Raw genomic sequence first — 71,559 nt, forward strand, 5'->3', positions numbered from 1 at the left:
GCCTCTCTCCAGGCAAAATTACATGTTACATTAAGTACAAAGTCCACCTGTTTATTTATTTTTTAAGTTGCAGTGCAGCCATGCCCACTGGGATAAGAAAGGTAAGGAGATATCTCATTTAAAATGCAATATGAAAAGGATGATTTTATTTTGAGGGAAATTCCAAGAAAGTGTCACTTATCATCATGAATGAATCTGTTCCCAAGGGGAGGAAGGAAATTTGATTTTTTAAATGTCATAAAATAAGGAATGAAGTACTATGAAGAGAGTAATAATTGGCAAATTTCATATGGGGCATTATTTGAAAAAGCACTAAAATAAGAACAGTAATATCATGTCCTTATACATATCTTTATATCCCATCTGTCATAGTATGTAGGGCTTATAAATTCACAAACTGTTTAAAATGGTCAAAGCAACCACCTAGGCATCAAGAACCAAAGCATTTATGAAACTATATATACTTAGCTGCTTCCTGGAAGCTCAAGAAGGAAACAGTCTGATTTTCTAGGTTCTTGTGGGTTTTTTCGGGCTATAGAGCCATGTTCTAGAGGCATTTCTCCTGACGTTTCGCCTGCATCTATGGCAAGCATCCTCAGAGGTTGACCTTCTCAACCTCTGAGGATGCTTGCCATAGATGCAGGCGAAACGTCAGGAGAAATGCCTCTAGAACATGGCTCTATAGCCCGAAAAAACCCACAAGAACCTAGTGATTCCAGCCATGAAAGCCTTCGACAATACATAGTCTGATTTTCCTTGGGAGCTCCTGTCAGAGTGCTGCTAGGAAGAAAGCCATCTTACATATACTCTCAGAAGAACCTTTACTCATAGAACCACAAATGCATAGCATTGAAATAGATCACAAACATGTCTAGTCCAACTATCTGCCATGCAGGAATCCAACTCTCTAACTGGGATATGATATTTTGGGCATTTGAGATGGTGGTCACCTCATACTGTTTAGGGCTTTTACTTCAAAATTATTACCTTGTATTGAAACACTCTGGAAGCTAATATATTCAGTACAGTGCAAGGCATATGCTCTTTCAAACCTGTACCAAAAAGATGTCTATCTGATGCAGTTTTCAATAGATGTAGCTTCCAAACACTTTTCAAGGCAGTCACAGATAGAGACATCACAAAATAATTAAGACATAAAACACTGTGGTCAAATCCATTCTCCCTAGAAAAGGGCTCACTTGACACACCAACTAGTTCATAAGCTCATCTGATTATCCAGGAGCTGTGCTGGGTCTACATGTACTCCCAAGTTATGAATCTGGTATTTCAGAGGAAACGTAAACCCATTCATAATAATTGTAATCTCAATCCCATACTAGTTTTTTTTACTGACCCCAAGTTTCTAATTTTCAACATCTGTATTATCTATTTGAGACTGACCGTCCTTTTACTCACCCAAATCCAATCCTTCAGAACACCCAAGCATCAACTGCAAAAGGTATCAGCATACCGACAATTCACCATCCCACACTCTGGATGACCTCTCCCAGAAGCCTCATGTAGATGTTAAAATGCAGAGGACAATACTGAGCCCTGCAGAATCTCAACAACCAGGAGGCTGAACAAGTGTTACCCAGCACAATTCTCAGAGGATTTATCAAAGAACCAGAACCACTGTGAAACATTGTTCCAAACATCCTTATCAGTTAAACAGTCCAGAAAGACGTCATGCTTGATGGTACCAAATGCTATTAGAGGCTCCAGAAGTACCATCAAGCATGTATTTACCCAGTGTAGGTCATCCCATAAAGCAACCAAGGCTGTTTCTGTCTCATAACCATATTGGAACAGATTTAGATGAAGGGTTTCATCCAGAAAAACCTGGATCTGTGTTGTCAACATTCACTCCAATTCCTGTTTTTGCAACCATGAAGAGATTACTAGGGGTTCTGTTGGAAATCGTGCTTAGGGGAAGAGACAAGGAGAGTGAGTTATAGATACGTTTTCCCCAGGATTTATTTCCAGTGTCACAATGGGTATAAAAATTGAAGCAAACTTTGAGACTTTATTAAAAAGATTAGAAACTGGTTGATGAAGGCCTCTTCAATAGTAGCCTTGAGATGGATTCTTCCAGAGAAGGAAGAATGGAAGAAAGATGCCCTTCTTCACCATCCAACTGGCCAGTCCTCTACTACTAGAACTCATATGACAGAATGAAGAGATATATGGTTGCCTCTCTTCTCTAAATAACTTGAACATGTTATCATGTTGAACAATCTGAAAACCTAGTCAGCAGAACTGAACAAGTGGATGCCTCAATTACCTCTTCATGTCCTCCCTTCAACATAAAATCCAAGTCAAAGTGTCTTTTTGGATCAGTTGCCTATTTCAGATTGACTGAAGCATCAACAGAATTTAGAAGATTCTAGATCAACCCACACAACTGGCAATAGTTGTTGAGACTGTGATATTTTAACCCACAGAATGTGCTGCTATGAATATTACTGGGATTCTGTTTTTCCAGGCAACAAAAAAAGGAATCTGGGTTAGATGACGAGGGACAGAGGTGAAACCTAGTAATACATTCAGAACAAGATGTATGGGTTAAATAGGTCTCCCAGTGAAACACTAGAAACATAACCAAAGTGTCAGTTCTGAGCATACGAAGAAAGTATAGGAAATTCCAAAGAAGGAAGGAGAAAATGTGAACTTCTGGAGTACAATGCTTTATGCTATGTATGTTAAAATGTGAGACTGCATACTTACTGTTAGTATCACTAATTAAATGGTAAAATAAAACAAGCTCAAGATTGTTTAACAGCTCATATATGCAACACCTCACATTTGATCCCCATTTTGTCTATGTCCGCTTTTTCATGTTGTGACTTGCGAGTTATTTAGTGTAAAATGTTGCATCTGAAGCGAGATGAAAGTTTTGCTGTAGTATTAAACCCATTTACATCATCTTAATTTATAGTTGCATTTAGCCTTGCTACCTGTACATACAGCTAGGGGTGCTCTTATGGCCATCATTGAGTGGAATACTTAGGACTTACAACAGTTGTTGGTGAGGTCTGAACTTAGATTATACTTCTTTAGATCTGCCTTGTTAATTTTGGCAACCAATCAGCAGGCTAAACACACAATTCATTGTTTAGTAATAGTGACAAAGTTTAGCCTGTCTGTTTATCAGAACTAACAGGAATGTTACTACTGCAATAGGTCTCTTCATCTGTAGAATAGAGAAGCAAGTCTGAAAAATATGAACCAGAAGAACATACAAATGATAAGAAAAACACAACACTGAAAGAAGGAAGGCTATGAGGAACCAGGATAAAAACGCAAGCTTGTTAAATTGGAACAAACACTACACAACGCTGTAGATGAATAATGCCAGCACACTAACATCAGGTAAATTCAGAATTACATAACTTTAAAAAAATAGATTTCTTTGAAAAAACATGTTTCTTCAAAAGCATATCCATTTAAAAGGTTTCATAACCATGCACAATGCAGGTCAGCAATTTCAAATGCATTGCTTTAGCATTCCCAGGGGAAAAACCCAACCTGTACATTATCCAGACGCCCAAGTACAAACATTATCAGTACTCCTTTTTGTATAATCTATCGAATCAATGTGAACATAAATAGTAAGCAATTATTATGCAGTCTTCATTATAACCAATCTTTCTTTTCTATTCACGCACTGCCAACTTTTTAAGCAGTGTTAATACAATATGAACTAGGGAGAAATCTGCAAATTGATCATATTCAAAATGAAATTTGAGCATAAAAGTACATCCAGCAAACACAAAATGTTAATGAAAATCCTAATTCTGAAAAACAGTCCAATCAGCCATGGTATGATCAAGCTAAGGTTTAGAGATCCCATTCCAGTCCATAACAAAGAGGGAAAAAAATGCAGCTTTGAAGAAGATGGTTTCCAGTGAAGTACCACACTCATAATCCATTTGAACAGATCTGAACTTCTGACTTATGAGTCCTTTTGTTCCAATAACTAAAGTCCAAGTCCTACTGATCTCCTATATTCTATTACTAATAGTCTGAATGGATTTTTTTCCATCTGTATTTCAAGTTCTCTTCCCCTAACATAAAATCTACAAAACTGCAAGTCAAAGTTACATTCTTCAGGGAGAAATATTCTGCAAGGAGAGAAAGAACTCAATCCTCTGTCATGGAGCTGTTCAGATAGATACCCACTTTTTGGACAGTCCAGTATTTCACAATAAAGTTCTCTGAAACAGACCCAGATACTTAAGAAACAGAGTGTCATAATCACCCAGTAATAAAAGAAGAAATTTTACTTTTTTTAAAGGTCCCAATGGCATGTTGAGGGTCAGCAAGAGCTCTGCAAATCTAAGTTACAAGAAATGAGAACTAGCATTTCTGTAAAAGCTATTTAATTACAAAAATCCACACACATCTTATAAATCTTCTGTACAGGGGCCCAAGGAAATATTTCTCATTTTTCAGTAGCAACCAAAGTGGAAACAGGACTCTTTGTGGATCTTCAAGATACTGCTTGGTCCTCTTTGGATACAGTCTGTTAAAACAATAATGGAAACATTAGTTCAGGATTAATTCACGGACCACAGATCCCATAAGAAAACTATCCAAGAAAAATAACTGTTTCAACTTTTACTATGCTGTTTTACCAATAATGTAGATTTTTCCTCTAAGAACATACACATGTACTGCACTGCATGAAATCAATCAATTAAGCTCCAAATAGTTTAATAAAAAGCCATATTTTGGATATAATCCCATCTTCACAACAATCCTAGTAGGTAGGTAGGTAGATCAGATTAAAGAGGGACTTGTCCAAAGTCACTCTTGAAACTTCATGGTTGAGCACAACATGAATTTTACCAAACACTGTTTTTTTTCCACAGACACCTAAATCTCTGGATGCCTAATGTAGAAATACAAACAAATTTGTAAAGTAAAACATGTAGGAATGGGGTTATCATACTATGCAGGGAGAATGAAGGAATGGAGAAACCTCTGCACAGATTGGAACAAATACAGAATCCTATTCCCAAACTGCAAATGGCTTTGAGGCCTAAGATACAGATGAGCAAAGACAGACGACAACTTCTGACTCTTTGCCTTGTGGATAACACCAACAAAGAACATCCTTGCATCGTGTTGAGTATTTTCTGGGGCTAAACGTCACCTACAAGATATGTTTTGACAAGCTCTTATGGTCTTGTGCCATGCTCTCTCAGGAGGACAAAGTTGTGCAGCAATACATTTTTGAAGAGATAAACAAGCATTCCTCCCAATTGTAGGACCGGTTCATGCTATTGGAAGTTGATGAATTCTGAAAGTCTTCTACATTTGAAAGCACCATCTTCATAACAAAATCATATCAGTATGAAAACATAAATAGGAAGCAGAAAAAGTCTTAAAAGGCAAATACCTGCCGCAGTAGCTGCCTGCCTAGATATGAGGTTGCCACACTGGTCAGATTTTTCCTGCTGCCCACTTTGCACCGGATGTAGCCATAAAGATTGGCTCCTTGCAACGTCACGCCCATAATCACTATGGCCTGTGAAGGAAGGCAAAACCGCATGACAGAATCAAGGCCTCACTGTAACTTGTATCCAAGGGAATCAATTTGATTAGATAGTTACCATGTTGTTAACTCACCAGCCATTTAACTTTGAAAGAGAACAGAGCGCTGAAGGCAAAAACCACCCAGAGCAAAGGGCAAGTGATCAGTCCTAACCAGAAGATTCTGGACTCTGCTTCTGATGTAGCTTTCTTCCCCTGAGCAGATGTCTAAGAATGTAAAGAAAAGTAGTATAAATGCAAAATTATCAAATCCATCTGAACATAATTTACAGAAATCAGAAAAAGGTGCTGAGAATATGCATTCTTTTGTGATAAAAAGCCATTTTCCAAGCCCTGTACCAAAGTGATTTGACACAATGATAGTTTTGATCTGTACATATTATTCTACTCCCTGATCATGTGCCACCTCCTATAACTTATTTTTTCCATTTGTTTTTGGAAACAAATTCCACATTTTTATTTTTAGTTTGTGTGATGTCATTTTTATTTGACTCTGAAGACTGATTGTGGGCAGCATAAATAGTAATGCAGCCTTTGTCAAAATGTGGCTCAGAACTGATTATCTGATTTCCGAGAATTAACAGAAAGTACAAAAGAGCTCACAAAAAACAGACCTGTTTTTTTTAAAACTCCTCTGTGCTGATATGATTAGTTACAGCTTGGTCTCATCCAAGTGAAGAAGAAAAAACAGAATACAGTAAATTGGAATGGAAAATGTTATATCATTCATTTCACTGCATAGGATTATCTATCTTTGTAGAATGGTGGCAAAATAGAGGATTGGGCAGGTTAGAATTCAGACAGACTCATCCAGACATATACTGCCTTGGTTGTAAGTATCTTTCCTAGTGTCTTCAAATGGGAACATAATTGCGCACAGCCCAGGAACACACCGCCACATAATAGCAATTCACACTTCCTCAACATCACGGAGATATTTACCTTCCTGGCTTCAAAAACCCAGTGGCTTTTGCCATCCTCATCAATCTGGTTCCACCAGCGAAGGCCAACCATCAACCTCCCTGTGATGTTCTAGAGAAAAATAAAAACAGCATGAAAAGTCCACTCCAGAACAAGCTGTCATGAAATGAAATCTTACAAATGTGCCAGCTCTGCTTTATACATTCAACACAAAAGCCACAGGGACCGATGTATTTTGTGCTGTTAAATAACATCATGGTAGGCAGCTATTAATTCAACTGTGTCAACATGGTACAGTACTGCTAATGATGGACAAAGATTCCAGGAGGTTAAGGGTTTGTTCCTTGTTCCGGAAGCTCACTGAGTGATACTTTGCAAATCAATTTCCCAGCCTCAGAAAGAAGTCCGAGGATGATGATAGTAGTAGTGATACAAAGTGGCAAAGTTTGCCCCTGTTATGTGACAAAGGCCACAGTGCTCTACAAAGGTTTCCCTCTTGAGAAAACACTGAGGAGAGAGCTCCAGCTCCTTTCCTGTATGTGAAATTGATCCACCTGCATCATCTGTTAGTATGGAATGTATTAAAATGCAAATGAACTCTAGCATATTTACCTTCACTGCCCAGAAGTCGCAAGACAGAAGTAAGATGATTGTCACCATACAGGCAATATAGCTGCTACTCAACAATTCGCAGAGTAAGTAGACAATTAGTGCACTGACCCGGAAGAACAGGTGAAAAAAGGAAGCTATAGGATGTCTGTGAAAGACACACAAAGAAAATAATTTTGTTACTGACCTCTCCCCTTACTGAATCAAAAGGTTGAAGGTAACCTGTAAAATTAGTACAACTTCATACCACTGTAGATGCCACTGAATCATGGGAACTGTAGTTTTACAAGGTCTTTATCCTTCTCTGCCACGAAGTGCTGGTGCCTCACCAAATTTCAAATCTCATTATTCCATAGTATGGAGTCATCACAGTTAAAATGGTAAAAATTGTACCAAACTCCAATGTAGAATCATCCACAGTGAGGATCATATTTAGTCACAGTCTCACTAAGTTTAAACCATAATTTTCACATAATTGCACTACTCAGTTACTACTATCACAGCCAACTATTACTACTACTATTTGATTTTCAATGTGAACATGTAAGAAAACTAGCTTGAGTTGTAAGACATACCACACAAAAATATTTCCTTAAAATACTGAAATCACAAGACAAACTGTATTGAGACCACAGGCATACACCCTGCATGTATCAAAATTATGTTCTGTTACATATAAACAATATTGTTCATACAGTCTTTGCAGTAATTAGAAATACTTCTATGTAATTCTCTAGAAGTACATATATAAACTATAAAGATAAGCTGCCTCCCATTCAAGACAGCCAGCATACAAGAATAATCAATATAAGTTTACATTTTCCTCAAATGCATATCCAATGAGGCTCACTCAAAGAATAAAAGTTGACAGATTTGTTTTACTAGGCTAGAATTTCTCAAACTGATCTCCTCCAGATATTTCAGACTTCAGCTCCCACAATTCCTAACAGCTGGTAAACCAGCTGGTATTTCTGGGAGTTGAAATTCAAATCATCTGGCACAGTTTGAGAAATACTGGACTAGGCAGTTGATAGCCATATCTAACTAGCCGCCATAGCAATCACTTACTTGATTTTAGATTTCTTGGGTCTCCTAGACATTTCATCATCGGCATCAAACAGTGACACGTCTTCTGTGTCATCACTACTGTCCTAAAGTCAGAAAAAAGCAGAGATTATAAAAAACACTTCACGTTTATTTCTAAAATCCCAAGGGGCAATAATGAAAACAATCTAGTCCAAACCTGAAACAATTAAAGGAGGGGTGATCCCAAGCAATGTATGTCACAGAATGAGTATCCCAGTGGTTTTCTGGATGAGATTTTCAACTCAGTTGGAATTTTATTTTTATTTGAGAACAATATATTGTAGCACAACCCAAATTCAAAGAGTGTTTAGTTCTTAGTTGATTCTGATATGTATTGTCGAAGGCTTTCATGGCCGGAATCAGTGGGTTGCTGTAAGATTTTTGGTATGTATGACAATGTTCAAGAAGCATTATCTCCTGACATTTTGCCTGCATCTATGGCAAGCATCCTCAGAGCCTCACAACCTCTGAGGATGCCTGCCATAGATGCAGGTGAAATGTCAGGAGAGAACGCTTCTGGAACATGGCCATACAGCCCAAAAAACTTACAGCAACCCAGCAATACTGATATGTTATTATTAAAAAGAATACACACACACCCTTCAAAATGTTAGAGGAGACACTTACATTCTGGGTAAGGTGAAACATATTTGAAGTTAAGCCATTAACCAAGATGTTTAAAGGTAAAATGCTATTTAATGAACATTACTTGAAATAAAGCATGTTATAAAGAAGCCCGCTTTATTTAAATAATAGTCATGATGCAGTTTGACACCATTTTAACTGCAATAGCTTGATGCTGTGGAATCACTGGAGTTGCAGTTTGGTGAAACACCAGCTTTCTTTGGAAAGAAGACAAAAGGATTTGTAAAACTATTAGCTACCATTGGGCCATGGCAGTTAAAGTGGTGTCAAAGCACATTCTATGTAAATGTACCATAGATCAAATCAAATATCTTTTATTACGGCCATAGACCAGCATAAGAAGAGTGAAGTATAGTCTCATAAAATCATTGTACACTAAAATCTAAAAGGCTAGAAAACAAAGCTATATTGAAGGCTAAAGCACAAAAACTATTTAGAAAAGGAAAGAGACCAAAAATGGATGGAAAGGGAGGGAGATTGATGGAGGGATAGGAGCATTCAGGGCACAAGTCTAGGGGACTGGGGTGGGAAGAACTGATTTACATTTCAGTTAGCTGATAGTTAGATTGTTAACTTTTGGAACCAGTCATCACCCGGTGGATTTTAAGTGCTGCTGCACAGAACTTGGACTCATTATAGGTTATAACTGGGTTGATATTCAAGAGCAGCAGAGTGGTGTAAAATTGTCTTGAATGGCCTGGGTAATAATATAGCAAAGGCAGGATGAGTCTGGATCAAATGTCCCTGGAGGAGCACATGCACTTTAGATCCAAAATAATAGTTTCCAAAACTTAACCTGGTGTACATATATATATATATGAGAGAGAGAAACAATGTTCTATTGTTTTGTTTCCAAAGGCAATGCAAGCACTATAGATATGATCCTTTACCCCAGTTCATACAGAAACATTACAGATTTGATGTAAAAGGACATCAATACCTTTATCATGGTTACAGAAAGAGAATCATAGAATCATAAAGCTGGAAGCGACCTCATGGGCTATCCAGCCCAACCCCCTGCAAAGAAGCAGGAAAATCGCATTCAAAGCACTTCTGACAGATGGCCATCCAGCCTGTGCTTAAAAGCCTCCAAAGAAGGAGCCTCCACCACACTCTGGGTCAGAGAGTTCGACTGCTGAACAGCTCTCACAGTCAGGAAGTTCTTCGTAATGTTTAGATGGAATCCCCGTTCTTGTACCTTAAAGCTATTGTTCTGCGTCCAATATAAAACATTCCTAGGGCAGCAGAAATCAAGTTTGCTCCCTCCTCCCTATAACTTCCCCTCACATATTTATACATGGCCCTCATCATGTCTCCCCTCAGCCTTCTCTTCTGCAGGCTAAACATGCCCAACTCTTTAAGCCATTCCTCATAGGGCTTGTTCTCCAGACCCTTGCTCATTTTAGTCGCCCTCCTCTGGACACATTCCAGCTTATCAGTATCTCTCTTCAATTGTGGTGCCCAGAATTGGACACAATATTCCAGATGTGGTCTGACCAAGGCAGAATAGAAGGGTAGCATGATTTCCCTGGATCTATTTATGCAGGCCAAAATCCCATTGGCTTTTTTGCCACCGCATCACATTGTTAGCTCATGTTTAACTTGTCCACGAGGACTCCAAGATCTTTTTCACACGTACTGCTATCGAGCCAGGCGTCACCCATTCTGTATCTTTGCATTTCATTTTTTTTTCTGCCTAAGTGGAGTATCCTGCATTTGAAATTCGTTTTGTTAGTTTTGGCCCATATCTCTAATCTTTTTTTGAATTCTGCTCCTGTCTTCTTGGGTACTAGCTATCCCTCTCTGAATAAATACAGGTCGAGTTTCCCTCTTGTCTGGGAACATGAAATGCTCCAAAACTGCCCACCAAGAAACTGATACCATTGCTTTCTGGTGGTTTGACCTACACAAACTTGGCTTTAGGCACCAAAATGCTGAAAATATTTATCTAGGCTAGGCCTGGGCAAACTTGGGCCCTCCAGATGTTGTGGACTTCAACTCCCACCATTCCTAACAGCCTCAGGCCCTTTCCTTTTCCCCCCTCAGCCGCTTAAGGAAGGGGCCTGAGGCTGTTAGGAATGGTGGGAGTTGAAGTCCACAACACCTGGAGGGCCCAAGTTTGCCCAGGCCTAGCCTAGATATTAGATAAATATGAAACATGCACCCATGTCGTGTTTAGACTTGAGTCCCATCTCCTTCTGCATGCAGAATACAAAGACAGGCACTCCAACCCCAGTCTTCCAAGCGGGCTTTAACAATCCTCCTCCCCTTCCCCGCCAAACCCCGCGTCCTCACCTGCCGCAGCATCGCTTCCGCCTTTGGCCACGTCACGCCGACAGACTCCGCTGACGCTCTCACTGTGCGACGGGCGCGCCGGGCACCAAGAGATAGACAGACACAGTAGAGCGACGCGCTCCTTCAACTTCCGGTAGCAGTGCGACTCCCTAGAAGTCTAAAGCGCGCCTCTCAGCAGGATCAAGACTGTCAGATTTATTTCAGAGGGAGGAACTGACACCACTAAATAAAAGAAGATTCCATTCTTCTCTGACCAAACTCTGTGAAAGTCATGATATTGCCATGAGTCAGCAGGCAACGCATACACGTCCACACAGGGTGCATCTAACTGTAAAATAGATGCAGTTTGACTCCACTTTAACTGCCATGGCTCAAGGCTCATGGGTTCTTGGGTGTTTCCATTTTGGAAGGTCTTCTTTGGCCTTCTCTGCCAAAGAGTGTTGGTGCCTTAGTAAACTACAAATCCCAGGGTTTCATGGCACCACCTGACATCTGTAGCAGTCTGTAATGAAAGGACCAAGGCGTCAGCATCTCCAGCCCATCCTCTATTCGGATATCAGCCAGCATGCCAAGGTCTTAAATCAAGAAACAGCTTCCTAAGATCTACAGAGACACTCGCAGGAACACCTCAGCAAGCGAGAGTCCAAAAGTGGCAGGTTAAAACCCAGAACCTCAATCAGTGGCTAATACTAGATGGGAAATTGCCTCCTGGGCACACTGAAGACTGGGTGACTTGGAAGGCGCTGAACAGACTGCACTCCAGCACCACGAGAGGCAGAGCCAACCTTAAGAAATAGGGCCACAAAATGGAGTCCACGACAGGCAAGTGTGGAGAAGAACAAACCACAGACCACCTATTACAATGCAGTCTGAGCCTCACCACATGCACAATGAAGGATCTTCTTACAGCGACACCAGAGGCACAAAGTGGCCAGCTTCTGGTCAAGGGAAATTTGGCATAATGCAAAGTTTTTAACTTTGTGTTTTTTATACATTATAACTGTATTCTCAATTAACTTCTGACACGATAAATACATGGTATTGTTGCCAGACTGCATTGGGGCAGTGGTGGCGCAATGAGTTAAACCGCTAAGCTACAGAACTTGCTGATTGGAAAGTCGGCGTTTCGAATCCATGGACAGGCTGAGCACCTGTTGTTAGCCCCAGCTTCTGCCAGTCTAGTAGTTGGAAAACATGCAAATGTGAGTAGATCAACAGGTAGCACTTCTGCAGGAAGGTAACGATGCTCCATGAGGTCATGCTAGCCACCTGATCTTGAAGGTCTCTATGGACAACGCTGCTCTTCGGCTTAGAAATGGAGGTGAGCACCATCCCCCAAAGTCAGACATGGGCATGGCTAGACTTAATTTCAAGGGGAAACCTTTACTTTTACAGACTGCATCAATTCTGAAGATAACACGTGGGAGGCGTTATATTTAGGGCCTTATCTCATGACACTGCTGTGGGGCTATTAATACACAATAATGGCCATGGGATTTTCAGTTTGCAGGAGGATACTGGGAATTGTCGGCCAATGAGCTCTTGAACCCCACTAAGCTGCAAACCCCATAATTCCACAGATTGTTGCTATGGCATTTGAAGAAGAAGAATAGTACTATAACAGAGCAGTGTGGTGACATTATTATAAACGAAGGGCTCATTCACGCCACACCATTGAAGTACCATGATGCTACATTTAATGGCTTCGTTCTAAGACATTCCGGGATTTGTAGTCTGGCCAGAGGCACTGAATCCCTGCAGCTGATCATTTTAAAAACTCTCTTTGGAGTGCAAATTCCAGGATTCAGTTGATGGAGACATGGCAGTTGAAGTGGAATCCTGCTACTCTAATTGGGGAGTGTGAAAGAGCTTAAAACAAAAAAGCAAAGTCTTTTACTTCAGTCTTTGTGCAAATATTAATGCTTTTAGTAATCCTTACTTATGAAATAGCCTCATGAGTTCACAAATGTCCCCAATGTTAACAGATTATGGTACATTGCAAAATACCATTGTCACTGTGCCATTGCCCACTCCACGATAAGGAGTTCATTTACACTATAGAAATAATGCAGTTTGATACCGCTTTTAACTGCCATGGCTCAATGCTATGGAATCATAGGAGTTGTAGTTTAGTGAGGCACCAGCTCTCTTTGGCAGACAAGGCTGAACTACAGCTCCCATGATTCCACATTGTTGAGCCATGGTGGTTAAAGTGATGTTGAATTGCATTATTTTGGCAGTGTAGTTGCACCCAAGGAAAAATGGGCAAATTATGAAAAATGTGCTGCTGAGAGTGCACTATAATAGCCTCTCATTAGAACCTATTATATTTGCAGATTTAGGTGAGTCTGGGACTGAATTCCATGTAATTTTGATGTTTGTAGCATTCAGTGAATCTTGTCTACTGTGTATACAGTCAGCCACCTGATCTGATCCTGTTTTGTGTTGGCACTAATGTTGATTTTGGGAAGTGCTATCTGGTCTGTGCCCCTAATTGTGTAGCCAGGGTGGGACAAATCCGGTTCCTCTCCCCCCACTCCCACTTTTCTTTCTGGAAATAGAGCTGAACAGAAGAGAGCTTTAGAAATGCATTCCTATCCACATTCAAAGCTGAATCCAATGCATAGAAATTATTATCAGGATGACCAGGAGGAAGGAGGTAAATAAATTGGAACAGATTCAGAGAATGGCAACAAAGATTGTAAGATGTGTGGAGAACACAATATATGAGAAGAGCTTGGAAAGCTAAAGCTGCCACCACCATTGTTTTTAAACAAGTCCGAAGTTATGCTACATACAGTGGAGATGCCAGAGTGACTCAAATATAAGTTCACTTAAGTGTTTGGGCTCAACCTTTTACATGAACCCTCCCCCACCCCACCCCACCCTGATTTATACATATATGGTTGGTGTCTAAGGCTCACATCATATGTATTGAGAACTTAATATTTTATTTACAAAATGGGTGAGTATTTCTCTGAGGAATCCTGGCAGCCTGCCTTATATTGTGAGATTGAAAGTGCAGAAACACTAGATCATCACAATAGCCTGTACAGGAATACATGCATTTTAGTAAGAAAATCAAGAACTCATTAGTGATGGTAAGGCAACTCAGTGATCAATGAAAAGCAAACAGTTTATTCCAATTCTATAAACATACACAGCAATGGAATCATGCTAAAACATCATTTTAAAATGGCAGAAAAAAGAAAGCATAGCAAGCATGTTGTATTTGCCATTTCCAATTTAGCAAACAAACAAAAAACAAACAAACCCTGATAATTTTCTCTTATGACTCCTCACTTCATCCAATTAATCATTTATGACTTTTCATTTTCTGGTTAGATAAGAGTTGTTTGACTTTTCTTTCATATGGGACAAGATCTATCTCCTCAATTGCTAATCTCTCCCAGATTATGCAGACTTTGTATACAAGTCAGGGCTTGAGGATGAACATCTGAATCACTGCTGTATCACATCTAGACAAAATCAACCTGCTGAACTTCCTAATAAGGAGGGTAAGAAAACCAACTCCTCTCAACCAGCCTGCAAGTCTGTTCTTCAAGGGATGTATTTCAGTGGAAGCTATAGAACAGAATGGACTAGTCATAAAAGTCTACTTTATATTTGCCACTGAGAATCAGATTCAAATAGAAAGCAAAACATTTAAAAGCAAAAATACTACCATCGTTGCAGGGTACTTTATTTGATTAACCTACATAATTTTTGGTGGCTGTCAGACTCCTAGAGGTTGCCATCTTTGATGCATATTTTGACATATTTGTTAAGAATTTCACTGAAAGACAAGCCCAAGGAGTGTTCACATACCCTCTGGAGAAAAACTTAGAAACAGAATCGGTGTACTGTCATGCTAATAAGCTTTTCTCCAAGGAGCATTTTACAAGTGCATATATTTGCAAATGAGAATGTTTGTTTACAGGCCCTCGTCCAGATGTACTCCAGTGTGCCATATGTCAACTCTTCAAAGGTGTGAATCATTAGTTTGGATTTGTCACAGTCACTTGAAAGGGATAATATATATATATATACATACAGCACAGGGCAAATGTATAAACAGCCGCAAACCTGCTAGCAGCAGATTTATTTTGTTCTTGCTTGTCTGGGATAGTTTGAAACTTTGAAAAGCTGTGCTCAGATAAAAACATTCTCTCCCAATTCAGGGGCAGCCACTTTGTTTCCTTTTGTAAAGTCATCTATGGAAAGTCCTTTAATTTTTCTTAACCAGGCACTCCTGCACTCTTTTTCTCTGTTTGCTATAACCTTTGTTTTGTTTGCCTGATACTCGGATAGCTTTGCTTCTTCATACTCTTTCATCTGTTGTGTGGTCAAAAGCCTGAATCCAGTATTCATTCGGTACGGATTTGGTGTGTGAGTGTATAAGAGTTTTCCTCGCCGTGAACTTGTTTCTGCATTAGGATGGCCAATCTTCATCCGTGGTATTTTGATGGAGTCACATGTGGTTATAAAATGGCCAATGAGCTGCCCCCCAACATCAGGTGGAGAAGGGACCTTTGCACGGCCTGTGCACACTTTCTTTTCTCCTGACAAGCTGGTGCATGACTTGGAGCGGGTAATGGTGGGAGTAGGAATGAAGGACTTTACAGTACCTGCAAGCAAGGAGTTCTTCAAGTTGAGCTGCAGAGTTTTAGTTTCAAAAGGTGTGGAAATCCTTTCCATGCCCACAGTGCCACAAACAGGCTTTAGGTCTTCTGCCTTGGTGGAAGGACTCGTTTTCTCTTGTTTTTCACTTTGGGGGATCTGAATCTTTATGGACCTATCTTTCTGGAGGCGGTTGGGACCCCAGGCATCCTTGATTTCCATATTGTAGGCCATATTGGCACTGATTTGGTCAGTCTTGTAGGCATGATGCAGTGTGCTGATGGTGAGGAGTAACTGGTCATTAGTTATGGGCCCAAGAGGACGTTTCCGTTTCACATAGTTGATGAACGCCTCAGCATTATAGCCAAAGGTGGCACCGGCAGGATGCTCCTTCCTTATTGGACCAGCTGTTTTTTAAAAAAATAAATAATAAATAAGGCGGAAGATTAGAAGAGTGGGGAAGAGAGGGAAAAATTTGGGAAAAGTTGGTTATCAGGTTCCCAATAAATAGACCAAATAACTTTGAGATCTCCATGCTGGAATGGAAATCCACAAGCTATGTTGTTGTTGTTGTCATTATATTGAAATTAGGCTTAAAACAGGCTCTTGTTTGCTTTTTGGAAAATGAAGAAAGTGTGTACAGGATTTTTATATAATTTTTGTTTTTCTTCTTTTGGTTTTAAGTATAATGTATTTATTATTGTACTCAAATTAGCTTGTGATGCTGTAATTTAAGCTATCTTCTCCATTTCCTTGTATGTTTTTCTACTATAACCCTCTCCTCCCTCCCTTTTGCCACACTTGTCACTGTTCACACTTTTGTCCTTGGTTCGATTTACACTGCCATGTAATGCAGTTTGGAACTGCATTATATAGTTGATGTAGATCCAGACTTTAATGGCATTGCATTTTATGTAAGCTGAGGACCCATCTACACTGCCATATAATGCTGTTTGAAACTTCATTGGATGGTCAGTAAAGACTCATATAATGCAGTTAGTGCAGAGCCTACACTTACCATATAGTGCAGATTCAAATTGTATTATATGGCAGTGTAGATGAGATTTGAGAGAAAGCTAGGAAGCTGCAGCCCCATCTACATTGCCATATAATCCAGTTTGAAACTGTATGATATAGTCAACGTAGACTCATAAACTGCAGGTTAACAATGAAATGCATTATGTGAGTCTACACTTACCATATAGTTCAGTTTCAAATTGGAATATATGGCAGAGTAGATGAGACCTGAGAGAAAACTAGGAGGCTGCAGTCCCATCTACACTACCATATAATCGAGTTTGAAACTGTATGATATAGTCAACATAGGGCCCTTCCACACAGCCATATAACCCAGAATATCAAAGCAGAAATTCCCATAATATCTGCTTTGAACTGGGTTATCTGAGTCCACACTGCCATATCTTCCAGTTCAAAGCAGATAATGTGGGATTTTATTCAGCTATGTGGAAGGGGCCATAGACTCATATAATGTAGTTTAACAACATTGAATTGCATTATATGAGTCTACACTGACAATATAATGCAGTTTCAGATTGCATGATATGGCAGTGTAGATGGAAACTTTGAAGATATAGCGTGCTTCCACACAGCCCTTTATCCCAGGAGCATCTGCGTTTAAAAAACACGGATGTTCCTGGACCCCTATTTACACACACCCCAGAAAGCACGTGTTTTCTGTGGTGGGTATCCAGATGTTCTTCTGGAACTTCCTGAGAGAACAACCAGATACTCACTCTAACCCCCTCCCCAAAAGCACTGTAAAAACAAAATAACTTATTACTACATATGCGTGTATTTGACTAAGTTTCTGTGGGATCACCACTTCTGTGTGTGTGTTAAGGGAAAAACACCTAGTCAATCACAATTCATAGTCAGGTAATTAGGACAATCAAGGATAACAAGTTTGAACCACTCCCTGAATGGGGTATAACTTGGGGAATGCTTGTAATGGATTCTGGGACTTACTGAACCACTTGCTTCAGAACTTACTCAGAGTAAGTTCCTGGCTGAAAGCCTACTATGCTTGTCTCCTCGCACCATTGGATGAAGAAGAAATCTCCAAAGAAGATGCATGAATTTAATGCAAAGAACTTTGTGAATTTGTTGTTCCAGATGGACTGAAATATTTTGAAATTGAGGTTTTGTGTTTTTTTGAAGCTTCTTGTTTAATTTTCTCCTTGACTCTGCAACTTAAGAGTAAATTTTGATTTTCCCATTTTCTTGGATCATATTTGCACATTGTGAATGCACAAAAGGGCTGGGCAAGTCTGGACAGAACTGCACGCATTTTGTTTGTTTTCACATAACCCATAACAGAACTTACCTGGCCTCCATTAAAGGGCTGCCGGAGCTCTCCTGGCTCGTAGAAATTGCTCCCCCCCCCCCCTTCTTCTCACATGTCCTTTTTACATGCCAGGAGAGCTCCGGCAGCCCTCTAATGGAGGCCGGGTAAGTTCTTTTATTTTTTACAGTGCTTTGGGCACTTTTGGGGAGGGGCTTGGTATTCTCACAGTTTTTCAGGCTAATTTAGCCCAGAAAACTCTGGGGCTACTGTCTGGGCTGCAGTCCGGATACCAGAAGTAGTGGGTTTATCCCACTTTCCAAGAAGGCACATAATAAACCCACTATCAAATTAATTAGGTTTGTCCAGGACGTCATCTGAACAGCCCCCTTTTTATTGCAGTAACTCCTGTCCGCATTGAGTCGCCTGTTTGGGCTGAAAAATGCGGTATAGAAATAAAGCAAATAAATAAATAATAGATGTGCCCATAGATTTTTAAGTTCCCTTCCTTCCAGCTATTGTTCTTGTTTTGGTCACTAAATAGCCATTGATAATAGCAATACATTTATTTAGACTGTGGCTGGATCGACACTGCCCTATATTCCAGGATCTGATTCCAGATTGTCTTCTTATCTCAGATTATCTGGCAATGTAGACTCATAATCCAGTTCAAAGCTGATAACACAGACTGGAGAAGTAGACTGAGAAATGATAGGTGCATCATCTTGGAGTTCTTGTGCCATTCAAAGCAAGTAAAGGGACCTAGCTACACTGACCACTGAATACACTTCAAAGCTAGCTTCAAACTGTGGCTCCTTGACCAGTGTTTCTCACACTATGCTCGTCCAGGTGTTTTGGACTTCAGCTCACAGAAATCCCAGCCAGTTTACCAGCTATTAGGAATTGTGGGAGCTGACGTCCAAAACATCTGGAATATCACAGTTTGAGAAATTCTGTCCTAAACAACAAAAAGTTGGCTCTTGAGGTGTATCAGTGTGCTGTGGTTTATGTAATAACCATTTGTGCCCCTAACTGGTTTCAGAATTTGCTGGATGTATTAACAAGAGAGGGGAGAAGAGAACTAACCTGTGCTAAATAATAAAAAAAGATAATCAAGCTATTAAAAAAAAAAGAATTAAAAGGTGAACCTAGTTTTCTTTAAAGTTAAATGAAGAATTTAAATTAAATGAACTTATCAGCAATTCCTAACATAAGAAAGTGGTGGAGTTGCAATTCAGAGATTGGATAAGGTCTGGGAGGTGTAAACTAATAGATGAGATAGTGCTTAAGTTGGTGAAGTGCTGCCATCTAGTGGCTATAAATATAGCAACATTTAAAATTATATTTCAGGGTCACACTCTTAGCTAAATCAGGGCTTCTTAAACTTTTCAACTTCAGGCCCCTTTCAGACAGGCAAGTTTTTGCATGACAGGTTTGTGTAAATGTCTAAAGCAGCCACTAGGTGACATTCAGAAAACATTTTCTCTTGCCTAATTCTTTTGGACCGCAACATTGTGCGAAGGGGACATTTTAAGAAGCAGTGACCTAGATGATAAACAAATGTTAAATTATAAGTATTTTTTAAAATAGGATGCAAATGCTAACATAATTCCCCCCACACCATCCACATTTAGTACCTATTTGCAAAAATTGTTTGCTCTTCTGATGCACTAATTTCTTCCTATAGCCTATGCCTGTTTATCAGGAACTATCTGCACCTTTAAATGTGGTTTCATAAACTATATCTAAGTTCCTTACCCCGAGAACCTTTTCGAGGTGATGTAGATTCTGGACACTGTAATGTCCTAGCAAGGAAAGAGATCTTTTGTTTCTCTGTTGAACTGACACTCAAGGCTAGTGTACCTCCCCTTTCTCTAGGAGGAGGTGTCTTCATCATTTCATATTGAAGAGCTGGAAGAAAAAAAGCATAGTTTACAACTATACTACAGTGTTGTTGCTGTGTGTCATTAAGCCATGCTGATGTACGGTGGTCATAAGGTGACCCTACCACAATGTTTGTGATATTGCAAGATTTGTTCTGAAGGGTTTTACCTTCACCTTCCTCTGAGACCGAGAGAATGTGGTTTGCCTAAAGCCATTTAGTGGGTTTCCATGGCTGAGTGGTGATTCGAAACCTGGTCTCAAGAGTCTTAGGATGCATCTAAACTGTATAATTAATGTAGTTTGACACCACTTTAACTTCTATGGCTCAATGTCACCAAATTCTAGGAGTTTAGTTTTACAAGATCTTTAACCTTCTCTTCCCAAAAATGTCAATGACTCAGCAAATTACAAATCCCAAGATTCCATAGCACTAATCCATAGCAGTTGAAGAGATGTCAAACTGCACTGAGTGTACAATGTAGATGCACCCACAATCTGGTGCTCAGACTACTCCACCACAGCTGGCTTTCTATGTTGTTTACTAAACTCTTTTTTCTGAAATAAGCCAAGGTGCTGGGCTTAACCTTTAAAAACCTTACATGGTTTGGACTTACCTTAGTTAATGCAACAAATGACCCATCTATTCTTGCTTACTAACTAAGATCTTCCCAGGAAACCCTTGCAATTATGTCATTTTTGACCAGGTGCATGGCTGCTGACCCTAGATCTTGGAGGACAACTCCATATTTAACAAAATCCTGCCTTGAAAGACTCCTCTCTCATTCATACCTTTATCAAGCCCCCACCCAAAAAAAACCCCCCTTAGTTTTGTATCAAAGGGAAAGTATTTCAAAGTTTACACTGTTTTAGTCATTTAAATATTTTCGTTCCATCCAATGCCTAAGAAATGCAGAGTGAGGGGCCAGCAATAAAAAAAAAATCAAACAGTTTCAGTTAATTTGAAACAATTGCACTCCCGAATGAGATCTTCAAATACTGGAGTGGGGCAGAACAGAGAAGGACTAGAAATATTATTTAGAAATTTTAAAGAAATATGTATGCAGTATTTTAGGTCTTTTCAAACCAATATTGAGAACACATTAATGATATGTCTTTTGAAAAATGCCAAAACAAAATGAATTTTCAGTATCAGTATCTCTGATATTATTTCTAACAGTTGAGTGTATAACATATGAAACTAAAAATAAAAGACAGTGCTGTGTCTAATCATTTAAGACTGAGTATACTGCCCTGTCTATGTATCATCCGTCTTGCAAGCTCCAGTTCAGTGCATTATTATTATTATTATCATCATCATCATCATCATTATCTTTATTTTTATAGCCTGCCAACCTTCTCCCCAAGGGGAGTCAGGATGGCTTACAAGGGACAAGCCCAAAAATTACAAATAGAACACAACTAATTAAAAACAACAGATAAAATATAAAAACAATCACAATTGTAAACAACATCAAAACAATATGGCTGAGAAAAAGAACATAGCTGAGGTTCAGGCTCAATGAGTGCAATACATCCTGAAGGGAGTGCAAGGAAAGTGCATCAATCAAGTAGACAGGACTGGGAATAGTGTCATCAAAAGTGTTGAGCTGGATGATAAGAGGGCCGACATAAAGTGCTGAACTTAAAGTAGGGACAGGAAAAATTACTGGTGGACTGCTTAATCAAAAGCACACCCGAACATCCAGGTTTTTAGTTGTCTCTGGAAAGAGGACAAAGTAGGAGCCTATCTGATCTCTCTAAGGAGGGACTTCCAGAGCCGGGGGCCACCACCGAGAAGGCCCTCTCCCTCGTCCCCACCAACCATGTTTGAGACAGCGGAGGGAGAGAGAGCAGTGCCTCCCCAGATGATCTCAGGGTACGCACTGGTTCATAGGGGAAGATGCGATCGCGAAGATAGGCAGGACACAAACCATTTAGGACTTTATAGGTGATAACCTGCACCTTGAATTGGGACCGGAAGCTTACTGGAAGCCAGTGGAGCTGTTTAAATGGGAGTAGACCGCTTCCTGTAACCAGCTCCCGTAAGTAGTTCTACTCACCTAAAACTGAAAACTAGAGCATGCCAAACATTGTCCTTCTTTTGTTCACACTGTCCTTGTTCATTCCCATTCCTGATATTTTTTTGCTCATACTTATATAATTTTTTGTAATTTGTTGAGATCCAAATGTATCTCAGTATGGCAATTCGGTGGATCTTTATGAGATCATATGCACAAGCAGACCTCTTTAATATTGGAGATGTGCTGAGATTAGATATTCTGAAGCTGAGCATAAATTATGTGTAACACATTGTGAGGTCTCACACCTATGAATAATTGTGCCTATCTCTATCAATAACTGCTTGAAACTCCCTCTTTCCCAATCCACCCTGAGTCCCTTTGGGGAGATAGAGCGGAATATATATATAAAGGTTTTTTACTATTATTTGTTTAGTATACGTACTCAGAGCTGGTTCACACACTAAGATGTGAGCTGTGTTCAGTTTACACTGCCATGGCTGAGTGACAAAACAGTGGTCTGATTATTTGACCACTTGCATACCTCATTGCTTATGTCATGAGCTAGATAATCTTTTTCAGTCATCACAACATATGAGAAATGGGAAGTTTGGATCCTCAAGACCATAATTTCATGGGTTTCCAGATGCAATTTTTGTATCTCCAACTGAAAAAGAGTGAAGCTATCTAGACTTCACTGGATAATTTTTAAAAGGAAAACTCTTCCCTTCTTTTCGTCTTCGTGCTTTCCCATCCACATATGGAAAGGGACTCGTGAAATATTTAATCAAACGTACCTGGAGTGGTGCTGGGACGTTTTGTGGGCTTTTGAGAAAGCATTGTGGCATCCTTTTCTGTGCTGTACAGCTTCCAAATGTTCTTCTTTGCTTGTTTTTGCCTCTCAGAACGTGAATGCAGGGGTGGCTTTCTTCGAAGTGATACATCTTCAACTTTGCCCTTGTCTTTTCTTTTTATTACTCGATCAGTAGTTTGTGTGTGGTCCCACTCCACCTCCTCAAACTGGAACAAGACAACACTGCCTTTTGCATTGATCAGTAATCTAGAAAAGGAAGAAAAAGTTTAACATCAATAAAGGCTCATTCAAAAATAAATCAGTTGCTCTCAAATGTATTCTAAGTTCCTACACACTTCTACTTCCCTTTTGCATTTTATACCAAAAAAGGGGGAATATGAAAAATGAGAAACCTCTATAACGAACAGTGGAAAGTAGCAATGGTGTTCAGTGCACATTTCTGTGCAACCCCACTCCTCCCCAGCAAGTTTGCACTACAAAAATCATTCACAGAAAAGAAAAACGTGTCTTTCCAAATGTTTGAACTAGAGGTGAAGAGAATACTAGGCAAGAAAAAAGCAAAAGCACTTTGAAGTACACGTTGCTTGTTGCTTTATAGTCTAACTAGATATACCCGGCCACGCGTTGTTGTGGCCCATTGTGGAGAAATGGGAAAGAAAGAAAAGAGGAAGAGCTGGTTTCTAAGCTATCAATACACAACTGAAGTGGCAAAGTGTCAACCTAATATAAGCCTATTTCAGTCTCCTTGAGGCCAAAGGGTTATATGGATGTGTGGAAGGGCCCTGGGTTACCTGAGTCCACACTGCCATATAACCAAGTTCAAAGATATTATATAGGTATTATTATTGTTGTTATCATTATAGACGTATAGATATTACTATAGACACAAATATTATTATTAAAGGCATATAGGTATTATTATTATAGATTTTATTTATTTCGTATAAAAAAGCATTACATAAATTAATAATAAACTGATAAAAAATAGAAGGAGCACAGGGCTAAATATCTTTTGAGCAAAAATGGGCAACAGATGTATGGATATTATTACAGACCTATAGATATTATTATAGGCATATAGATATTATTATTATAGATATTATATAGCTATTATTATAGATGTATACATATTATTTGTATATAGATATTATTATTATAGACATAGATATTATAGGCATATAAGTATTATTATAGATGTATAGATATTATTGATAGACATATTATAATTATAGACATATGGGTATTATTATAGACCTATAGATATTATTATAGGCATATAGACATTATTATTACAGACATACAGATATTATAGACATGTAGATATTATTGTTATAGACATATAGATATCATTAGGCATATATATATTATAGACTTATAGATATTATCATAGATATATAGATATTATTATTATTGTAGCTATATTATAGCACAGGGTTGCTATAAAGTAAAAATGAATGGCCATCTTTCAGGAGTGTTTTGATTGTACCTTCTTTCCTGGACAGCCTTTCCTAACTCACAGAGCATGTGTTTTTGTTCTTTCTTTGAATACTGGACTTCATTTCCCAGAACTCCTTCCCATAACTCAATATGGATGAGCTTTCTGGGCACACACACACACAGAATCTCTCCCTTGTGATTTCCCAGCAGCCCAGCAGAGGCACCTCCATGCTGCCAATAGCCAAGACCCAAGAGGGAAAGGAAAGGAAGGAAAGGGAGGGAGTGGATCTGGAGGAGGGTGTCCTCCCTCCCTCCCTCTCTCTCTCCCTCCTTCCCTCTTTCTGGATCCTTTGGAAGAAAGAGGTAGGGGGTATCAAGAGGGATATACCAGCCACCTTTCCATCCCTCTCTCAATCTACCTCTCTCTTAGCTGTTGGTTTTTTCCCCCTCCTGCAGGAGGGAGGCTCAGAGGAGAGTGTTCTTTTAACACATGCTCTGTATAGTCATTTAGGTTTGTGGGGGTTTAAGTTCTTTTGGGTTAAATTGTGTTTGTTTTTTGAGTGAAGGACATACATTGCTTTAGTTGGTGTCTTGTGTTCAAATTTGGTGTCAATTCGTCTCAGAGTTTTTAAGTTCTGTTAATCCCACAAACGAACATTACATTTTTATTTATATAGATGGTTGAAATGTGCCTCTTTAAGAAATATCAGTACTGTTCAAAAATAATCATCAAACTCCAGAGGTGAAATTGTTTATTTTCATGATTTCTCCTTTTCTGTTGAAATTGTCCACAAGCTTGTGGACTTCAGTGGCTTATCTGTGTAGTCTGACATGATAGTTTTTAGAGTGGTCCAGCATTTCTGTGTTCTCAAATAATATGCTGTGTCCAGGTTGATTCATCAAGTGCTCTGCAATGGCTGACTTCTCTGGTTGAAATAGTCTGCAGTGCCCTTCAATTATTTATTTATTTATTTATTTATCGTGTCAGGAGCAACCAGACATTTGTATTACATTTTTAACAAAACCAAACAGACAAAGCACAAAGTTTGCAAGCTTGGTAGTTGATTAAATGTCCTTTGACCAGTATCTGGCCACTTGGAGTGCCTCTGGTGTTGCTGCCAGAAGGTCCCCCATTGTGCAGGTAGCAGGACTCAGGTTGCATTGCAGCAGGTGGTCAGTGGTTTATTCTTCTCCACACTCGCATTATTTTCAACATCCTAACAATGGTTCTCTTGGTTCAGTGACTCCCATCAGTTGCCACAACTTTTTACTCCTTAGCTGAATGCTTTTTCTGTTCGGTTATATTTCCCTACATTTTGAATTCCATATCAACATGTGCAGGTAATGGCATGATTCATTTAATTTTGACATGGGCAATGCATGGTGGCTACATGCCTCCACTTCATTTACCATTTGCCCAATCGTCTCCAGACAAACTTTCTGCAGAAATTGTTTTTTAAAAATCTCACTAGAACTGTGGCACTGTTGCTCTAAATTGCTGTGACAGTATCCATCTGTTTTTACTTGGGGCACAGCAATACTATCATAGTTGTTTATGGCAATTTTGCAATAGTGCTAAAATTCCAGAGATTTTTTAAAAATGATAGGGGGTCATTGAGAAGAAGTCATGAAGATCTGGGGGGGGGGGGGGGGGGTGAGGGGATTTTCCATACCAACATCAAATATTACAGCCCATGTACTAAAATGTGCTCTTTTTATTGAGCCTTTTTAAAACAAAAAAAAAGGTAAAGGAAGCATCAAGCTGTAAAACAAATGGTGGCGCACTATGCAATACAAATGTCAATCTGGATAAGCCCTCAGAAGCAAATCCTATTTTATTCATTGAATGTTACACAATATGCATATGTTTCAAAATGATTAAAATGAATACAATATATTGGCCATGTGTTTTGCAGAACATTTTGGATTATATTGCCAAGAAAGTCTTCATATGCCTTCCCACTTATTTCTTCATAAATAAGAAATATTTCTAATATAGTATATCATAGACTTTGCTATTACTTTAGAAAACCTACTTGTTTTCTCCAATACAGATGGACAACACAGGGTCACCTCTGCTATTGGCTCTCATAATCCTTAAACAGGTCCCACTCAGGAAATTAAAGATGCGTATCTTCCCATCAGCACAGCCGCTGATGACTCTCAGATAAAGAAATCCCAGGTATAGCACTTCCCTACAAACAAGATGAGTGTGTAAAGATCATGGTTGCTCTTGCAAAACTATATAGGAATTGTACATCTGTTGCCTTATATGATGAATAGATGCCATTCATAGTAAATGGAAAAAGAATTGAAGTGGACTTTTTTAAAAAAACAAATAAAGTCTTCTTAATTGCTACATTTGTACAAATTGTTTCCTTGCACACATAGAGGAAAAAACTGATCAAGGAAATCACTTCTCTCTATCTGTAGTTAAACTATTGGGTGTGCTGCCTACTTCATCACACTAGGAAAAAAATCCACATAAAATCCAGTTTCTGCCTCATGCTGTTGAAGTCTCATCCCTAACTACAAATCCCAGAATTCTGCAGGAGGCAGAAACCATATTTTAAGGCCTCATCACACTAGAGTAAAAAATCTACTTAAAATCCAGTCACTCAAAATCTAGTCTCTCAAAAATAGATAATGAAAAAAGGATTCAGCTTTTGCTGGCTGGAGTTGCATTCCCCTTTAAACCTCTCATCTTGCACTCTGGGCATCCAGGCTTTGGGCAGTGACAAGGAGTATGTTTGTATTGTGTGAAAACTGCACCTCTTCCTATAGACTTCCCAATTGTCTTCCCCTCTCTGCAGGCCCGTAGCCAGGATTTCGTTTCGGGGGGGGGGGCTAATTTTTTTCAGGGGGGGTTGGGAGGGCTGAGTTTCGGGGAGGGCTGAGTCTGAGTGAAAGAGGGTCTAGCCTAGCAAACCTTTTGTATAATTACCCCAATACCCCCATGCATATGGGATATATTGAGTATGGTGATCAGATCGTGATATGAATAAACATAACAGTTTAAATAATGTACCAGTAAGGCCTTTTCGCAAACCACCATGAGAATTTCGGGGGGGGGGGGCTGAAGCCCCTCAAGCCCCACCCCCCCCCCCCACCCCCCTGGCTACATGCCTGCCTCTCTGCTCTTTCTGCTTTGCAAAGTCTTCTCAAGTGATCTCTTCCCACGAGGCATTTTAACCCGGTTTTGCCACTTTAATGCACTGCTTAGATGGGGCCTGCTGTGTGCCATCACATGGCACACAGCAAGTCCCTCCTAAATTCCTCCCAAAGTGGAGGGGAAGTGCTGAAAGGTGCTTTCTCCTCCACTACGTGAAGGAAAGTGTTGTTTGGGTAGCTCTGATGAAGCTACCCTCACATTCTTCCCCTTTTTGCCATGTGATGACAGAAAGGGCGGTGGAGCAAAGTGCGCTGCCACCCTTTCTGCCATCTGTTGGGGAGAGGGAAAGGGTGTCAACATCCTCACCATGTGATGAGGGGAGGAGGAAAGGCACACAGTGCCCCACAAGCTGCCCTGTGCATCTTCCCTTCTACGGCGCAACTGTATGGCCCAAAAGAGCTTTATGAAGAGATCAAAAGAAGCATTTGGCTATTGTCCATGCAGAAGGCTATTCTAATTGTCTGTGTAGTCTACTTTGTTTTTAAGATTTTAAAATGCTTTGATACTTTTTCAAATTAGTGATGTTTTAATAAAGTACTTTATTTGGGTTTTTATCATCATTTTTTATCATCAGGTTATTAACAGAACTTCTTAAAAATCTATGTAGAAATTTGGGAGACAAGGTGGATACAAATTGAATAAACAAACATACCATGTACAACCCCTTTATTGTATTTGCAGTAATACAATAAGGGTGAAGAAGGGAAGTGGGCAGGTGGCCATACTCCTGTGCTGATTGTGAACCAGCATGGGTGAGGATGTGGCCATCCCTTCACCAAAAAGACAATATTTTGGACCTTTTTATGGGCACCAAACGTGCAGGAAACTGGAGGTTTAAACTCCAGTTCTCTGCACATTTTCTGCTATATGGAAGGGCCCCAAAGTAACAGTAAATTTGATTTTAACAACAATCAAATTTCAGTCAAAGGCAATCCATATTTTATAGTGCAATCACTATCCATGTATTGAATTAGTTCCAGGGTTTGCAATCCACACAGTGAAACCACTTCTTCAATAAGTGTTCAGTGTAGATATGCCCAAGGATCTTATTGGGATTTATGGTCTTAGATACTTGTTTATTATATTGGTTCCTGGAATGTAAAAGATGTGGATAATAGGCATCTAATATGATCCAAAAACAGATCTTCATTATGTAATACAAAAGAGATTTGGAAAATTGAGAATTCAGGTTTTCAGGCTTTATACATCCTTTAGAAAACTGTTCAATATCAAGGTATATCTAAGTAAAGACTTAGGTAAACAGCCAACACATTTTTTGTCTATGGTTTTCATTGTCCACCAAATAATACGTACATGGGGTGCCTGCATGCCATCAGGCATCTATTGTGTTTTCCCAACATGCTCCATCCCAAGACATAGCCATCACTGCTCCCCGATACAAGGTGCCATTCATCAAATGACAAGCATTTCACAGGACTTCGGTGGCCTTCTAATGTCTGAGAAAAGAAACAGACATGTTTGTGGGTGCTGTTTAAGCACTTCAAGGCATTATTTGATTAATATTGATTATTTACGTTTTAACACTCAGAGGATGAACATTCTTCCATGGATTTCTGCCACTTGGACATATATATGGGATCTATTGTTAATGATAGTTGAAAATGACAGATAGACAAACAATGTAACACGATTGCAAAGGAGATCCAATAAACAGCAATCATATCTGCTTTTCCACCAGGTGACGCAAATTTGTCAAAAACATTATCAAATCTTCAAATTCGTAAACATGTTACAAACAAGTGTTTGCTGAAGAAGAATTGCCATAGCTTTTGCTGGGGAGGGAGTGGGATGTTTTTAAATTTCTCCAGTTGGAAGCAACAGAAAGGAAAGATACAATGCACATTGCACTTACAATGGCTGCTAATTTCTGATTTCATATTGTCATGCAAGATATTGAGCCAAATTACTTTCAAAATTAGACACCATTATAAAAGTCTTACCTTGATCAATATAAATGTCTCAGCATGCCACACTTTTACCACACCCTGGTTACAGGAACTCACAACATGAGTCTCATTCATTTTAGCAGCCCAAACAATACCTTTATGCCCAAAAGTCTTGATACATTTCCCAGTGTCAATATCCCACACTGCAAGGAATAAAAACAGTGAATCAATTTTCATTATAATTTGAAACATGTTTACATGGAAGTTTGGAGTCCTATAGTATCTTTAAGACTGAAACAAATTTATTTTATCATGCACACAACATTTGTCAGTCCTAGAATTTCTTTACCACATGTAGCAAACTCTTTAAAAATGGCATCACTTGAGCCAAAATGGAATCAAAGAGAAACAAGGATCTATGTGGTTGAATAGGTTCTGAAGGATATTTCATAAACCTTTAAAATGTATCCTGAAAAGGCCTCCCTCCAAGAAAAAGGAGGGTGCACAAACATTCAGAAAAAGGCAAAAGGGGGAAAGAATTGCAAGTGCATGCACAACTCAATAGAACAGTTAACTGAACTTCAGTTAAATAGAAGTGAGATAGAACTGGAATCTCACAAATCTTCACAAAGAATAAGGTCGTGAAGCTTTGCAAGTTCTATTACTGAGGGCAAGTACAGCTAATCTCAATCATTTTCTTACAACACACCAACATTCTGTGCAGGTTTTAACCATTTGTTTTTCAGGGCATCCTTTAGAAAAATTAACCAGCCTAGAAATGTGTTTTGGAGATCAAGTAGGGAAAATTTACACACAAAATGTATTTTCTGTGTCGAAAATAGTATTTCTAGGCAGGGAAGAGTAATTGCTCTTCAGAAACCATGTTTTCTGTGTAGAAAGTATATATTTCCATATGCATATTATATAAACAAATTTCCCTTCAAAAGTCCTGAACAACACTACAGTCTATCATTTACTGTTCTTCTTCGAAGTCATTTTTTTCTTTACATGGCCAGCTTTCACAAGTTTTAACAAATATTCTTCCCTAACAAATATATAGACATGCTATGAGTAAATCAGTTTTCCATCTTGCTTATACATCTTTCCAAAACTGGCAACAAAGTCGGACATCTTTAACAGTAACATCTGTTTCAGTGCCTCCCTTCTGCTCCTTCTGAGACTGGTTGGTACAATGAAGCAGGAATAAGCAACCTGAATAGGTTGGACAGATTACTAATGCTGGCATCTACGCATACAAAGAGTGAAACATGGATGACTACACACATGCATGCATGCTCTGACAGTGAACTCAAATATTTGAGTACCAGCAAGCTGGGAGCCAAATTCGCATGAAAAGATGAAGGTGTTGGAGTGAATCCCACAGAATACAGAAAAATAAATTAAATTACAGATGGGCACTTTATTTCATTGAATACACACACACACACATATATTTGCCAGTGAGGACAGACCATGTTCCTAGTACCAATTGGACAGTGAGTGTCAACTGGAAAATGCCATTATTGTTTGTAGTACCCTGGAAGCAGAAATGCTGAGGTTCTGGTACCCCAGACGAACATTCTGTTAGAAGATGAGCAACATGATACATGGCAACATTTTGTTGCAGGTTTTATTACAGTCTGACCCTTGTATCTGCATGGGGATACAATCCTGAACTTATTGTGGAAATGGGAAAATTTTCTGTGGTAATAGCAAATCCCATTGAAATTAACAACTTCCACTGGAAACTACAATATTTTATTTATTTATTTATTTGTTGATCTTATACCCCGCTACCATCTCCCGCAGGACTCGGTTTGGCTTACAAGAGGCCAAGGGTCGCTTTGGAGGACCCAGAAAATTCTTACAGAGATTTCCCCCTCTAGGAATTTTCTAAGTCCATCAGATTGACTCTGTGCCATCTTCCAGAAGAAGCATACCATAAAATCACCTGGAAAAGTCATAAAGATGACAGATTTGTCAAATGCCAGTGGTGAAACCACAAAACCAACCCCACATATACAAGGAGTCTACTATATATCCTTATTCTGAACATTTTCTACACTTCCATAGTAGAGATTACAGATTTAACAAACGTTTCTAACATTTCCTGGATTCCTACAGAATCTGCTTCCTCACTTTTTGCTGTGCAGTCTCTAGATCCGGACAGAAATCTGTTCTTGTAGACATCCAAGCAAGTGATGCTCCCTGAGTGTCCATTAAAAATTTTCACACATGTTCCAAGGAGGATATTCCACATTCTAAAAATTCAGAACAAAGGAGAATGGAACAAGGGAGATGAAAGAAGAATGCAATGAACATAATGAGTTTATTTGTAGTTGGCATTCAGAGTGAACTCATAAAGGAGCTCCAGGTTGTGTCTATTTACCATCATCACTAAACCTAAATTATGGAGACTAATGTTGGAGTGGGGTGGGGTACAAAATTCTTACATGTAAAGATTATGATACTAATTGTGATAGTTTTGCCTACCAGGTAAATTCATACAGTCTAACATTAATTCGTGTTGACTAATATGTGCTGACTAGCAGGGTTTCTTTAATAGATATGACAGATAAAAGATATTACTTGTATAATATCCATGTTTCCAAATCATCCTGAACTATTAAGAAATGTTGTGATATTCCAAATATTCAAATTATTCTAGTAAGGGGACTCACAAATGGAATTTCATCATAGTTTTAGTTTCTTCATCCAAGCCCCTGCAACACAAGCACCATATCTTGCACTATTTCCAAAGCACTCTGTTAATGTTCTGTGACATGTTCTATCAGTTGGCTTCAGCTTTGCCAAATAGTCCAAAATAACCAAGTTTAGAGTTGGGGCATAATGATACAGGAAGTATATGTTTAAGTGCCATCAAAACTCAAGCATTTCCATTTCATTGATTTCAGTAAGATCTTCTTGGGTACTCAAATGCATTCGATAAGGTTGGCACAACGTACCGGATGCTGAGATCATAGCTGCCACTCAGAAGGAACCCTTTCTGTTCATTGATGTAGAGAGCCCGGATGCTACCAGCATGCCCATAAAGAAGAGGTGGGACAGACTTCAAGTTAGTCACATTCAGAAAACGGATTTTTCGATCTGAAGAACCAAAGGCTAACAATTTGCCACCAGTATAATGAACCACTCTGTTTGGATCCAAACTGAAGGGGAAAAAATAAAAGCTTAAATAAGGATACAATTTGGTTGTTTTTATTTCTTCCATTTGTATTTTTAATTCCATATTTTGTCTATAGTAGAATTGAAGGCAGTTTCCTTGGGAGTTTTGACATGCAGTCTCCCGATCAACCACTGTCTGTACTTGCTTAATTTCAGCAAAGCTCCTCTACATGAGCCTTGAGACCACCCCCTCTATCTTCTTTGCAAGCCTCACCGGTACAGAAGGAGGACTGATGGGATGAAAAAGGTACTGTATGGGGACAAGTTTACTTTTCAAGAGGACATGTGTATGAGTGCAATCTTTAAAGCTGTTTTTAATTTGTACATGTTTGAATTGCTTCTTTAAATATTTTTATTTTTTTTAAAAAAAACATTTTTGCTTTACATGTATGCTAGCTTAATACCCTCTAATAAACACAGGAAAAAACTAATTAAATAAATAAGATTAATGGTCCATCCAAATGGACTGGAGAATTTCCTGGTTGCTGGTTCCAGGTTTTATTCCTGTCTTTCCCATTGCTTGTTTGGAGACTTACTTGATGTCCCATCTTGAAGTATTCTCAGAGAACACTAAGAACTTACAAGGACTTTTTATTCCCATTCTCCAGGTCAGTTAAAATTAAAAGAGTAGAATCAACCCTCAGTATTCAGATTCTGCATCCATAGATTCAACCATGCATGACCTGAACATCTGTTTATTAAAATTCCAAAAAGGGATTTGTTTTTGCCATTTTATATAATGGACACCATTTTACTGTGCCATTGTATGTAGTGGGAGTTAAACACCCATGGAGTTTTATATCCACGAGGGGTCCTGGAATCAAACCCGAGTGGCTCCCAAAGCTCCACTGTATTTCTGAAATAAAATGTACTTCATTCAGTGTATTTCTGTGATAACTGAACTAGGAAAGATGGTTTGTACTAAGAAACAATAGCAAGTGTTTCAGGGCAACAGATTCAATAGAGATCAGGTGAGGGAAAAGGGAATGCTAGCAATAAAAGAAAATGATCTTCATGCTTACCTAGGGTAATACTGCTAAATAAGTCTTGTGCATTTGTATGGAATCACTATCCATTTCTGCTGGTTTCATTTGTAAGGCCCCATTTTAGTTTTTGAGTGGCTCTCCCAAAAACAGGTACCTTTCTGAATGAGCTTTTTCATCCCAGGCACTGGCACTGAACTGCAAGCCTGGCACTCGGCTGTAGGCCCTGGCAAGCATGGGTGCTTTGGGATTGCAAGCCTCACACACACTCTTTTTGGAAAGAAAGTGCTTGTGTGGCTTGTGGACCCAAAGCACCCATACCTGCCAGGGCCAGCAGCCTAATGCTGAAAATCAGGTGACCAAATGGTTACCGTTCCCACTTTCCATTCGTTTCACTGATATTTCTGTAGTGGTGGGGGCGGGGGGTACTGTTTAGTGCCATCTGAATGAAACGGTACAAAAACATAAATTAAATGGCTGAAACAGTTACCAGATCCATGACTACTACTAAAACACTTTAATAATTTGATTATAACTCCTGAATAATAACCTTAAAGTTGAGGTACAAATTACTGAAAGGCAATTTCTGAAATATTGTCTGAGTCTAGATATGAGATGTCATTAATGGGAGGAAGAGTAACCCAGGATATTTCATGGAATGATTTGGATGTAAAACCATAGCAATGCAAGTAAAATCAAAATGAAAAGAACAGGAAAGTCTCAATATTTCCAAGGATTTTTTTTCTTGTCTGGACAAATCTTTAAAAAATAAATCAAATAGCATTTCCAGAGGGAAAGTGTCTTGTTGCATGTTCTTGTACCTGTCTACTAGAAGACGGATGTTATAGCTGCTGCAGAAGACATTCCTTTCTTCTAATGTTATACTTTCTGTCTCTTGACCATGATAGGCTTTCTGCAAGTGCTGAAATTCCTTAAAGCAGAGTGAAGAACAATGGTAATGTGGTAATAAGAGAGAGAATACCACAGTAGGAAATAAATTACTTCCTATGCCTGGATTTTCTTCCTGAAGAAATCTACCAGGTGCCGGCCTAACCAGCAGGGAAAGTGTATTAGGATAGGACTGGCACACATCCCCACTAATGACTGCGTAGATATAAAAGGCAAGAATAGTAACTTCAGACTGACAAAGCACCACTCTTCTATGCTCCAGGTTCTCTTTAAGATGATATGCACAGAGAAAAAGCCACCACTGGTACCTAACCAGGAATGTCCCACAGTTGCTGAATTTTTGTCCAAGGAACATACCTTTGTGTACAACTTGGTCTTGCCTCTGATTGGGAAAATGTCACCATTTTGATCGATCCGAGGAATAGCAACTGTGACTATTTTGGCATAGTTGCCAATTGCTCTCTTAGGACATAAGCCCTGCAAAAGACAAGATAAATCATCAGGTTATTATTTTTTAACAGAAAACATTTATTAATTTTTCAGAAATGGAACAAAAACAAAAAAACAGGGAATAAAAAAAATTCTAACAACTTTGTATTTTTTCAGTATTTCAAGATTTCCTCAAATTCTTCCCTTTGAATTACCTCACATAGTATATTCTTTTATACTTCAGTCCTTTCCACTTTTAACTGTATTTTGTTTCTGTGTAAAGTCTTATTCATTTATCACATTCAATTCTCGGTATCATCACATATGTAAAAGACATCTCTTTAATTTTCATGTAATCTTCATTTGTTTATTCCAGTCCATTCTCAGCATTCTTTTGGTTTCACCATGCCATCATGTATATAGAAACATGTATTTTTCAGTTTAACATGTTTCTGCCATCTAAAAGGGATCTGATCCATTTGATGTAAGGTTTGTCCATTTGTTTGGACAAAAATGAAAGGTTTAAACTTTTTTTCTCCTGTGTTTTCTTATATTTTCTTCCCTGTCCCTGCAGTCTGAAGATAAATTTGTTTTCTTTCCCTTGGTTCACTCACATCAGTGTTGCTGTTTTTAGGTTCTGGCATCTTAAACTGCTCAAAAACACCTTTGTTTAATTTCCTTTCCATATATTCTGAACTAGAGTCTGTTATTTTAAGATAATCAAAACAACAACAACAACAACAACAACAACAACATCTAATTGATAATCTAAAAACTAAAATCAGAAATAGAAGCTAATGTAACCTTATACCTTCACTTTCTACCACAGAGGACTCAGTTTGTTAACTTGTTTAAATTTGTTTGTTAAAAGTGGAATAAAAATGAGCTCAAATTTACTTTGCTGGTTCAGGCAATGTGGAAACTGAGGGCAGTTCTACACAGACACTTAACTGAGTTAGGAAATGGATTAAAAGAAATCACTTCCACCATAGACCTTCTACATAATAGCCACAAGAACCAGGCCCCCACACTGTCCCCCTTTCGTAGAGATCTGCTTTTGAGAACAAGCTTTTGAGAACATCTAGCCCTTAGTGGTTTATGTAATAATAACACAGCACTGCACTTCTTCCCATGTCCTTGTTCCATGGCGACAATTTTGCACTATCCCACTCCCTTGTCTCTTTGTTTACAGTTTGGCCATGTTCTTTGGTAGTTTGTCTCCATAGGTTATTGTATGATGTTTTTAATTGTTGCTTTATATGCCATATGTTTTTATTTTATTGTACTTGTGTTTTGTAGTTCATTTTACACTCTATTTTAGACACTTCGTGACATCTGTAAGCCGCCCTGAGTCCCCTTGGGAAGATGGAGGCAGGGTACTAGAATAAAGTTGTTATTGTTGTTATTGTTGTTGTTGTTGTTGTTATTGCTGTTGTTGTTATCTTGAAAAATAAAGCTGGCAGCGGGATCCACCCAGTTCCATTTACTTTTATAGTGCATTTGAAATATGTGAGCATAGTTTTGGGAATTATAGGTAGGTGCAAACTTTCATGAAAATGTAATGTGGAAATTATAAGCACATTGTCATCCATTACTAAGAAATGTAATGTATATGTTTGCATGTTCCTTACTAATGGATGGTGATGTGGCAAACAAACCAAAAGATATATGGGTTTTTTTTCCAAATATGGTCTATAATTGGAGGTGGAGTGGTACCTTTTCCCCGACCCGTGGTTGAGTAAGTTATTCCCACTGCTTAGACTATAAGCATGTAGGGTTACTTCCATTATAATATGGCAAAATGTCTTTGCACAATGTCTTATGTAATATCTGTATACAATGTCTTATCTTAACTACACCAAGCAAATAAAAATCACTATTATTATCAATGTATTCTAGAACTAAGTGTGTCTGCTTGATCTCCCATACCTATCGAATCTGGTGGTTTCCCTCCACTAAAGCATGCAGGTGTTTCAATGTTGGAACAGATGTGCAACTGTTGCAAGAAGTTTTTCCTTCTTACTTTGTAGTCAGGTGGCAGACAAATCTTAAGATACACTTTGACCCTTCAGATTAATCCAATATATCTGCAAACGGGGTGATTGCGGAGCAAAAATGTTGTATATTATGTACAGGAAAGGCCAGGAAATACAAGCTGAACTTTACAGTTACAAATAAAGCTGGATTTGTAATTTAATTATCATAAAAAGCAACAGCTTGACAAATATGGAACTCTTGCAAATGAAAACCTAGATACAGAAACATTAATTATCAAAGCTTGTTTCCCTTGAAAATGCCCTGGTGTCTATCAAACAGGGCACATTAAGCACTGGAAAGAAATCCTTGCTTTCACTAAGTTTCTTCTCAAAGGTAGCAACAGATATTTTAACAATGTTTTTCCTGCTGCATGAAAGTATTAGAAAACCACATCATTTTAAATACTATTCACCATTTGGAGGGTTTCCACAACATTTGCACATAGTTGGTATGTATGGAAAATGTCATTTTCAGCACAAAGAACAGCACATTTTGTGCAGAAAGTGATACTTCTACACACAAATATTAATTTCCATGCAGAAAAAGCTGTTTCCTGCACAGAAAATGCTATTTTCCATAAAAATTGCTCATATGTGGATTTTGCACAATATAAGTCACCGCATACATACACAGGAAACATTTTTTTCTGCACAGGAAATAATATTTTAGTATAGAAATACGATAGGCACTTTTATGCAAAATAATTTCTGAACAGCAAAGAATCCCATTGGCTTAGAATTCTTCTTGCCATGGTTTTGTTGACACATAAAAACATGGCTATCAAACATTTGAAAAATATTTTAAAATATTCTTTCCATTCCTATTACTGAAGGCAAGAAGAAAAGGACAACATCTCAAAGAGGAAATTAAATATCTCGAGCACATGAAGGGATGAAGAGCTCTCCTTTTATCTGCATAACTATCAAGCCTGAAGAAAAAGTTTCTCCGTCAAAGAACATAAGTAAAGTAGTATTGCAGGGCACCTGAAAGACTGCAGTCCGACTTCGAAGGGCACGATTAGTTATGGTATCCTTCTTGATTTGGTTGACTAGAAAGTTCCAGTGTAGACTCACAAAGGAACATCTGTTTAGGGATTTATGATCCAGCATACCTAAAAAAATTACAAATAACAAGTTGCAATTCTGTTGACACAAAACAGGAGTGACCAAGAGCTCTGAGGAAGTTCAGAGATACTTACACAAGATGCGCTTTGATAGGTGGATGGGCAGGCAGCGAATAAAATCTTTGAACTCTGCATGACTTGGGATCCTCTGAGAAGAGGTAGGCATAGGGCTTGTGACATTCAATACAACCGAAAAGCAAGTGTCATCATCACCCATGTCCTCAGATATGTCTCCAGAGAGCTCATCAGAGTCTTTGGACCAAGCCTTTTGCAAATGTAGATGAGCTGTAATAAGGAAAGTCAGATTGGTGCAGTCAGGATTGGTATGATAAGAACCATCTCCTATTTTCCCATATTGCACCAGGTCCTGCATACTAACTTGCTAAATGTAGACCAAGGCTCTGTAAGGAATATATCCCTGATATTTGTTGGAGCTCAACATAATTGATATTCATTATGTCAGCAAAATGTTAATTGCTATCAGCTACAATGGTTTCTTTCTCTCCTGGAAACTCACCAGGGATTGGCAGCCAATGAGCCAGGGACTAGTACCAGTCCTCGAACCATCGCTTTGAATGACACTGCTTTAAATCACACATTCTAGTTTTGTTTAATAATTGTACTGTGTATGTCTTTTTCTTCCTTGCTCATGTTTTAGATTCGGGACAATGAAGTATGTACACATGATGAAACTAAGCGTGTCTCATCTCCTCACCCCCACCTTATGTCTTCTCCATCTACATATGTAACCTTCTCATTCAGCAGAAATAATTGCCAAAAATAAAATCATTGTGAAAACCATACTTATACAGGGGAATTGAGACAAATCCAGGGAAAATTAAAATATTAGCAGCTAATCATACAGAAACTATACAAGAGCTTAGAACTAGAATATATGCTTAAAATTGCATTACATATTTTTGGTATGTCAGTAAAATCTGATGATACCATATACACCATTCCTCTCTGAACCTTCCACTCCTGATGAAAGATGACCCTCATCCTGGGGGGTAGATTTCTCTTGTGCTTTTGAAAGAGTCAAAAATTCTTCATTGGTCTGGTCTGAAAGAATTAAAATCAGGTAATTTTACTGAAAATATAAAACATAAGAGATATTTCACAGAAGATAGTTCTAACTGAACAGAATCTAGTCTGTGCTTAACATTATGGGAAGGACCATTTTGCTATCCAGGATCATTGTTGCTACATATTACTTGGGCTGGCTCTATATTGTAAAAATCAATGTAGTATGACATCACTAATTCCATGGTTCAAAGAAATGCAGGAACTCTTACATTACATGTAGATAGATAGATAGATAGGATTATGATTTCACTTCACTGGCTGTGGGAACATCTTATGGAAGCATGGGATTTATAATTTGGTCAGAAGCACCAGAGTAATCCTTTGGCTGAGGATTCTAAAAGCCTCATCCTGAACTGCAGATCCCAAGACGCAATACATCTACTGCAGTCACAATGAACTCATAATGTCATAATTGTATAATGTTTCCTTCTGTGATTTCAAGAGTGTTTTCTTCATTTAAATATTTTATTTTATTTTTGAAGACTTTTAAAAAAGACATAAGTAACATTATCAAGCTACCAATATTGGGGGTAGCATTAACAGTAACAAGTTGATTTATATTCAAAGTAATTTCCCAAGCTATGATGTGGAGTATGTCTTTGTATTTTGGAGATGGGGATTAGTTAGTATTGTACCATACTTTTGTACAGATCTTGAAAATGTTTTCTGGACTATAAAAAGGAAAGGTTTCCCCTGACATTCAGTCTAGTCATGTTTGACTCGGGGGGGGGGGGGTGCTCATCTCCATTTCCAAGACAAAGAGCTGGTGTTGTCTGTAGACACCTCCTAAGTCATGTGGCCGGCATGACTGCATGGAGCACCATTACCTTCCCACAGAAGTGGTACCTATTGATCTACTCACATTTGCATGTTTTCAAACTGCTAGGTAGACAGAAGCTGGGCCTAACAGTGGGGGCTTACCCTGCTTCTTAGATTCAAACCACCAACCTTTCAGTCAGTAAGTTCAGCAGCTCAGTGGTTTAACCCACTGCGCCACCAGAGGGCCCTTATTCTGGACTATGGCTCCTAATATATTTACTGGAAAAGATTTTGCGAGGTATTGTCTCATAAGTAATATTTCAATACTCTGAAAGGTGGCCAGGCCCTTTGCCCATGCAATATTACCTGATTCCTCTGTTTTGAAGATGAATGTCTCATCTTGGCTTAACAACATACGAATCAGATTAGCAGCCATCAGCAACAGTTGCGAGTCACACATTTGCAGCAAAAGCAGCATATAATTTGCTTTGGTCCAGAAACTGGCATGGAGGAACCACTTCCAGAGGTCCTCCATTGACTGCTTTAATTTTTGCTGATCTAACGCCCGATCCAAGCTGGAAGAGGCTGCAGAGATGGGTCTGACACAGGAACGGGAATAGGTGAAATCCTTGGTATTTGTAGACTGTAAAAGGTTCCATGTGTAGTTCAAGAGGTCCTGGCTTTGGAACCGCTTGATGATCCCTACCAAGAATTGCGTCTGAGACGCATGGCTGGCTCGTACAAACCATTCTCGGGTAGAGGCGGCCTTCCAGGACAAGATGCAGGATTTGCATTTCTGGCAAACAGGCACCAAGTCAGTTTGCTTCTCACACCGTAGATCTGGTGTGTACTCTAATTTATATTCGAGAACCTCAGGCACTACCTCCACAACTGGAGGTTGGGTCTTCATTCTGTCAGTCCTTTCAGACAAACAGGGTCCGTTTCAAAAATTCAAGCAATTTCCAGCCACTTGCCAGCCACTAAGTGTCTGTTTATGGGTAACAGTCTTATGCTGGCAGCAAATGAAAGAGAGACTGCAAAGCTTCTGTTTGCGGAACTCTCTCTTTCTCAGAACTCCTAGGAAACACCGTTGCTACCGTAATTCTCCTACAACGTGCCTGAACAAATGCTTCTGTCACTACCATAGCATATAGATTCTAAGGGACAAAGAATGCTATTTCTGTGTGAAGGCAGGGACACACACACAAACAGTCCTCCTTCACATTTTATTTTAGATATCTATGTTATGGCGGGGGGGGGGGGGGTTAAAACATTAGTGGGACAGGCCAGACCTTTTGAGTCCATTTTGCAAGAGATTTCGGCCCCTTCTACCCTGCCATATAATCCACATTATCTGCTTTGGATCAGACTATATGAGTCTACGCTGCCATATAATCTAGTTCAAAGCAGATAATCTGGATTTTATATGGCAGTGTAAAAGGGGCCCCAGAGGTATTAGGGTTTGCCTCTACATCTTTTCCCCTTGCTAATGGGACAAGTGATCCTAGGAAACAGTAGAAAACCTTGTATGTTTTGTGTATATTTGGGGAAGCAGTGCTTCCACATCCACATAAAGAAGAATCTAAGATGAAAAAATATTATACAGGTTTTGAAACATTTAATAACTCTTCCACAAATACAAACACTGTTTATAATTATTGTCCCCATATGTAGGGTCCCCAAGGTGAAAACTAGAGACAGCTCCTGGCCCTGTAGGAGAGGGAATTTCAGCAAGTTGCAGGGATAAACAACACCTGCTGAAATTTCCTAGAATCATAGAATCATAGAGTTGGAAGAGACCTCATGGGCCACCCAGTCCAACCCCCTGCCAAGAAGCAGGAAATTCTCATTCAAAGCATAAGTTTCACAGCCTTGCCCACAGTATTTATGGTAGTTGATATTCCATTCTCTCTCTCTCTTTCTACTACACCATTTTCAATGTCCTTGTATAAATAAGGGACTTTATTCTGGGGCCTCATGAGAGAACAGAAGGGTTTTAGATCCACAGAATCTCAAAGGTACCCTGTCTTTCCTAAGTTACAGTCCCAGGAGTGCCCCATTTGTTAGGCATAACTATGCCATAAGAACTTCTAAGTCATTAGCCAGAGAAAGAGAGACTAAGAGCAATGCAGCTCTTTGTAAGTGTTTTGTCTTTTGTAATAACTCTAACTTAAGTACAGTGTCCCAGAATATCTTCACGTTTAGGCAACCCAGCCACATTTATTTTATATATCATAAACTATTATTTTAAATGTTCAATTTCAAGTTCTTTTTCAATAAAACTACATGTAAAACTCTTAAAAATAAAAACAATGACATCAGCACCCTTCATGCTGTAACTCCATGTACAGACTATTTCATAAATTGTGCACAAAAAGACAGACACGAGTGAGAAAACCGAATGTTTCAGAAACCATTCACTTTTTAATAATTTTACAATGATACATTTTAAAGTGCAGATATTATTAAAAAAATAAAAAGAAAGAAAGAAGATACAAAAAGTGACTTCTGATCTCTTTTTTGGCAGTTATAAATGCACACAATTATCCACATCCCTCTCCCTAAAAAGTGAACCTTAAAGTGTATTCTCTTACTTTCTCTCTCTCTAATCATGAAAGCTGTACTCTAATTATCAGGACCACAAATTACTAGTCCATTTTTCTTCTCTTTCTCACAACTAAATCAAATACAACTTGTTCATCTCTTCTAAAGGCATCAACTTCAATCACCATTCATTTATTGTGGTTAATATTAAATGCTTCTGTCTTATTGTCATATTCATGTAATGTAGTAAACTTTCATGCCCCCCCACCCCAGCTATACAACCACTATGCAAAATGATTCATTTTCATTAGGTTACCCCTTCAAGTTGCCCATATTTCCTACAAACTTTATGCATAAAAACTATTTAATTAATTAAAGGGCTGTGAAATAAAATTATGTTAGAGTGGGGTTCTAGCAGGGGAGCACAGCTATCATATACCCGGGACTGAAGACTGGAGCCCTCGGTACACTCCTTCTATACCTGGGACGTCATCCTCTTCCACCGAGCATGCAGCTTCGGGAGGGACGCACATGGAGCAGTGAGGGAGGAAGGGGACACCCACCTAGCCAACCAGATCAACCGAATCAACCCTGGTGATCAATGGGGTGACAGATGTCACAGCCAGATTGCCCTCACATCCTCACACCCCCTGTTATGATCTGGTCATTGACCGTAATAAAGTTTACTTACTTACTATGTTATAGGGGGAATATTGGAAATTAAATTGGAAATTGTAATGATATGGAAAATGCTGTGGCAGGGGAAAACACTATTGGCATGCTGCTAGGTTGTTTGTAAATGTAAAATATGTATATAGGAGACCGGGTTGAACTGATAGGAGCTGCTATGATGGAAGAGACCAAATTTAATTTTTTGGGCGGGGAAATTTCTATGATAAAAAAAATGCCTTGATCAGGAAGAGGCCCCAATGATCTTTTCAGTACTTGGTTATGTTGTACAATTTAAAAAGTTCAAGGAAACAAATAGATAGTGAGGAAAACAATAAGCAGCTCTTCCTCTGTTCTGTGATGAAGCATTTTTAATATCTAAGCATTCATATCTGGGATGTCATGCTTGTGTGTAATTGCAAGCCTTTGAGGGAATGAAGGACAGAATACCTCAGGGCCTCTGTTTTTCCAACTTCAGATTTTTTTTGGCTTCAATCCTTCCACTTATTTTAAATCACTATATTACAATTAACGTTTAATAGCTTGTATTGGAAGGATCTGCCCCTTATTTGTATACTTGATAAACAAAGAAAGGGGATCTGTGTCTGTGACTTCCTCAACCAGCTGGAAGCGTAAACTCTGGAGCAAAGTGCTGAAAAATATGAATAATTCCATCCGAGCCAATACTTCCCCAGGACATGCCCGCTTCCCTGGAAGAGAAAAATACACTGCTAATAAAGGATTTTCCAGTTCTTGTACAAAGGAATTATAAAGAAAAACAATAAAGAGAATTTTCTAAATTGAATTCAGTTCACAAATTCCAAACCATTTGCAGTAGTATAAAGAAAGACATTGCCTTCATGGCACATTACATATATTAAAGTCTTCACTACTAAACGTGTAACAGAAAGTATTTTTTCAGAGAGTTTTGAACCCAAGGAACTGATCTTTGGTAAGAAGGTTTATAACTTTCACACAACAACATGAACATTAACTGAGAATTTTATCACACAACGTTTGTGAAGCAATATTATAAGATAGCAGCATCACTGGGGTCCTATAGCTGTTTGTTATCCCACCTTTTTCTGGAGTGTCCCTTTTAATAGAAGGGGGAAACTCATCTATACTTCCCAATCATGCTGCTTTTTTTCATAATTGATTTTATGCACGATAAGTCCTTTCCAGTACTGTGCCACTTCTTAGGTAAACATGTGGCCTGGCTCCTTTGTCTTTCCATTCCCTTCCTCCTTCCCTTTTATGCAGCTTCTTGTTGCTGACAAAGAAGCAGTGAGAACATTTTCCTTATTTATATCAATGTTTATATAATAGATACATAAACCCATACATAACTGACCATATAGAAAACATCTAACACCACACAATTTGTAGTCTTACGATGGATGGTATCTTAGAATCAAATAAATAAGGTATTTTTCATTTTTAATCTACTTTCTTTCTCTCCCTTTTTATACATTTTATAAATTCCTTCATTAATTTTTGCTTCTTCGTATATTCTCCTCTCAAAATTCCTTGTTGCTTGCTTCCTTGCTTTCAACACTGTTTTACTTGTATCTTTTCTTTCACTTTGGTCGGTGGCTTTCAAAATCTGAAATTCTTTTACTCTTTCTTATTATTATGTCCCTGATTAATCCATCTCTTATTATAAATGTTCTCAGATGCCTGCAATACACTTAAAATCTAGATTTGACTATTTCATGCTGAATTGCATTGCCAAAAATACCTGCATTGTTGGGTTTGTCCTCAGGCAGCTGAATGGCTGACAGGCGCCCCAACTCTCCATCAGGCCGAGGCTAGCAAGTTCTCTAGCCACATGGTGGTCTCAACAAAAATGTAGCTCCAATGGTGAAGAGCTCTGGCTTTGGCCCTTTCCCCCCTCCTTCCTGCCAAGAAATAGTGCCTCGGCCTCCCCTCCCTTTCCCTAATTGATGGCCCTCATGGAGATGAGGAGGGCATCATAGAGGACAACCGGCCAGTGAGGGAGGGAGCTGAAGGATGCTCTTGAAGAGCAGTACGTCCTGTATGCACCCCTCCACCAGGCTGAGGTTAACAAACTTGCCAGCCTTGCAGTTCCCAAATGGCCTAATTCAAAAGGGCTTTAAAGCCTCCATCTCGGAAAGGCTCTTCGAATTTTTCCTTTAACCATCTTTCCTCCTCCAAACCAAAGGATCAATGACATCTCTTTATTAAGAGGAAGGAGCCCCCGGTGGCTCAGTGGGTTAAAGCACTGTGCCGGCAGGACTGAAGACCGACAGGTTGCAGGTTCTAATCTGGGGAGAGGCGGATGAGCTCCCTCTATTAGCTCCAGCTCCTCATGCGGGGACATGAGAGAAGCCTCCCACAAGGATGATAAAAACATCAAAAATCATCCAGGCGCCCCCTGGGCAACGTCCTTGCAGACAGCCAATTCTCTCACAACAGGAGCGGTTACTCCTGACATGACCAAAAAAAAAAAAAAGAGGAAAACTCTCACCTTGGAGGAAAGACTCTTATGGTTTCTTAAGGCAGGCATGCACAGTGTGAGCATGCAGTGAGTAGAGGGCAGTCTTATATCAGTTGTGTAAAATACAGATTGTTCAATCATGGGTCACCAAAGAGATGCGAAAGTGCAGATGCAGACTTAAATGTGATAGAACAGAGTAAAATGGGAATAAGAATTAAGAATAAATTAAAATACCTGGGAGTAATAATAACAAAGGATTTAAAAGAAATGGAAGAGGTAAATGTAGTAACATTGAGGAAAGTGGTTCAGAAAACATTAATAGAGTATGAAGATATACGCTTATCTTGGTTTGGAAGGATAGCATTAGTAAAAATGAAAATACTTCCAAAGATAAATTTTATATTTAGGATGCTGCCACTTCAAATTACAGAAGAAGAACTAAATAGATGGCAACAAATGATAAATAAGTACTGCAATGGTAGTAAAGGAAATAGATTAAACAAACAGTTATAGTATAGATCGCAAAAAGAGGGAGGATTAGCACTACCTAATATTAAAAAATATTACGAGGCAAGTAGATTAAGATTGGTTATAGAAGGAATGGTTAAAAAAGAGGGAGCAGATTGGCTTAGTAAAGACTCAGAAGAAGTAGAAGAAGAAATTTAGAATATATTTTTCAAACAGTTCACGGGAAAAGAAATTAGGGAAATCAGAAACCCAATGCTGAGCAATACATTAGAAGTATGGAACAAATATAGGAGAAAGTTAATAACGGATGGGTCAATTATAACCCCAATTGTAATGGAAAAGAAGTTTCCAAAAAACCTAAAAAAGTAATGGATAAAAAGTTAAGGGGAAAAAATTTAGACAAGATAGGGGATTGGATAAAGGTGGGAATGAAGAAGGAAATGATTATGGAAGAGTTTAAAGAAATAAAATTGACATGGTTCCATTGTACACAATTAGAACAATTGCTCAAAAATTGGGGGAAAAATAATAATAATGGAAGCAAACTTAATCAATTTGAACAAATAATACAGAAGGGAAGGGTTGTAGAAGAGCATGAAAATTTGAGAGGAACAACTAGTAAAATATATAAGATAATAATTGAAATAAAGGAAGGAAACAGAAAAAATAACACCCTTAAAGAAGAAGATTTGGGGAAGAAGATTTAGGGATAAAAATAAATGAAACAGAGTGGCAACTATTATGGAGACAAAGACGTTTAAAAATGTATCAATACGGGTTAAAGAAAATTATTATAAGCTAATATGGAAGTGGTATCTGACACCAGTAAGAATAGCATATATAAATAAAAAAAATAAAAAAAATGTTGGAGAGGGTGTCAAGAACCAGGAACATATGTGGTGGCAATGTAAATATGTAAATAATTTTTGGGAGAAAGTATTTAGAGAAATAGAAGATATAATGAAAATGAAAATTGAGAAAAGTCCTAGTATAGCTTTATTATCATTATATAACAATAAACAATTGAAAAAGGAGGATAAAAAAGCGATAACAAACTTATTAACAATAGCAAGATTGCTCATAGCAAGGAATTGGAAAAAAGAAATAAATATACAAATAGAGGAGTGGTACAAGGAAGCATGGAAACTGGCAATAAATGATTTATTTATCGTGTCATCAGCAACCATTGTATTACAATTCTAATCAGAGCAAAACAAACACAGAGATTAAAAAGAAAAAGAAAAAGAAAAAAAACCCACACAGATTTTGTAAATTTGGTATTTGGTTAAATGTCCTTTGACCAGTATCTGGCCACTTGGAGTGCCTCTGGGGTTGCCGCAAGAAGGTCCTCCATCGTGCATGTGGCAGGGCTCAGGGTGCATTGCAGCAGGTGGTCAGTGGTTTGTTCTTCTCCGCACTCGCATGCCGAGGATTCCACCCTGTAGCCCCATTTCTTAAGATTGGCTCTGCATCTCGTGGTGCCAGAGCGCAATCTGTTCAGCGCCTTCCAAGTCGCCCAGTCTTCTGAGTGCCCAGGGGGAAGTCTCTCATCTGGTATCACCCATGAATTGAGGTGCTGGGTTTGGGCCTGCCACTTTTGGACTCTCGCTTGCTGGGGTGTTCCAGCGAGTGTCTCTGTAGATCTAAGAAAACTATGTCTTGATTTAAGTCGTTGACGTGCTGGCTGATACCCAAACAGGGGATGAGCTGGAGATGTCTCTGCCTTGGTCCTTTCACTATTGGCTGCTACTTCCCGGCGGATGTCAGGTGGTGCAATACCGGCAATAAACCGGAGACGACTTGAAGCAATAAATGATAAGCTTACATGTATATTAAAAGTTTAAAAAAGGTATATGGAAACAAAGTGATTTTGATGTTGTATAGGGAAAATTTGTTGTAAATGGTTTAAAAAATAAAGAAGGAAAGTTACCGCCACAAGAAGAAATGAGATTTTGGACAGATGATATGTATAGGTTGTGGCTTGAGATGGGGGGGAAGGGAGCACAGTGTTGGGAAAAAAGGGGGAAAATGCTTAAGCAGAATAATAAGACTATAATAATAAGACTATATTTTTTAAAAACTGTCAACAAGTTGGCTTCAACTTATGGTGACACCGTGGATGAAAGATCTCAGAGTTGCCCTCAACTGTTCTGGTCAGGTCTCACAAAAACAAACTCTTATTTGGATCTGTCCAACTATATAATAATAATAACATAATAATAACACTCTATTTATATTCCACCCTTCTCCCTGTAGGGACTCAGAGCGGATTACAGTGTAAACAGATACCGGCAAACATTCAATGCCTTGTGACAATACAATGAGACACACAAAAACAAACTCTACTCCAGCTTTCCTCTTTCCTACTTCTTTCTATGCTAATAATATAATATATTGTATGTACATATAATTTGTAAGCTGCTCTGGGTCACCTTCGGGGTGAGAAGGGCAGGATATAAATGTTGTAAATAAATAAATCTTTCTACGTTACCAAGCATGGTATTTTCTAAAGAATAATTCCTTCTTATGCTATGTCCAAAATACGACAGTCTCGGTTTAGTCATTTTGGTTCCTAGTGAGATTTCAAAGGGGAGCGGGGGATAGGGAGTCCATTGTATCTACAGAAAGGTTCCCCCCGCCACACCTCTTTTTCTTCATTATCAGTGTTAATAACCACATATGGAAATCAGAAATATGATGGCATGGACAATCTTGTCCTTGGTATTCTATTATTATATCTTTGCACTTGTGGATCTTGTCTAGTTCTTTCATAGGTTCCCACCTAAGTCCTAGTTTTTTCCTGATTCTTTATTACACTCTCCATTTTTATTAATAGCTGAGCCAAATCCTTGGCTATTTTAATGTCTTCATCATCCATTAAAAGTTATGCAAATTATCTGTTCTAATTTTTCTTTCCTTAACTTTCAGTTTTAGCTCTGCTTTCTCCCTTTCTTCCTTGTATTATTGCAGTGTTGCTCAACCTTCCTAATGCTGCGACCCCTTAATACAGTTCTTCATGTTGTGGTGACCCCCAACCATAAAATGATCGAGGTTGCTACTGTTATGAATCATAATGTAAATATCTGATATGCAGGATATATTTTCATTCACTGGAACAAATTTGTCACAAATACTTTATATGCCCAAATTTGAATACTGGTGGGATTGGGGGGATTGATTTTGTCATTTGAGAGTTGTAGTTACTAGGATTTATAGTTAACCTAAAATCAGAGAGCATTCTGAACTCAACCAATGATGGAATTGAACCAACTTGGCACACAGAACTCCCATGACCAACAGAAAATACTGAAAGAAGTTTGTAGGCGTTGACCTTGAGTTTTGGAGTTGTGGTTCACTTACATCCAGAGAGCAGTGTGGACTCAAACAATGATGGATCTGGACCAAACATGGCATGAATACTCAGTATGCCCAAATATGAACACTGGTGAAGTTTGGGAAAAAATAGACCTTGACATTTGGGAGTTTTAGTTGCTGGGATTTATAGTTCAATCAAAGAACACCACCAATGATAGAATTGGGCCAAAATTTCCACACACCCCTATGACCAACAGAAAATACTGGAGGGATCTATGATGAATTGACAATGATTTAGGGGACATGTAGTTCACCTACATCCAGAAAGCATAGCGAACCCAATCAATTATGGCAAAGGGATTCCTAAGACCATCAGAAATATGTGTTTTCATGTCTATGCCATCAGTAACATTGCTATAATATATAAAGCAAAAGCTGATTTTCCTCTTCAAGCTATTGTTCACCAACTTCCTGATCAAGATGTAAGAAAGGAAAACAGCAGGGAATGCAGAACAAAGCATCTTGCCCTGCTGCTTGTCTTTCAGGACAAAAAAATCATTCTTGAAGTCCCCTCCTGCCACTATTCCAACCCCCAATGTGACTACTTCCATTAATGTACTCACCTGCACCAAAAGCCATAAAGGCGTTGTTCTTCTTGAACTGACCCTTATTATCCAAGAAATGGGCTGGGTTGAACTCCTCTGGAGTCTCCCAATGGAGTGGATCAAAATTCACAGATGTGAAGCTTGGAATGATAGCAGTGCCCTTCAAGGAAGGAAAGAAAAAAAAGAAAGAAGATGGCAGGACATGTTTCAACTTCATGAACATCTGAGAAACAGCCTTCCACTGAGACAGGCATTAAGTTGTAAATAAAGATAAGGAATTTTATATTGTGCTTTTTTTTTACATGAATGTGAGTCAGGGCAGCACCTTTATGCACATATACCTGAGCATTTGTCTTGAGCCAGCTTCAGTTGTGGAAGTTCATATCCATTTGTATGTATTGAAAAACCCTGTCTTTGTAGTACACAATAAAGGTGGGAATCATGTTACCTTAGGGATAGTGAAGCCTCTGAATTCTACACAACAAGTTGTTGAATGTGGAAAGTTGTCATTGCTTGCTTTCAGGTATCGTAGAATCTCATGAATGACAGCATTGGTGAAGGGCATCCTCACCCGATCTTCCATTCCAGGAACACGATTGGTATGTATAACCTCATTAATCTCCTCCTGAACCTTTGCTATAATTAAAAAATAATAATAGCATGCAGAGATGAAATTCGTACTAGGGAGAGTAAAACTTTTGCTGTGCTAGTACATGAAAGAGTACATAATTTCAATTATTTTCTCCCCTCTACAGAGGAATAAAAAGACCTTTGCGTAATTTTCCATCATGATTCATACTTTGGGACTTGGATAGAGGAAATTCAGCTGCATAGAACTATACATAGTATTCCTTCACAGAAAGTTTAATTTAAAGGTGCAAACACTATGTTATAAAGCAGAATCCAGCCATTTACCACTCACCTACCCAGTAATACATGCAGACCTCAGAAATGTTATCTACAAGCTACAGATTTCACCCACACAGGTCAAAGGTATCATCAGCCTAAGTGTGGAACCACCACAATCCAATGCCCTTTATCATTTTACCACACAACAAAATCACACATTTGTTTTCTCAAAATTAATCCAAATGGTCAAGCAACATGACTCCGAAATTCATGTCTGCTTATTGGATGTGTTCCATTTTAAATGTTGGTAGCAAGATAGTCTTAACAGGTGCATGTCTTCAGATATTGCAGATGGATGTACTGAGGGACTTCTAAAGTCCTTTTATAATAGCTGAGTGGAGAACATCTTCCTGCTCTTCAAACACCAATGGCTGAGACAGGAACTCAGGAAAACAGCCTTGAAAAATGTTATTTTCTTCCCAGAGTTATTGTTTTAATTCCTAAGAGCCCCACCACCTTTATAGTTCTCTGGAATATCTGTTTACCTTGTATGTCTGGGAATCTAGCCATCATAAAGATTGCAAAGAGCAAAGAATGGCTTGTAGTTAATGTTGAAGCCAAAAAGAGCTCAAATACACACATCACTAGGTCTTCCTTGCCGTACCATGTTCCAGGAGAATTTTTTTCCTGCAAATAAAGCAAAGGGAAAGGAGGAAAAATGAAAATATCAGCCTTATAGAAAAGTGGACTAGCTAGAACCTTTTATTATGATTCAACTGATATTACAGAATATTACTTTATGTAGTTCTAGTTGTAAGACAACCTTCCACCAAAATCCTGGATTCCTTACCCAAGTCTTGTAATCTTCTCAGCCTTTGTGAGTACACATCTTTCTATTTGCTTCATTCTTCCACTTATTTCTTTTACAACCTAGTAATTTGGTTTACCCATGCATATTATTTAAGAATCTCCCCATTTGAAATAGCTCTAATGTGTCTAGATCATTGCTGACAAAGCTTAACTAAACACACATATTCAGAGCATGTCTATGTGTATCGGTAACCAGGAGTGCTGGACAAATGGGAGTGTGCCTGGTTTTTTGCTTAAGGTCCATGGCTTGAACCCTGACTTCTTCAGGTAGAACTCAAATTGACTATTCCTATAATTATATATTTATTTCTGCTTCTCCTTGTTGCTCGAGGCAGGGTACTACATAGTTAAATTGGTACAACATAGTTAAATCAGTGAAGTAGAACAAGCACTATGCAAATACATATAACAAATACACACAGATAAAATGCAGCTTAAAGAATACTGATAAAATGCAGGTAAAAATTTACAAGTTAAATTTACTGTAGGCCTGCCAGAAGAGTTAGGTCTTAAGTTGTGTCCACACAGTGGGCTTGGAAGGAAGTCACATGTTTTTCATGGCTGCAGGGATATACAGTCATGCAAAGATGCACATTTTGGGGTCAGGATTTAAGTGCATTTTTAAACATGTGCTTTTCAGCTGTTCACCTGATTCTAGTCACACTTTTTCCAAATGTCACACACACACACACACACTTTTATCCCAGTTACTTCCAGGTTTTACTGCATGTGTAGAAAGGTCCTAAGGTTTGTGGGTCAGATGTGGCCCTCCAAGGTCATTTACCTGGCTCCAACCCTAAACCTTAATAATAATAATCGTAATAATCATAATCATTGTTCCGTCTCCCAGGAGACTGTTTTTTGCATTACCTTTTAATTGCTCAGGGTGTCTTCCTCTTGCATTTCTCCCAGGCTGCTGCAGCCTTTGCAAAGTCCTAAAGGTTAGCAGCTTCAGAGGCAAAGGGCCTGCCTGCAGGCCTCTTTGCAATGATTGGTCAAGGGAGCAGCCCTTTGAGCCCGCCCCTGCTCTCGGGGAAGAACTTCCATTTTGGAATCCTCCCTGACCTATTCAGTTTGAGGAAGGAACTTCAGGCGTGCAGACGGCTATGTAGCTAAGCTCTGGGAGAACCATTGCAAAACCTTTACTTTGACCTAGACTACTTTAACCCAGACTACTTTATAGATAAGTATTAAGCTATACTGAGTTAGTATAGATATTATATTGTGTTTTGAATATATAGTTATGGAAAGAGTTGGCACTTCTTAGTCTCCTGAACTAACTTTAAGTTAAAGATAGGGGAAGAACCTGTTTCTTTCTAACCCACAACAGCTTGCAGTTAGGGTGTTAAGATTTCAGAATCTTATCTGCCATCTGGAGAAAGGAAAGAATATTTCTAAAGTTCCATTTATTGACTGTTTGATTGCAACTTATGATCTGTGCCAAGTCTTCAAGGACTTTGTGTAAATAAATATTCTTTTTGATATTTAAAACCAGTACTAGTCTCAGTTGCTTAGTATTTTAAGTTTTCAAGATAGCCAACTGCAGTTCGCTCAGCAATAGAGAAGCACGTTGAAGTTTTATTTTTTATAGTGTCTGGGTGGATGGCACAATCATAATAATTCTTGCCTGCCTCTCCTCATGGCTTGAGGCAGGTTACAACATTCACATAAAAAACATTCTTTAAAATAAACATTAAAACATATTTCCACAAGTTAAAAAACAGAGATTAAACATAAGATGCAAGTTTAAAATATTTCATTAAAACCGGCTAGGCCTTCCGGAAGAGATAGGTCATCACTTGTGTCTTAAATTCCAACAGCTAATCTAGCTGTCAGAACTCTACCAGCAGGTCATTCCACAGTCATGGGGCAGTCGATGAAAGGGTCCTCCCTGTGGTGGTTGCCAGTTGGGTTCTGGCAGGTTAGAGTAACTGCTCCCCAGAGGACCTTAGTGTTCAGGGCTGATTGTACGGGAGAAGGTGATCCTGTAGGTAACCTGGTCACAAACCACGTATGGCTTTAAAAGTCAAAACCAATACTTTGTACTTTTCCCAGAAACTAATTGGCAGCCAAGTTGCGTGATTTTAGGATAGGTGTGATATATTCACTCTTGGATGTTCCTGTAACCAATCTGGCTATTGTATTTTGAATCAACTGGAGTTTCCAAACTTGGTACAAAGGTAGCCGAATGTAAAAAAAAAAACTTTTCAGAAGTTCAACCTTGATGTTACCAGCATGTGCACTACCATCTTAATGTCCTGCAAATCTTGGAAGGGGTACAGCTGGCGGATAAACAGAAGCAGATAGTAAGCACTCCAGACCATCACATCTACCTAGGCTGACTTTTGGAGAGACAGATACAGGAGCACTCCCAAGCTGAAAACACAGTCTTTCAGGAGGAGTTAACCCTATCCAGAACTGGCTGACACACCTCCATCCCCTTAGGACAATGGTTCTCAACCTGTGAGTCCCCAGATGTTTTGGCCTTCAATTTCTAGAAATCCTAATAGCTGGTAAACCGGTTGGGATTTCTAGGAGTTGTGGACCAAAACACAGGTTGAGGACCACTGCTTCAGGGTCACCCTAAGTCTGAAACAACTTGAAGGTATACAACAAGAAAAGTCCTAATTACTTTACTAACTCATCAGCCAAAAGCAGGCCCACACTTCCCAATAAAATACTGGTAAGTTTATGTTTGGCAAAATTGTTCTTCATTTTAAATATTGTATTGTTCTTTCTTTCTTTTATTTGCACTTTCTTTCTTCTTTTTTGCAGTACAAATAAGATATGTGCAGTGTGCATAGGAATTCGTTCATGGCTTCTCCCACCCCATACTATAGTTCCCCCTCCCCAACAGTCTAAGGAACTATGAACTAGCCCTCTGCTTTAAAAGTTTGAGGATCTCTAATATAAAGCTTTAAAGCTCAAATCCAGGTCTTAGTACTTTGCCTAGAAACTAATTGGCATTCCTGGAGAACCAATACTCTTTACTTTGAAAAACTCTGGGCTAGATAGACTGCCCAGGAGTTTCACATTTTCCAGCACCTACCTTCTCCAGTTTGATAAGAAAGCAGTCGATATAATCACGGGGATTCTCAGGGTCCAGTGTTAGTTTATGGGATTCCATCTCCTCACGGAAGTGAGCCTGCAAACCTTTGCAATCAGCGAATACCTTCTTATGAGGGCCAGGTAGGCAATCCATCATTGGAGGGAAACATGATAACAACTGGAATAGAAATTGCAGTCTTAAATAAAAAAATACCAAAGAGGTTTTTTTAATATGACATTTTTTAGAAGGAGCAGCTGGAGAAGTTTTAATACAGGATAATACATTGCTTTAGGATAAGTGAAAACATGTTGATGGTCAATTTCATGAAGACAAAGTGGAACTTGTCAGGACACATAAAGGTATGGCAGCTTTATAAAGCTCATTTAAACAAATCCATGTGAAAAATGGACACCATATCTGAGTCCTTGTTTGATATTTCTGTATCCCTTGCTGGTGCTCTGTGTTAGGGAGGGAGGGAGGGAGGGAAGGAAGCATCAATGGAGGAAACATCTGCAGCTGCTACTGCTACCAGGGAGCAAGGAGTTGAGCAGAGGGCAATGTGCCGGCTCCACCCATCTGCCGGTTGGTGATGGCCCTATGCCCCATGCTGTCAGATTGGCCAAGGCAGTTTCTTTCTAGCTCTAAGACAAAAAGTGTCTTTAAAATAGTTTTGGGGACCATTTCATTTCCACATGTAGAGCAGGATTACAATATAAAAGGACCAACATACCATGCCTGAGTAGCTCACAAATAGGGACATTAGTTGAGTCACAATGTGCAAGTGCCCCTTGAACATCTCATCTTGGTAGTCAAACCTCCTTCCAAGGAGGACAGAACATATCACATTAGAAGCAGCATTTGTGATGCTTTTAGATAGATCAAACTTATTTCCTGCAAGGAAAGGGGGCTGTGGTGAGTGGGATAGATAAATGCATTCCATGTTCTCCTTTCAATATTAATGAAACTCTTTGAATCAGCTGAAGCTGAGCCATGATGCTTTTATCTGTCTGAAGATCTTAATGTGAATTAATGTCCTTAAACAGGATCCTACAACAATCAAGGAATTTAATATTTTCTTTGGTATTGATTAGAATAGACTCATTCAATCAATGGGATTAAAATAATTCTGGTGATTTTAATCTGGACAGCGGGTTCTTAATGTATATTTAGAATTATATTTTTATATTATGTTTGGCATCGAATTGTTGCCTGTTTGAAAGCCATTCTGAGTCCCTCCACGGAGGTCGAGAAAGTCAGGGGTATAAATGTTTTTAATAATAATAATAATAATAATAATAATAATAATAATAATAATGTATCAAGTATACCTTACCATTCAGTATCTGATTGAAAAGAATCTACTTTAATTGTCATTTATGTCATATCTCCCCTCCAAAAACTGAAATTCAAAGATTTGCATTACTTCTTTTTTTGACTTTGAGGCAGAATTTTAATTTTTCTTCTTGCCCCCCACTTTAGGCCAGAAGAAACATGGAATCTGCACCACACAGCAATTTCCCTCCACTATGGATTCCATTTTTATTGCATTTATTCAATTTAACATAAACACATTAAGTAAACATACCTTTATCACTAAATTATTCCTATACTCTATAACTACTACAAATTCCAACTAACTATAAACAAAGTTCACTAAGGAAATGCAGCACCTGCTTACCAATTCCTTAAAAAATCTGTTTTAAAAGTCTGGCTAATTTTTTTTTAGTCTTCTGACAGAAAGACAATTAGTAGAAGGCCAATCAAGCCTTCCAAGTAAGGCAAATCCATTAAATGCATGAAAAGACTGGCTGTGAATCCATGGTTAAAAAAATACAAGAGAAGGAAGTTCATGATGGATAAGACTTTCTGAAAAATGAGAAATTGGAGGCACAATTCCAAGCAATTCCCACAAGGAGGAAAATAGGAGGTGTCCAGAAAAAACCTGATTGAAGGTCTACAGAGCTTTCAACTGAGTAAACAGACCACATACAAGAAATGGAAAAAAGAGGGAAATTATCAAAGGGGGTTCAAGCAAATGGCTAGTGTGTATAGGGTTAGAGTCCAGAACAAAATTATTTCAGTCCTAGAGAGATTAAAAACAACTGGGGGGGGGGGGGGGGAGTATGTCCGTAAATAAAAGAAAAACAAGGAAATAGCAGGGCCACTGCACACAGGTGATGGTGAAATGTTCACAGGGGACAGAAAAAAGGAAGAACTGCCCAACACCTTCTTTGGCTTCTCCCCAAAAGTAAATTGCTCTCAACATGGGAGAAATGGAGCAGAGTAAGGAAAATGCAGCACAACATGGGTAAAGAGGTAGTACAGGAACACCTATTCTAAATTAATTCAAGCCTCCAGTGCCAAATGAATTATATACAAAGGTATTTAAAAAACTGGCAGAAAAAAGATTCAGAATCATTGGCAATAATCTTTAAGAATTCCCGGAGAACAGAAGTTCCAGCAAAATGGAAGAAGGCAAATGCTATTCCCATCTTCAAAATTGAGCAAAAAGAAGACCCAAACAATTAAATCAATACCAGGAAAGATTCTAGAGTAGATCATTAAGCAAACAATCTGTAAGCACTTAGAAATGAATGCTCTACACAATAATGTTAGCATTCTAAAGCGGAGGCTCCCGCTTTGCTATTACTCGCTTTGTTCCTGCAGAATTCTGGGAAATGTAGTTTATGAAGCTGAGGATGAAAATTCCTAAATTACATTTCACAGAATTCTGCAGGAACAAAGCCAGTGAAAGCAAAATGAGCCCCTCCGCTGCCTGTTTCTGTGGAATAAGCTGACAAAGTGAACCTTGTACAGATGCTGTTATATCTTTCACTAGGCAACACGCTTCTTCCTGGACCCTCTCAGACATTGTTTTCTTCCCCATTCCAAAGTCTCTTAGGGTGGAAAGTGTGAATCGGCGTAACTCCCTCCATTTTGTATCATCTTTGGTCCTCATACCTAAAACCAAAGAGATAAAAAGCAGTCTTTGTCTCAATTCTCAATATCCAGTAACAGGTGGGAAATCACTACATGAGCAATGGATTCTGCAATGAGTTACTTAACAGCCTGATATTGGATTTCTTTCCAGTATTATGATAAGTTGTAAACATTTTAAATGTTGGCTTTTCAATAAGTTTGTTTTAAAAAGACAGAGAGAGAAACAGTAAGCCACACATGACATGCTATCTGCATTTTGTATGTTTCCCTTTTGCCACAGCTCTTTCCTGGGTGCTGATGGGAGCAGAATGCTTTAGGTACAAAAATCTTGTTAAGTATTTCCATATTTAATAATATTTTTGCTGCTTTTAGTGTGCAGTTGGATTGATATTTACTCCTTTTTATGAAAAAGTTACTTTTAAATGTCCTAATGATGTAATTATTCACAAAGGAACAAAAAAAATAATTTTAACCATGTTAAACCAAAGCGAGTGATAGTATTCAAAACCGCAACGTTTGGCGACTATTTGTAATTTGGGAGGCTTTTTGCAGATGCTATAATACACATTAAAATATATTTCTTTATTGCGCACAGGAGAATGTGTTCATTTTTTGTTATCCAATAACAACCAGACTAATGGCCGAGGAGCTGGTAGATTGAAAAGAGCATGTTGGACAACACAATCACCATTGCCATGATCCAAAAAGTGTTCAGAGATCTATATGATTGCTAGGTAGTTATATAGCATACACCAAAAAAAACTAGCAGCAAGATCCATACTTATAATGGAGAAAGAAGGTGACACTGACTACACTGTAAGTCTGAGTAATTGTTCTCAGTGCTATTATTGAATGAAATTTTACAAAATTCACCTTTATTCATCAAATTGTTTATATTATAGCAACTAAAATACACACGATTGTTAAATCAAAAATACTACTATTAAAAGTTTGTGAACTTTGTTGATTTCTGACAAATGATCTAGACTTCTATTCCTCACTCCTACCCTGGAGGTTAAAACAAAAATAAAATCAAAGGAAAGGAAAGGGTAAAAAGTCTAATAGTCCACCTTGTGCCTTGTACACACGATCCGTGATGGGGATGGTATATCGACCACCAAACACTTCAGCATGATTCACCATAGCATCTTTTATCACCTCATATCCACAAAGTACAATGGCAGGGTTTGGTCCCATCCAGATAGTAAAGATAGGACCATATTTCTCAACAAGCTGCAGACAAAATTAAAGTCAAGTCTATTTAATATGGCAATAAATTCTCTTTTAGTTTGTTACCTGAAGGTTGTGATCAATTTTTTCCCCCTTTTGTTTAATGAAATTGTAGAATAACATGTGGAATTTGCTGTATCTTACACTCTCGGGGGAATGTGACTTCCAACAAATGCTAGACTGGTGGAAGTCTCCCATTATTACATCATTTTCCTTTTTGGATATTTGGATATTTATTAATTTTAAAATACATTTTAATTTAATTGTATTTTAACCTAATCCACACAGTACTATTTAATTTGAGTTTTTTGTATTTGCAATGTTTTAAATGGGGACCAAAGTGTGCGGTTGTTGGCTGCCTTGACTCCCCGTGGGGCTTAAGGCAGGATATACGGTAAGTACAAGAAATATTTAGAAGACATATATCAAATCTTAAAGGGGCCTGGTTGCATGCTCAGGCCCCTCCGTCGAGAGGTCCTGGTACATAAAAATTATGCGTTGGGAGGTTGGAAGACATAAACCAAATCTTCAGTCTAGCCAGTAGGAGATGCCATCATACAGAAGCATAGGGAGTATCTACTCTGTAGAAGTAATGTAATCTAACATCACCTTAATTGCCATGGATCAATTCTATGGGATCGTGGAGACTAGTTTGGTGAAACACCAGCATTATTTGGCAGAGAAAGCTAAAGAGCTTGTAAAACTACAGCTTCCAGTGTAAAGGCAACTATAACCACCCACTTTCCAGGAGTCATAAAAAGGATCTCAGGGGGAGTACTGGATACAAGTTCAAGAAGTGTATAACTTTTCCCATGTTTTTATGATAAAACTAATTAGGAAATGACATTTATAACCCAAGAACAAAAATCGTGTTACATTCATGCAAAGTAAATGCAACAGGTGTAAAAGATACAAATGTTGGTACTGTTCCATTATCTGGGCAGACTCCAAAAGGGGATGTAGACAGAAAAGGATAGCCCATTTTATTGGGGGGGGGGGGGGGTGTTGAAGGAGGAAAACCATTTCCCCCATTTTTTCTGGTTAACCCCCACCCCTTTTCCCATGTCATAAACAATGGTTGTTTCAACGGTGTCAACATGAGTGAGAATAACAGGACTATCCTTCTCTGTCTAGCACCCCCTTGTGGCCCCCACTGAGATAATGGAACAGTACCCAAATTTTCTCATCCTCAAGAATTTATCAACAAATTGCCTTATGAAATAATTCATCAGTGTAAATTGTGTGTGAACAAATGACATTGTGCTGAAAAAGTAACAGGTTCTTGTATAACAGACAATTATTGTTCAACAAATAAAATTTGACCTTCCAAATTTCTTAAATTCAAAATAATGTTTTAAAAGTGTGCCAAAAATTCTAAAAGTTTTGCCTAGTGGGCATATACCTTGAAAATCTTCATGCCTGTGTTATGTCTCCAAAAGAGAGCAGATTAACATCACTGGCAGATATAAAGCCACAATAAAGACAGAAAAATAAAATAGTTTAAAAAAACACCCACTATTAATGAAGCAAAATGTTAATCTCTTCGGAACACAACTGTATTCAAAAGAATAACAGAGAACAACATAAAGTGAAGAAGGGGAATATTAACTTTTTATCCACCCTTTCATTCCTAGAACTCATTGCTAATTTTGTGACCCAGGGAAAAGGTTTAAGAAAAACTATTCTTACCTTGGGATAGAAAGTGTACAGAGGAAATACATTTTTCTGTAGGATATTGCCCAGAAACAACCAAGGAGTGGGTCCTGGAGGCAACTGGACAATCTTCTTGTACATTTTGAAGGAGGAGAGCAGCAAGGGGAAGAGTAGACAGAGAAGAAGCAGAACTCCTGCCTCTAAGGGACCCATCTTTATCTGTATTCTTGCTTGTTTCAAAAGTCCAAAACAGAAAGATGAGTATTGACACACTAATCAGGACCAAAATGTTCCACAAACCTTTCTAGGTTTTTTTTTTTTTTGTATTCAATAATAAAACCAGCAATCATACCATTTGCCCTCAGTTGAATATGAAGTAGGCTCTCATATTGCAGAGGTAAGTAATAACATATTAAAATAAAGCCTTATGCAACAACCAATCCTCATCAACATTCCCACTCTTTTTCTCCAACTGAGTACCCAATTTCTGGCTATCAAGACAGGTCACCCCAAAATCCAGCCCAGGTAACTCTCTTGAATAAGCCCAGCAGCCCCCCTCTTACCACTATATCTTGATTTCAATGAACATCTTGTGATATATGGTTTTCTATTAAGCAAATTAAGTCCACTTTGGGCAACACATTATATAGCTCCTCCCCAAAGAACACACAAGGAAATCATTTGATGGACAATACCATGTGAAAGTTGAGCCATTATCTTGATTTCATCACATAACTTAAAAGAGGGCCAGAAGGTCTGGAGAAACTAGAAGATTCTGATTCTTTATGGAGCTAATGAAGCAATGCCACATTTGAAAAGAAAACAACCTCCTAGCAAATCATTAAAGTACAGTGATACAGCTTTTGTGAGGTAATGGCAAAGTCCATCTGATGTAGCTATCATGATGGCAGCATATTTCTACCATAACAGCAATTTAAACCTTTTTCTTTGCTTCAGCCCTTCTAACTTCTCCCTAAGAATCTGTTTCTGGAGTAACCTGTTTGGTTGTTTGTTTGGGTTTTTTTTTAAGGCCAGTTTTCCCCAGTTGGTTGTCTAACTGAAATGCTAAAAGGCTATAATGGAAAGATAAATAGAACAACAATATAGAGAGAGAAATAGAGACAATCCCAGTGTGCACACACACCAACAGATGGTGGTTTCTTGGTGCAATCTACTCTGAATCTATTATATCATTTAGACAACAATTCTGTATAATTTACTCAATGAAGAAATAGTCCATACAAAACATAGGACGTTATCACAGCTGTCTCCTAAAATGGATTCTCCCATGATAAACCCAGACAGGTGCCACATGTTACCCCACAAATCCTTTTTGCAGGCACTTTCAGATGTACTATGGAATGAAACAGAGAAACCAAGTGAAGGTCCTTCTGACCACTAGTCAAGAATCAACTCTTTCTTTTCTCCTCAGATGCAAAGACAAAGCTGGAACAAAAACTTCATTTTGATTTCAATGGGATTTGCAGTTTGACATCCCTTTAACTTGCATGCCTCAATACTATGGAATCCTGGAAGCTGAAGTTTCACAAGATCTTTAGCATTTTCTGCCAAAGTACTGCCACCCTCCACCCCCAAGGTAGAGAAGATTAAAGAACTTGTGAAACTATAATGTCAATAATTCCATAGTAATGATTCATGGAACTAAGAGCAGTGCCACACTGAATCTGGGTATTATACTTTGCTGAGGACTGACACCCTTTGGCAAAGAGAGCTAAGACCTTGTGAAACTAAAACTCTCAAGATTTCATTGTTCTGAGCCATGAAAGTGATATCAGATTCCTGGGAGATGAGGCACTGATGACAAGACACTGGCTCTCTTTAGAAGAGAAAGCTAAAAAGCTTGAGAAACAATGACTCCCAAGTTTCCATCTTTTTGAGCTGCGGCTGTGATAGTCAATATGGGGAGTGTACATGAAAGAACTTGCTCTCCAAATACCCTATTGCAAGAAAATATGCATAACACTTGCTCTTCTCCAGTCTACTGGGACTTCTCCTGTTCTCCATGAATACTCAAAGATTATTGCCAGTGGTTCTGAAATTACTTCTGTTGGTTCCTTAAGTGTAGTTCACCTGGCCCCAAGGACTTGATTTCATTTAGAGTGGCCAGGTATTCCTGGACTACTTCTTTATCTATTTTGGCTTGCATTTCCCCTGCTACCTTGTCTGCTCCATAATGCTCAGGTTGAACACCAATCCCCTTTAGGGAGAAGACTGAGGCAAAGAAGGCGTTGAGCAGTTCTGCCCTTCTCCTCCATGAATATTCCCACCTTCTCCACACGGAGTCCCTAATATTTCCTTGTTCTTCCTTTGTCTACTTACATAACCAAATAACTCATTTTTATTGTTTTGAATCTTTCTGGCAAGCTTGAGCTCATTTTGCTTACATGTGCTGGTTATTTGTTTTAATTCCTCTTTGGTAATTTCTCCCCTTTTCAATTTCTTGTACATGTTCCTTTTAAATCTTAATTAAGTTAAAAGTTCTTTGGACATCAATTCTGGATTTTTTAGACTTCTGATATTTTTTGTCCGTGTTGGCACTGATTGCACTTGTGCCTTCAGTGTCTTCCTTTTAAGAAACTCCCACCCATCATTAATGACCTTCTCTTTTAGTATTCCCATCCATGGGATCATACTCAGTATTTCCATTAATTTCCCGAAGGCAGCTTTCCTAAAATTTAGAATGCATGTCTGAAGTCTCTCAGTTTCCCCTTCCACAAACTCCAAGAGAACATGGTCACTCCCACCTAAAGATCTCACCACTTCCACTCCATTTACTAGGTCCTCAATGTTGGTTAGGATAAGATCCAAAATAGCTGATCCCCTTGTTGCTTCTTCCACCTTCTGGACAAAAAAATAATCTGCAAAGCAAGTGAGGAATTTTTTGGACGTTGTACTCTTGGCAGAGTGTTTTCCAACAAGTATCAGAATAGATGAAGTCTCCCATAACTACTCTACCTCTTTCTGCATGTTTGCAGGAAAGTCCAAGAAATAGATCAATAATAAGGTGGAGGAGAAAAAAATTATAGATTTTAGAAATCTAACTAGACTTAAACTCCATGCCTTCTCCATAATCCAACAACCCTTTGATTTCGTTCTTTACTTTCAATAAAACAAAGGGGTTGCTCACCCTTGGTGACTTATTTGAAAGAGTCCTAGAAGCTCACTATTAGAGATCAGAGTGCTTAATGTATATTGATATCAATGTATCTGACATCTTCTGAAGCACATTAATTCTACTTATTGTACCAGGATCTGATTGAAGAATGTGAGCCACAAACATTATATAACCTTCAAGGACAAACAAGAAAATCACTTGAAGGACAAGAGCAAGTGAAAGGTGAGCCATTATCCTAAATCCTTCACATAACTTGAAAGATTATCATAAAATCTAGAAAATCTAGAAGGTTCAGATTCTTTTTGTTAACAAACAACTTATGAAGCAATCCTACTTTTGAAAAGAAAAAAAAAACCCAGGAAATCGTTTAGGCACAATAGTTACCTATATTCTGTATGTTTTTCATAATACTATTTCTTATCATATTCACTTTTATTAGATTCCCCCTTTACGCACAGACACACAAACAGACACACACCTACCTTTTCCTGTGTTTTGTTTTCCTGGTGTTTTCCTTGTTTTGAGACCCTCCAGTGTTTTTTGTGTTAGAGCTTGTATTATTATGGCAGAATGGAAGCCTACTTTTCCTTTCAATGAGTCTGACAGAACTCTTTTCTTTCCACTAGACCTCCTTTTGAGGGAGGACTCGGGATTCCATGAACTAGCAGGATTTTGAAATTCTCAAAAGAAATGCATTGTTATCTTGAACGTATTCCTAAAGGCCTCAAAATAAGGTTTATTTGCACTGATCTACATTTCAACAGCACCTCAATGATGTCATGAGCGAAACCGTGAAGGGCCACCCAAGACGGGACGGTCATGCAGAGAGGTCAGACTAAGCGTGATCCCTAGGGAAGGCAATGGCAAACCACCCCAGTATCCTTGCCAAGAAAACTAAATGGACCAGTACAACCAGAGATATGTCGGTATGCCATTGGAAGATGGGACTCCCAGATGGGAAGATGGCCAAAATGCTACTGGGGAGGAGCAGAGGATAAGTTCAACTAGCCCCAGATGTGATGACGCAGCTAGCTCAAAGCCGAAAGGAAGGCTAGCAGCTGACGGTACTGGAGGTGAACGACGAATCCGATGCTCTAAAGATCAACACACCATAGGAACCTGGAATGTAAGATCTATGAGCCAGGGCAAATTGGATGTTGTTATTGGTGAGATGTCAAGACTAAAGATAGACATTCTGGGGGTCAGCGAACTGAAATGGACTGGAATGGGACACTTCACATCAGATGACCACCAGATCTACTACTGCGGACAAGAGGAACATCGAAGAAATGGAGTAGCCTTCATAATTAATAAGAAATTCGCTAAAGCAGTGCTTGGATACAACCCAAAAAATGACAGAATGATCTCAATTCGAGTGCAAGGAAAGCCTTTCAACATTACAGTGATCCAAATATACGCCCCAACCACAGCTGCTGAAGAAGCAGAAGTAGATCAGTTCTATGAGGATCTGCAGGAACTACTGGATAATACACCAAAAAGAGACATTCTTTTCATCACAGGAGACTGGAATGCCAAGGTGGGAAGTCAAATGACAACTGGGATCACAGGCAAGCATGGTCTGGGAGAACAAAATGAAGCGGGACACAGGCTGATAGAATTTTGCCAGGAAAACTTGCTGTGTATAACGAATACTCTCTTCCAACAACCTAAAAGACGGCTTTATACATGGACCTCACCAGATGGTCAACACCGAAATCAGATTTACTACATCCTTTGCAGCCAAAGGTGGCGGACATCCATCCAGTCGGTGAAAACAAGACCTGGGGCTGACTGTAGCTCAGATCATGAACTTCTTATTGCACAATTTAGAATAAAACTAAAGAGATCAGGGAAAATACACAGACCAGTTAGATATGATCTCACTAACATTCCTAGCGAATATACAGTGGAAGTGAAGAACAGATTTGAAGGACTAGATTTAGTAAACAGAGTCCCAGAAAAACTATGGACAGAAGTCCGCAACATTGTTCAGGAGGTGGCAACAAAGTACGTTCAAAAGAAAAAGAAAAGCAAGAAGGCAAAATGGTTGTCTGCTGAGACACTGGAAGTGGCCCAAGAAAGGAGGGAAGCAAAAGGAAACAGTGAAAAGGGGAGATATGCCCAGTTAAATGCGCAATTCTAGAAGTTAGCCAGAAGAGATAAGGAACTATTTTTAAATAAGCAATGCATGGAAGTGGAAGAAGACTTCCAATGTGGGCTAGGCAAAACTACGGTGAGGTGAATCTGTAATTGGTTAAATGGACGAACCCAGAGGGTGCTCACCAATGCTTCCTCTTCATCCTGGAAAGAAGTGACGAGCGGAGTGCCGCAGGGTTCCGTCCTGGGCCCGGTCCTATCCAACATCTTTATTAATGACTTAGATGAAGGGTTAGAAGGCAGGATCATCAAGTTTGCAGACAACACCAAATACTCCAGAGGACAGGAGCAGGATTCAAAACGATCTTGACAGATTAGAGATGGGCCAAAATTAACAAAATGAAGTTCAACAGGGACAAATGCAAGATACTCCACTTTGGCAGGAAAAACGAAATGCAAAGATACAGAATGGGGGATGCCTGGCTCGAGAGCAGTACGTGTGAAAAAGATCTTGGAGTCCTCGTGGACAACAAGTTAAACATGAGCCAACAATGTGATGTGGCGGCAAAAAAAGCCAATGGGATTTTGGCCTGCATCAATAGGAGCATAGTGTCTAGATCTAGGGAAGTAATGCTACCCCTCTATTCTGCTTTGGTTAGACCACACCTGGGATATTGTGTCCAATTCTGGGCACCACAATTCAAGAGAGATATTGACAAGCTGGAATGTGTCCAGAGGAGAGCGACTAAAATGATAAAAGGTCTGGAGAACAAGCCCTATGAGGAGAGGCTAAAGGAGCTGAGCATGTTTAGCCTGAAGAAGAGAAGGCTGAGAGGGGATATGATAGCCATGTATAAATATGTGAGAGGAAGCCACAGGGAGGAGGGAGCAAGCTTGTTTTCTACTTCCCTGGAGACTAGGACGCGGAACAATGGCTTCAAACTACAAGAGAGGAGATTCCATCTGAACATGAGGAAGAACTTCCTGACTGTGAGAGCCGTTCAGCAGTGGAACTCTCTGCCCCGGAGTGTGGTGGAGGCTCCTTCTTTGGAAGCTTTTAAACAGAGGCTGGATGGCCATCTGTGATTTGAATGCAATATTCCTGCTTCCTGGCAGGGGGTTGGACTGGATGGCCCATGAGGTCTCTTCCAACTCTTTGATTCTATGATTCTATGATTCTAAGACAACAGAATAGGAAGGACAAGAGACCTCTTCCAGAAAATTAGAAACATTGGAGGTAAATTCCAGGCAAAAATTGGTATGATAAGAAACAAAGATGGCAGGGGCCTAACAGAAGCTGAAGAGATCAAGAGAAGGTGGCGAGACTATATAGAAGATCTGTATAGGAAGGATAATAATATCGAGGATAGTTTTGACAGTGTGGTGAATGAATTAGAACCAGATATCCTGAGGAGTGAGGTTGAATGGGCCTTGAGAAGCATTGCTAACAACAAGGCAGCAGGAGACGACGGGATCCCAGCCGAACTGTTTAAAATCTTAAAAGATGATGCTGTCAAGGTGATGCATGCCATATGCCAGCAAATATGGAAAACACAAGAATGGCCATCAGACTGGAAAAAATCAACTTATATCCCCATACCAAAAAAGGGAATTGCAAAAGACTGCTCAAACTTCCGTACAGTGGTCCTTATTTCTCATGCCAGTAAGGTAATGTTCAAGATCCTGCAAGGAAGACTCTAGCAATACATGGAGCGAGAGTTGCCAGATGTTCAAGCTGGGTTTAGAAAAGGCAGAGGAACGAGAGACCAGATTGCCAATATCCGCTGGATAATGGAGTAGATGTTTCAGAAAAACATCTACTTCTGCTTCATTGACTATTCTAAAGCCTTTGACTGTGTGGATCATAATAAATTGTGGCAAGTTCTTGGTGGGATGGGCATACCAAGCCACTTTGTCTCTCTCCTGAGGAATCTGTACAAGGACCAAGTAGCAACAGTAAGAACTGACCATGGAACAACAGACCGGTTCAAGATTGGGAAAGGCGTATGGCAAGGCTGCATACTCTCACCCAACCTTTTTAACTTGTATGCAGAACACATCATGCGATGTGCGGGGCTTGATGAATGCAAAGCTGGGGTGAAAATTGCTGGAAGAAACATTAACATCCTCAGATATGCAGATGACACCACTCTGATGGCCGAAAGCGAGGAGCTGAGGAGCCTTCTAATCAAGGTGAAAGAAGAAAACGCAAAAGCTGGGTTGCAGCTAAACATCAAAAAAACCAAGATTATGGCAACAAGAATGATTGACAACTGGAAAATAGAGGGAGAAATTGTGGAGGCCGTGACAGACTTTGTATTTCTAGGTGCAAAGATTACTGCAGATGCAGACTGTGGCCAGGAAATCAGAAGACGCTTACTTCTTGGGAGGAGAGCAATGTCCAATCTCGATAAAATAGTAAAGAGTAGAGACATCACACTGGCAACAAAGATCCGCCTAGTCAAAGCCATGGTATTCCCTGTAGTAACCTATGGATGTGAGAGCTGTACCATAGGGAAGGCTGAGCGAAGGAAGATAGATGCTTTTGAGCTGTGGTGTTGGAGGAAAGTTCTGAGAGTGCCTTGGACTGCGAGAAGATCCAACCAGTCCATCCTCCAGGAAATAAAGCCCGACTGCTCATTGGAGGGAACGATACTAGAGACAAAGTTGAAGTACTTTGGCCACATCATGAGGAGACAGGAAAGCCTAAAGAAAACAATTATGCTGGGGAAAGTAGAAGGAAAAAGGAAGAGGGGCTGACCAAGGGCAAGATGGATGGATGGCATCCTTGAAGTGACTGGAATGACCTTGAAGGAGCTGGGAGTGGTGACGGCCAACAGGGAGCTCTGGCGTGGGCTGGTCCATGAGGTCACGAAGAGTCGGAGACGACTGAACGAATGAACAACAACAACACATTTCAACACAAAATGGGATGCTATTTTGGACAAATCCTTTTTCGATTTAACATCAGTGAAAGGTTTAAATGCTGACCTGCATATCTTTGACTCCAAAATGGATAAGGTTTTTTTTTCCAAAAAAATTTTTTTTACTCCACTCCCAACCGCTGCTCTTTCCCTTTGGACATGCTCTTTGTACAATAAACCACAGAAATTACATTTAAAATGGATGAGGTTCAATCTAATTTGTCCAATGACCATACCTTTCATGATATGCAAAAATGTGTGGAGTCATTGGGAAAAGCTTGAAATCTGTATTACAGTGAACAAAAATCTTTCAAACCAAAAATGTTTCAGGGATAGTCATTAAATTTATTTTCATAATAGTTGAATCCTTGGCTGAAAAGTTCCATGTATAGATTTATCTCTGTTTCTTAGTTGGTGTTTTGCTTGTTCCGTGAATGCTACCTAGAAGAGCTTGTACGTGTAAAAAAATCCAATAAGAGATTTCAAAAAACATCTTCTCAGAACTCACTATGTGGTAGACTTTAATAAATGCAAGAAAATACTTAGGAAGAGAAAGAAGTATATCATCTTGCTTGCTGTAATTAAGCCTCATTTAACATCTAAGCATTTATTTCTGAGAGAGTGGGGAAATGATGGACAGAATGCCTCAACTGCTGTTTTTTTTTTATTTCTGGGTCGCTGTAAGTTTTTTTTTTTTTTTTGGCTATCTGGCCATGTTCCAGAAGCATTCTCTCCTGATGTTTTGACTGCATCTATGGCAGGCATCCTCAGAGGTTGTGAGGTCCTCTGAGGATCCTGGCCATATAATGCAGGCAAAACATCAGGAGAGAATGCTGCTGGAACATGACCATACAGCCCAAAAAACTTACAGCAAGCCTGTGATTCCAATCATGAAAGCCTTTGACAATATATTTTTTATTTCATCCCTTCCAGTTATTTTCAGTCACAGGAAAACAATAAACACTGAACAACTTGTATTGGGAGCATTGAGCCCTTCCTCATATACTTCTTTAAAAAAGAAAAGGATATCGGTGACTTCCCCATCCAGCTGAAAGCAGAAGTTTTGGAGCAAAGTGTTGAAGAACAAGAAAAGCTCCATCCAATCCAATGCTTCCCTGGAAGAGAAAGAGGCAGCGCTGATGAATTTACAGTTTCTTGTTCTCAGCCAAGGGAAATACAGAGGAAAACTAGAAAGACAAATCATTGGATCAACAAAGGTTACTTTGTTGGTTACAACTGTAAAGGGAGACAGCTTAAATACATGGGCAGACATCAACACATCCGCATGTTGATTGATGAGAATGATAAATCCAGCCAACTGTTGGAATCTATGGGATGACAAGGCAGAGAGGAAGGTTGTCCCCTTTTATTTTTCCCTTTTATTCTAGTTCTTGAAGTATTGAAAACAACTATAGAAATGGAAGAGAAGACACAAGGGTTTGATATAAAAATGAAATTTTAATATTTGGCGCATTTGCAGTTAGGACCCAAAATATTATCCTCAAGCACTTTATGATAGTTATAGCCAAATCCTTAATGGTAAATCATTCTTACTCTCATTGCCGCTATATGATATTTGCACTTTACTCATTAGCACTATCCTTTAATGCTGTGACACCAGATTGCCCACCCACGACGAGACATTTAACTTTGCTATTGCTTGTTGGTTTTGATGTTCATTTTATACACTGTTTAATGTTTTTATTTTGTTACATTGCTTTTATTATTATATTGTTGATATGCATTTTAATGTGTTATGTTTTAACTGTTCTGTTGCGCTTGGCCTCATGTGAGCCACCCCGAGTCCCTTGGGGGAGATGGAGGGAGGGTATAAAAATAAAGTTGTTGTTGTTGTTAGTGATTGTGCTGGAAAACTTTGAGAAAATAGTTCTGAGTGGTTAAAACTTCTTCAAAAAACTTTGGAGAAGTGGTGAAGTTCAATATTAGTAAACAAAGATGATTATTAAGAATTTTTTAAAATACAATAAATTGGAGAAATCTGGTTTTAATGTGCAGAAAATGGGGACATCAACACTGACATTATAATGCAGCTTGGAACTGGTTTGCAGAAACAGGCTTTTCTGTGTATGTGACTAGATTGTCATGGAACAGGTTTGAGGACAGAAAGGTGACTACATCAAACACAGAAGATGGCCTAATGCCACTGTGCGGTTTTCTACAAAGATGCCCATTACTGCTCCAGGGGCATACAGAATGGAAAAAAAGGAGTAAAGTTATGTTTAAGGCCAGAGGTAATCAATTACACCTCTCAGGGAATCAGTTTCCTGCTTGTCAGCCAAGCCCTTAGGGTTTTTGTGCCATGGCATTGAATGTTTGTTGTTTGTATGTTGTGCTTCACCCTGAGCCCCCTTCAGGGTGAGAAGGGCAGAATAGAAGTGTTTCAAATAAATAAATAAATAAAGTAAATTTGGAAGCAAGGAGACAATACTGAATCTCTTTGTGGATGATCTTATGGTGATACTATCTAATCCTTTAATAGGAATAAGAGAACTAAAATTATACTAAACAATTATGAAAAAATAAGATTGGGGTAAATATAAAGAAATCAGCAATCATGTATTTTGAAGTAAATAGACTAGAAAAAAGGAATAGACAAGATAATGGATTTAGGCATGGGAAAGAAGAAAATCAAATATTTGGGAGTGACAATACAAAAATGCACAAAAGATTATGGAGCGTGATTATCAAGAGGCATGGAAGAAAGTTCTTAGATCAGTTAAAATGTTCTCAATTCCAAAATAATTCCATGTCCTCCCGATAGAAATTAATCAAAGACAATTTAACATTTGGAACAAGACCATTAAGAATTGGATCTTAGGAGAAAAAAATCTAGATTTTTTAAAGTACATTATAGATGAATTAGGGTGGAAGATTCAAAACCTGGAACAATACCATTTCAATTAAAACCACTGCTGGAAAGCAGGAAAGAGAAAAGAGAAAAGTCTAG

The 71,559-nt window shown here is 38.8% G+C and overlaps 3 protein-coding genes across 4 annotated transcripts; all 3 read right to left on the minus strand.

Moving 5' to 3' along the window:
- Positions 1 to 3,290: 3,290 nt before the first annotated feature.
- TVP23C (trans-golgi network vesicle protein 23 homolog C) lies at positions 3,291 to 11,209 on the minus strand. 2 transcript variants are annotated; one of them, XM_060764514.2, is made up of 7 exons: positions 11,116 to 11,209; positions 8,158 to 8,240; positions 7,093 to 7,237; positions 6,502 to 6,591; positions 5,635 to 5,754; positions 5,405 to 5,533; positions 3,291 to 4,525 (listed from the first exon to the last, which is right to left on the minus strand). In XM_060764514.2, the coding sequence occupies exons 1-7, from the start codon at positions 11,125 to 11,127 to the stop codon at positions 4,493 to 4,495; spliced, it is 612 nt and encodes a 203-aa protein (XP_060620497.1). In that variant the 5' UTR covers positions 11,128 to 11,209; the 3' UTR covers positions 3,291 to 4,492. The 2 variants fall into 2 exon arrangements, with proteins under 2 accessions (XP_060620497.1, XP_060620496.1); XM_060764513.2 differs by having other exon boundaries at positions 5,635 to 5,766.
- A 3,990-nt stretch (positions 11,210 to 15,199) lies between these two features.
- Positions 15,200 to 40,691, minus strand: FBXW10B (F-box and WD repeat domain containing 10B). The gene is made up of 15 exons (XM_060764512.2): positions 40,148 to 40,691; positions 38,909 to 38,998; positions 38,620 to 38,628; positions 38,012 to 38,221; positions 37,797 to 37,924; positions 34,705 to 34,824; positions 34,260 to 34,369; positions 32,236 to 32,439; positions 31,409 to 31,530; positions 29,324 to 29,472; positions 28,677 to 28,819; positions 26,227 to 26,385; positions 22,737 to 22,999; positions 19,796 to 19,948; positions 15,200 to 16,142 (listed from the first exon to the last, which is right to left on the minus strand). Exons 1-15 carry the CDS (start codon positions 40,689 to 40,691, stop codon positions 15,268 to 15,270), a joined length of 3,279 nt encoding a protein of 1,092 aa, XP_060620495.2. The 3' UTR covers positions 15,200 to 15,267.
- Positions 40,692 to 42,686: 1,995 nt separating this feature from the next.
- On the minus strand, positions 42,687 to 60,734 carry LOC132766628 (cytochrome P450 2B4-like). The gene is made up of 9 exons (XM_067465554.1): positions 60,471 to 60,734; positions 58,622 to 58,784; positions 57,420 to 57,572; positions 55,342 to 55,502; positions 54,612 to 54,788; positions 51,238 to 51,379; positions 50,292 to 50,479; positions 49,862 to 50,003; positions 42,687 to 43,704 (listed from the first exon to the last, which is right to left on the minus strand). Exons 1-9 carry the CDS (start codon positions 60,645 to 60,647, stop codon positions 43,523 to 43,525), a joined length of 1,485 nt encoding a protein of 494 aa, XP_067321655.1. The 5' UTR covers positions 60,648 to 60,734; the 3' UTR covers positions 42,687 to 43,522.
- Between the last annotated feature and the right edge of the window lie 10,825 nt (positions 60,735 to 71,559).

Source organism: Anolis sagrei, chromosome 2 (genome assembly GCF_037176765.1).
Source record: "Anolis sagrei isolate rAnoSag1 chromosome 2, rAnoSag1.mat, whole genome shotgun sequence".
Classification (NCBI taxonomy): domain Eukaryota; kingdom Metazoa; phylum Chordata; class Lepidosauria; order Squamata; family Dactyloidae; genus Anolis; species Anolis sagrei.

Bases quoted from the DNA above. Each gene is read 5' to 3' on its own strand.
- TVP23C (XM_060764513.2), bottom strand. The intron at 6,592-7,092 runs GTAAATATGCTA...ATTTTTCTCTAG, and splicing joins GCGACTTCTGGGCAGTGAAG to AACATCACAGGGAGGTTGAT. The intron at 4,526-5,404 runs GTATTTGCCTTT...TTGTTTTAACAG, and splicing joins GCAGGCAGCTACTGCGGCAG to ACTGTATCCAAAGAGGACCA.
- FBXW10B (XM_060764512.2), bottom strand. From the start codon at position 40,691: ATGAAGACCCAACCTCCAGTTGTGGAGGTAGTGCCTGAGGTTCTCGAA. The intron at 31,531-32,235 runs GTACGTTGTGCC...CTGAATTTTTAG, and splicing joins AGCTATGATCTCAGCATCCG to AATGTGGAATATCCTCCTTG. The intron at 28,820-29,323 runs GTAAGACTTTTA...TTCTTTTCTCAG, and splicing joins AGACATTTATATTGATCAAG to ACATTAGAAGGCCACCGAAG.
- LOC132766628 (XM_067465554.1), bottom strand. From the start codon at position 60,647: ATGGGTCCCTTAGAGGCAGGAGTTCTGCTTCTTCTCTGTCTACTCTTC. The intron at 58,785-60,470 runs GTAAGAATAGTT...TTTTGTCTGCAG, and splicing joins TGTACACTTTCTATCCCAAG to CTTGTTGAGAAATATGGTCC. The intron at 51,380-54,611 runs GTAGGTGCTGGA...CTTTATTTGCAG, and splicing joins TTCTTATCAAACTGGAGAAG to GAAAAAAATTCTCCTGGAAC.